We start from the raw sequence: 72,089 nt of genomic DNA, 5'->3' as shown, positions 1-72,089 counted from the left end.
ATAGTAGTTATATTCTTGTATATAGGGGACAGTATTATAGTAGTTATATTCTTGTATATAGGAGCAGTATTATAGTAGTTATATTCTTGTATATAGGAGCAGTAGTATAGTAGTTATATTCCTGTATATAGGAGCAGTATTATAGTAGTTATATTCCTGTATATAGGAGCAGTATTATAGTAGTTATATTCCTGTATATAGGGGCAGTATTATAGTAGTTATATCCCTGTATATAGGAGCAGTATTATAGTAGTTATGCGGTTCAGGGAAGAAACAGAGTGCTGCACCTCACACCTATGGCTGATACTAGTGCCGCTAGGCTAAATAAAAAACACATCAGAATTTTGTGTATGAATTGATCAAGCCATACTGCCCCATGTACCTCGTGCCGGTATCTGATACACATGGGTCCCTACACTAAGTCCACACCGTGCCAGTCAGTGGCCACCAACCCCGCAGGCGTGCACAGTCAGGGATCGGGGGCCATGGGACGGCCCTGCGACCCCCATGCCACAGGACCAGACCCAAAAACACCACACCAGAACCTGGCCAGCACCGCCGGCGGAGAAGGTCGCCCCCAAACAGCACAAGTCTGGATGAGGTATTGCACTCACCATAGCTGCAGCAAACAGAATGGGAAAAAAACAGGAGGGATTAAAACCATGTGCACTCAGGTGTCTCCTGCTAATTGCGGTCATGTGGGTCTCACCAGGAGGAGTGCAAAACACGGAGAAAAGAGAGAAACAAAATGCGGTTCAGGGAAGAAACAGAGTGCTGCACCTCACACCTATGGCTGATACTAGTGCCGCTAGGCTAAATAAAAAACACATCAGAATTTTGTGTATGAATTGATCAAGCCATACTGCCCCATTCCTGTATATAGGAGCAGTATTATAGTAGTTATATTCTTGTATATAGCAGCAGTATTATAGTAGTTATATTCCTGTATATAGGGAGTAGTATTATAGTAGTTATATTCCTGTGTATAGGAGCAGTATTATAGTAGTTATATTCCTGTATATAGGAGGCAGTATTATAGTAGTTATATCCCTGTATATAGGAGCAGTATTATAGTAGTTATATTCCTGTATATAGGAGCAGTATTATAGTAGTTATATTCCTGTATATAGGAGCAGTATTATAGTAGTTATATTCTTGTATATAGGAGCAGTATTATAGTAGTTATATTCCTGTATATAGGAGCAGTATTATAGTAGTTATATTCTTGTATATAGGAGCAGTATTATAGTAGTTATATTCTTGTATATAGGGAGCAGTATTATAGTAGTTATATTCTTGTATATAGGAGCAGTATTATAGTAGTTATATTCCTGTATATAGGGAGCAGTATTATAGTAGTATATTCTTGTATATAGGAGCAGTAATATAGTAGTTATATTCCTGTATATAGGAGCAGTATTATAGTAGTTATATTCTTGTATATAGGAGCAGTATTATAGTAGTTATATTCTTGTATATAGGAGCAGTATTATAGTAGTTATATTCCTGTATATAGGGAGCAGTATTATAGTAGTATATTCTTGTATATAGGAGCAGTAATATAGTAGTTATATTCCTGTATATAGGAGCAGTATTATAGTAGTTATATTCTTGTATATAGGGGGCAGTATTATAGTAGTTATATTCTAGCACATAGGAGTGGCTTTAGTTTAAAACCAGCTTCAGTCTTTCAGTGGCCATACATAAGGGGTCGGGGTTAGGACAGGGCTCCGCTTGTTCTGTAGATGGGCAGACCCCCCACATTTCTCACTATTCTCACAATAAATACTACCACCTCTGCCACGACATATTTTTCCGGATTCTCCTCCCCCCACCCCCATCTTTGGAGGTTGGCAGCACAGATGCGGCCCGGCATTCTGGGCGCTCGTGACTTATAGGAATGCGGCCACGTCTGAGCGGTGGACCCCCCATTGTGCGGAGTCATTCCTCCTTCAGCCTCGCATCCATCTCAGCGTTACATTGTGATAAAAACTGAGCTTTTAATTGTTTTCTGTAGGTGTAGAGACAAATGCTGCGAAATGTTTATCCAGGATGTGGGATTGTTCTCTTCCTGGAGTACAGTGAGTGTTCACTTTGCTGGTGCGGCTGCGGTGACAATACAGGATCTGTCCGTCAGGCTCTCCACTCAGTGTCACATTATGTGCAAACCGCAAGTGGCATACTTGTGGCCACGGAAAATAGTTTCCCCTCAATTTATCTCTTCTGCACACAAATATTGGGGACGGCTAAGACGGCAGGAATGCCGGAACACGACCCCTGAGCCTGCATAACACATAACCTTTAGGTTATTAAATGGAACATCCACTATAAACACCAGGGCTACCACTGAGGTCCTTAAAGTTAGTATTAAAATGCTGAAGTCATGGCGACAACCATTATTCTGAAGTTATTCACATACAGTGGTACAGATGGCTTGATGGTTGCAATCCTTAGTAGAGGCATAAACGCTTGATGGTTACATTTCACTACATGGTGATTTGCCTTGAACTTTCCAGATCCCAATGTTAACAGGAACAGCGATAACAGTTTTCAACCCTTTAAATTAGTCTCAGATACCTGTTCTCTTCACATGGGTACACAACTCATAGAGATGACTACATGACAGAGTAAGAGTAGTCACTTCACTAGCTCACAGTTCTATACCAGGTTGGTCAATGCAGCACAACGACTGGTACTATTACATGGGCCAGTATGGTCCCAGATAATAGGAGCAGCGATCAGTTCCTCGTTCATCGTCTGATCGCTCTGACATGCGGCTGTCAGTCTCCCATCTCCCCTGGTAAGAGGGGATGTATAGCTGACAGCTGATTCAATTAAAGGGTCATATGAATGATTTAGCCCTCGCCACGTGACCACCAAGTCCCGTATTAGGCTCAGTAAGATAGCGATGACTAACAAGATCTGCTTTCATTTACTAAGAAGCTGTGGCCGCCTAATACTTGGGGACCGCACTGGGGACCCTCCTGATCTGCTGTGTACGGTCCATACACCTCTTTCACTTCTACAACGTCCATCATCATGACGTCCTTGCACAGCCCTATGTAACATCCAACCACCCTTTCAAGATGCAGACAAGTCAGAATTGTCAGTTCATGCCCCTAACGTGCCACCATGCTGACCTATAATCCGGGTTATAATGCCAGGATATATTGTTGCCTATGGGTGTGATCTTCAAGGGGTATTCCTCTCAAACATAACTTTTAAAATGTTCCTGCCCATATTGAGACTAACAATTCTTTCCATACTTGTTATTATCTATTCAGTCTCCTTCCCCCAGTTCTCAGCTGCTGCTTTCTGCTGAAAACACAAAATCTGTGTGTGAGTTTTTCTCTCTGTCTCCCCCTCCTCCCTTTTGAGACCAATCATGTAAACAAGTCCCTGGCAGGCTTTATCTGCAACTTTGTACCTTCTTTAATCACAGTGAGTTCATCAGCAACTTTACTTCAGAATAACCCTCCGAGCATGTTGCAGATACAGCCTGCTAGGGACTTGTTTACATCAGACGTCTTAAAGGGAGGGGGGAGGAGGGGGAGACAGAGAGGAAGGCTCACATAAAGATTTTTTTGTCCTCAGCAGAAAGCAGCAGCTGAGAACTGGGGGAAGGAGACTGAATAGATAATAACAAGTATGGAAGGAATTGTTAGTCTCACCATGAGCAGCAACATATCAGAAGTTATGTGTGAGTGGAGTACCCCTTTAATGGTGGACATATAGATAGTCAGTCATTGTCCCAGATGCAGGTACAACATGATTAAAGCCGCTGTATGAGTTGATAACAAGTTGACAGAAGGCGGCTCTTATTTACCGGCGATTTGATGGAATTCAGGCCTCAGAATTCATTGTCAATTAGAATTAATAAATAAGAAGGGATGGGGTTCCTTGGCAGACGTCTTGCAGTCTGTGTGTGTGTGTACAGTGACTTCTTTGATTTTGTAGAGAATAATTATCCAGGGCGGACATGGCTGCCTGCGGGGTGAGTCACCGCCTGTAACACTGGAAAATATATCCTCCGTCATGGAGACGCGGCTGATTCACTTCTCTAAACAATTCCATGCAAACATATGGCCATAGGGAAGATGTCAAATAAAAGGGTCGGTCTCTATGGAATTACTTTAAACAGAAACTTAGGATATGTTCCTATCTGTCGGATGGAAACTGAAGTGGAGCATCGACCGGGCAGGAATGGGAAGAGGAATGTGAAACTACTGTACTCATCATGTACAAGAAACCGCATCAGGTCTATGCAGTCCTATATCTACCATATAACGGGTCTATAAAGCCCTATACCTGCCATATCAGGGTTATAAAGCCCTATACCTACCATATCAGGGTTATAAAGCCCTATACCTACCATATAACGGGTCTATAAAGCCCTATACCTACCATATCAGGGTTATAAAGCCCTATACCTACCTTATCAGAGTTATAAAGCCCTATACCTACCATATCAGGGTTATAAAGCCCTATACCTACCATATCAGAGTTATAAAGCCCTATACCTACCATATCAGGGTTATAAAGCCCTATACCTACCATATCAGGGTTATAAAGCCCTATACCTACCATATCAGGGTTATAAAGCCCTATACCTACATATCAGAGTTATAAAGCCCTATACCAACCATATCAGGGTTATAAAGTCCTATACCTACCATATCAGAGTTATAAAGCCCTATACCTACCATATCAGAGTTATAAAGTCCTATACCTACCATATCAGAGTTATAAAGTCCTATACCTACCATATCAGGGTTATAAAGCCCTATACCTACATATCAGGGTTATAAAGTCCTATACCTACATATCAGAGTTATAAAGCCCTATACCTACCATATCAGGGTTATAAAGCCCTATACCTACCATATCAGGGTTATAAAGCCTTATACCTACCATATCAGGGTTATAAAGCCCTATACCTACCATATCAGGGTTATAAAGCCCTATACCTACCATATCATGGTTATAAAGTCCTATACCTACCATATCAGGGTTATAAAGCCCTATACCAACCATATCAGAGTTATAAAGCCCTATACCTACCATATCAGGGTTATAAAGCCCTATACCTACCATATCAGAGTTATAAAGCCCTATACCTACCATATCAGAGTTATAAAGTCCTATACCTACCATATCATGGTTATAAAGCCCTATACCTACCATATCAGGGTTATAAAGCCCTATACCTACCATATTAGAGTTATAAAGTCCTATACCTACCATATCAGGGTTATAAAGCCCTATACCTACCATATCAGAGTTATAAAGTCCTATACCTACCATATCAGGGTTATAAAGCCCTATACCTACCATATCAGAGTTATAAAGCCCTATACCTACCATATCAGAGTTATAAAGCCCTATACCTACCATATCATGGTTATAAAGTCCTATACCTACCATATCAGGTCTATAAAGCCCTATACCTACCATATCAGGGTTATAAAGTCCTATACCTACCATATCAGGGTTATAAAGCCCTATACCTACCATATCAGGGTTATAAAGCCCTATACCTACCATATCAGAGTTATAAAGCCCTATACCTACCATATCAGGGTTATAAAGCCCTATACCTACCATATCAGGGTTATAAAGTCCTATACCTACATATTGACCCCCCCATGTCTATATATTACATGTTATGCTGCGTTTACACAAAACGATTATCGTTCATATTTTCGTGATAAAGATTGCATTTGAGCGATAATCGTACTGTGTAAACACAGCAAACGATCAAGCGACGAGCGAGAAATCGTTCATTTTCTCAAATGGTCGTTCGTCGTTCGCTAAAAATTTGCCGATCTCTTGGTGTAAACAGTCTTTCAAAGATTCATCCTTTGTGAAACATGGACTTAAGCGATCTTAAAAACGATCGCATTAACGATTTTTCTTACAAATTTTCTAACGATTTTTCTAACGATTTATTCGTCTAAACGCTGATAGTTATAAAACCCAAATTGTCGCTTCAAAATCGTTACACAATCGATTGGGCGAATTATCACTCTGTGTAAACGAAGCATTAGTATTAGAATTGACATTACACTGGAAAAGCTGTCTGTCACTAGTGCTGCAGCCTCCTCTGATGTCTATATAATACATGTTACTATTATAATAGACATTACACAGGGGAAAGCTGTCTGTGTCACTAGTACTGCAGCCTCCCCTTATGTCTATATAATACATGTTACTATTAGAATAGACATTACACTGGAAAAGCTGTCTGTCACTAGTGCTGCAGTCTCCTCTGATGTCTATATAATACATGTTACTATTATAATAGACATTACACAGGGGAAAGCTGTCTGTGTCACTAGTGCTGCAGCCTCCCCTTATGTCTATATAATACATGTTACTATTAGAATAGACATTACACTGGGGAAGCTGTCTGTGTCACTAGTGCTGCAGTCTCCCCTAATGTCTATATAATACATGTTAGAATTAGAATAGACACTACACTGGGGAAGCTGCCTGTGTCAGTAGTTCTGCAGCCTCCCCTGATGTCTATATATTACATGTTAGTATTAGAATAGACATTACACTGGGGAATGCGGCACAGTGTTGCAGAGTGAATTGTGATTGACAGTTATTCTCTCTCGCTCTGCTACACTGTGCTGCAGCAATACTGACACAGAAAGCTTCCCCCAGTGTAATGTCTAGTCTAATGGTAACATGAAATATATAGACATCAGGTGAGGCCGCAGCACTAGTGAGACAGACAGCCCCCCCAGTGTAATGTCTATTCTAATGGTAACATGTATTATATAGACATCTGGAGAGGCCGCAGCACAAGTGACACAGACAGCTCCCCCAGTGTATTGTATATTTAAATGGTACCATGTATTATATAGATATCAGGGGAGGCTGCAGCACTAGTGATACAAACAGCCCCCCCAGTGTAATGTCTATTCTTATGGTAACATGTATTATATAGACATCAGGGGAGGCTGCAGCACTAATGACACAGACAGCTTCCCCCAGTGTATTGTCTATTCTGATGGTAACATGTAATATATAGAAATCAGGGGAAGCTGCGGGACTAGCGACACAGACAGCTTCCCTTAGTGTAATGTCTATTCTTATGGTAACATGTATTATATAAAGATCAGGGGAGGCTGCAGGACTTTTGACACAGACAGCTTCTGTCTGTCTTCAGACAAGTAAAGCCTATCCTGAGGCTAGACCATCAACGAAACAGTCTCCGAAGACCCCTTTAACCTTTTCCCCATTAAACTCAATAATTTAAAAAAAAGTATACGTTAAGCTCCTCGGCTCCCTCTAGAGGTGAAGAATTTTATCACCTAACACTATTACTATGTAGGGGATTCGGAGCTATGTGCCAGGAATCTGCAGCCCTGTTCTCTATAAAGATTATGGAGTTACTCAGCCCAGAATTGTGTAACCAAATGTAACAATAAAAAGCTGATCCTCAGGGCAGCGACTAAATCTTCAGAGTCGTCCGGGCAACAGGAAACTTACAATTGTTTACCAGCCATTAAATACCTTTACGAGGAGGAAATTCACGAAAGGGAAAGACACCGAACATATCTCTATATAATCTCCCCATGAAACGGTGTCAGTCATATAGGTATGATGAGGAATCCGACCCGCAAAGATCAAACCCTCTGACAACAATTCCTGTCACGGGACGACGTCCATCAATCAATCAATCAATCAATTATTGCTTCATTCCTCGGCAGCTGTGTCAGGGTTACGTCATGTTATATTGTATCCATGCAGCAAAGGTGATTACAACATGGCTGTAAAGGGAGGTAAAGGGCAAATACAGAGGATCTGGGTGGAATGGAGGCTTATGTTACTGATTCATGGACATAGAAGTACGGAGTCTTCCCACAATGCTCAGCTCATTGGGCTGCGGAATGCTACAATGTATCAAGTTCATACAATGCGGATCTTATGGACAACTGGTGGGGGCTGCAATGAATCAGCATTAGGATAAGAGACCCTCATCTTATCTATACCCCCCTAATTCCCTATATATATATATATATATATATATATATATATATATATATATATATATATATATCCTGATAAATGATTCACATGACATTTTGCCCAAATAGAAGTCCTTACTTGTGTTCCCGTCAGGATATTTCATCATATATCAGGATGTGGCATCAGAATTACTCAATTCCGACAAATGAAACTTTATTAGCCGGACACAGGACCCTGCAGAGTTATCATAACCGCATCAGATATCCGGGGACTGAGATCTATATACAACGTATTCCCAGGAACTGAATCACTAGTGACGTTGTGTTGATACAAACAGCTTGAACGGATGTTTACGCTAAACGCCTGTATTTACGGTAAATGCAGCGCGTCCTATACGTAACTGTCTGCAAGTCTCGTATCTGGGCCCGGTATTTACCGGATTATTGACGAAACAAACAAGAAATGTTATATCCGGCGTAATAACAATAAAACATACTACTACTATTATGACTAATAGTGAGAATTATACAGACCCAAAAATCCCCACCAGAACCCGGCCAGCACCACCGGCAGGGGAGGCTGCCCCCAAACGACACAAGTATGGATATGGTTTTACACTCACCAAAACTGCTGCAGACAGGATGGGAAAAACATGGAGGTACTGACAAGTGAGCACAGGCATATCCTGAACCATAACTACTATAATACTGCTCCTATATAAAAGAATATAACTACTATAATACTGCTCCTATATACAGGAATATAACTACTATAATACTGCTCCCATATACAGGAATATAACTACTATAATACTGCCCCTATATACAGGAATATAACTACTATAATACTGCTCCTATATACAGGAATATAACTACTATAATACTGCCCCCTATATACAAGAATATAACTACTATAATACTGCTCCTATATACAGGAATATAACTACTATAATACTGCCCCTATATACAGGAATATAACTACTATAATACTGCTCCTATATACAGGAATATAACTACTATAATACTGCTCATATATACAGGAATATAACTACTATAATACTGCTCCTATATACAGGAATATAACTACTATAATACTGCTTCTATATACAGGAATATAACTACTATAATACTGCTCCTATATACATGAATATAACTACTATAATACTGCTCCCTATATACAGGAATATAACTACTATAATACTGCTCCTATATACAAGAATATAACTACTTTAATACTGCCTCCTATATACAGGAATATAACTACTATAATACTTTACCTATATACAAGAATATAACTACTATAATACCGCTCATATATACAAGAATATAACTACTATAATACAGCTCCTATATACAAGAATATAACTACTATAATACTGCTCCCTATATACAGGAATATAACTACTATAATACTGCTCCTATATACAAGAATATAACTACTATAATACTGCTCCTATATACAAGAATATAACTACTATAATTCTGCCCCTATATACAAGAACTACCTCTTATAATGCTCTATGTTACATGTATACAGAATTATGATTAATGATCTGTAATTGTGACATTAGAATAGATGATATAGTTACGGTACTTTATTGATACATGCTGTACATACAGTGGGGTGGGGGATGGGTAAGGTGCGGGCAGCAGGTGATGTGTCCGTTTCCTGTTACTGGGTGTGGAATGTGCAGAAGAGAAAGCGCAGTCAGCTGACTCCAGAATGTAAGGTATGATGCTGGAACTTTCGCTTCTCTCTTAAGGAAAGAGTACAGCTAAGTGGCCTCCCGGCACTTCAGCTCTCCTGACCTTTCACCCTCCAACCCTTGGGTTACTTAGAACATTCACCCCCAGGTTATAGGGGAGTTGAGAACATTATAACAAAGTGAACTCTTATTAATTACAATGGAATGCCCCTCATACACCTAATAGGGCACGCGGACTGGGGTGGTCCTGTGACTTTTTAATGTACAGTATAGGGGGTCATTTAGGGAAGGGGGACCCTCAGTGTTTCTGAGTGTAAGTGGGTCTTGGGTTTAAGTGGACAAGGGCAATATGGCATAGTCAGTATAGGTGCTGTGTAGATATAACAAAAGAGCCAATCTAAGCCAGGGCCACATACCCCTCAGCAGACCCTACTTTTGAAAAACTACAACACCTGGCATGCTGGGAGTTGTAGTTTCTCCACACTCGAAGAGCAACAGGTTAGAGACCATTATCTTAGGCCTGATATAAATCAGTGTAGGTGCATGATGTAAGTGGATGTACGTCTGCTGTAATAACTCATGGAAGGGAGGGGAGAGAGTAATTGTCACTTTAAATACTTGTAAAGTGTTATCACTCAGGTATGAGGAAGCAGAGCCGGAGGAGCGGTGTATGAAGTAACTGGGAGCAATGCTATCACATGCTGTAAAGTGGATGAGTGCAGATACATGTACAAAGGGCGTGTGTCACTGTGTGCCCAGGTCATGTACTTATCATCTAACACAATGTCTGGGCAGGGGATTCGTAACTGTGTATCAGTAGAACATAGATCTGACCATCAAAACTGAATATATTGTATATTGTTTATTATGCACAAGGGTCTTAGGGCTTAATCCCATGTATATACGCCGTGTGCAAGGACCGTGGGAATAAGTCTTTACTGTTACATCAAGAAATTCCCCAAATGATGCTTTAATTGAAGCTCCGCCCATGAGGAACATCAAGTAAAAGTAACTTCTATGTAAGGGATTCGGATCAAATATAATTGTCGATATTGATTCTATATGTGCATTTTGAATAAATTTACTCTACTATTCTTCAAAAGAAGTCCCGCCCATAAGGAACTGCAAGCGCAAGTAACATGTTATTATATAACTTGATGTCTTTGCAGGAAATTTGGAGCTCTGTATCAGTAGAACAGAGATCTGACCAGTAACAGTGGTGTAGCTACCATGGAGGCAGACAATGCAACTGCTATGGGGCCTATGCAGCAAGGGAGCATGCTCATAACAGCCTCCCATCCAGACCAGCATACTAAGATTCACCTCGCCCCAATTAGTCCCCCTGTATTCATTCTCCTAGCTTCCCGATGCACGAGTGATGTCACTCGTGTCAGGGAGCTGGGAGAATGAATTAACGCTGGAGGACTGCGACTGGCTGGGTGAGTATGTGTGTGTAGGGGAAGGGGGGCTACAGGATTCATGGGGCCCCATACAGTGTTTTGCTCTGGGGCCCCATGAATCCTAGCTCCAAATTGTAACATTGGAAAATATTGATTATATAATGTACAACCCTCTCACTGTTTCATAACAAAATCCCCAAAATCAACTATTCACTGAAACCCTGCCCATGAGGAACTGTGAATTTTAAATCTGTGAAAGTACTATCAGGGAGTTGGAGCTCTGTATCAGTAGAACAAAGATCTGACAAATAAAAAAACTTTAAAATATTGCATATAACGTACAAACCCTGTTACAGCAAGAAATTCCCTAAATTACCCTTTAAGCTCCGCCCATGAGGAACAGTGGATCTACAATAATCAACGTATAATCCAATGTCATTATAATATTTCTTCATTTTCCTATTTACTTTTTTTTCTGTTCATATTTTCCATGTGCAGAAATATAAAATATCCTGTTGTTAGCAAGTTAGTTGCTAATCACGGATCTATAATTTTTTTGACCCTGTCCACATTACTGTTAGACATTTGCATAAGTCTCACAATTACAAGGAATTTCCCAAATGATCCTTCAAGCTTCAGCCATATATCAAGATCAGTCAAGAGTTTGTATAATCCAGTGTTGCAATAATACAATTGACTGTTTCCATATTAATCTTTACTAACATGGAAACAGTCAATAGGCAGGTTAGCTATTGATAACAAGTCTATAATTCCTTGACTCTGTTCACACTACTGTCAGACATCTGGAGCTTATCAGTAGAATGGAGATCTGACCTATAACATTAAAAAATATTGGTTATAATGTGTAAAGGCGTCCCACTAATCCGTGAAGGAATTCCCAAAATGATCATTTAATTGAAGCCCCGCCCCTGAGGAACAAATAATAATGAGCAAGATTATAATCCAACTTAATTTTATCTTTCCCTGTTTCCTGTTTCTACAGATTAGCTTTTTCTTGCCGCCTGATGCTACTTGTTCATGGTTTCCTTATAGCACTATATACAAATATATATATATTCCCCAAATTATTAATTGAAGCCCTGCCCACAAGGAACAGTGAATCTATAATGAGCAAAAGTATAATCAAACTTCATTATATCTTTCTACCATGAATAAAAGTATAATTCCTGTTTCTACATGGAAGCAGTCAAAAAAGCAGATTAGCTTTTTCCTGCCACCTGATGCTACTTGTTTATGGTTTCCTTATAGCAATATATATTTATATATATATATATATACTCCCCAAAGTCTTATTTAATTGAAGCCACGCCCATGAGGAACAGTGAATATATAATGAGCAAAAGTATAATCACACTTCATTGTATCTTTATCATTACATCTTTCTACTATGTAAAAAAGTATATTTCCTGTTTCTACATGAAAACAGTCAAAAAGCAGAGTATCTTGTACCTGAAGCTTGATGCTACTTGTTTATTGTTTCCTCATAGCTATATATATATATATATATATATATATATATATATATATATATATAAATCTACTTAGTACAAAACCAATGAAAGTGAAAACATCAAACATATAATGTAGCTGTATAACAAGGCTGGCCAGTTTTACATATACGTAAGTAAGGGCCTGCTTGTTGATTGTTTCCAGATTCCAACAGGTTTTTTTTTTTTTTTTTAACAATCAAAGAGAAACAAATAGGGTTATATACTACTAAGAGCATTTATATTTCTCGACTATGCAGGTGTTTTGTTTTGCGTTCCTTGACTTTAAGCATAATGAGCAGCTGTCACATGTAGATCAGAGAGCAGGTATGTTACATCACATGGCGGCCATCATAAATCCTATACCGTAATGTAGCCATTCCGTAAGTAAATCATTGAAAGGTTAATTTAAGCTTGACTTAATGGCTACCAGGAGAGGATGGAGGAATTTTTATGTTACTGTCTCTTTAAAACAACAAGCGCACAATTCTCTTCACAGATTGTTACTTTCATGTGCGGAGATAAACCTGAGGAATTCTATTGGTTTGTTTAGCAGCTGAAAAATGTTTTACTATGACGCAAGTGCAACCGTATAATAAAACTGTTATCTCTGCGAATGTCACCGCGAAGGAAAACATAATATATTAAGCGTAAAACATAATAGAAAATAAAAGTCTAAGGATCCGAGCAGAAATCTCACAGGGATTATGGGGGATTAAGGATACTTGGCATGAAATTCTACCTGGTCTAATCTATAAAGCAATGCGGATAACAGACCGCCCTGCCAGGAGAGACGGAGGGAGGAAGTAATCGGATCAGGTCCATAATCTTATACATAGCAGCAGTATTATAGTAGTTATATTCCTGTATATAGGGGGCAGTATTATAGTAGTTATATTCTTGTATATAGGAGCAGTATTATAGTAGTTATATTCCTGTATATAGGGGCAGTATTATAGTAGTTATATTCCTGTATATAGGAGCAGTATTATAGTAGTTATATTCCTGTATATAGGAGCAGTATTATAGTAGTTATATTCCTGTATGTAGGAGCAGTATTATAGTAGTTATATTCCTGTATATAGGAGCAGTATTATAGTAGTTATATTCTTGTATATGAGGGCAGTATTATAGTAGTTATATTCCTGTATATAGGGGGCAGTATTATAGTAGTTATATTCCTGTATATAGGAGCAGTATTATAGTAGTTATATTCCTGTATATAGGAGCAGTATTATAGTAGTTATATTCCTGTATATAGGAGTAGTATTATAGTAGTTATATTCTTGTATATAGGGAGCAGTATTATAGTAGTTATATTCCTGTATATAGGGGGCAGTATTATAGTAGTTATATTCTTGTATATAGGAGCAGGCTTGTATTTAGAGTTCATGCTGCCCTAGGCACTTTGCACGCAGAGGCGCACCCCCCCCCCCCCACCCCCCCGGCCGGGGACGTCTTAGTTTGGGGACTGGTTCTGTCCAGTGTCGGACTGGGGTACCTGGGGCTCACCAATATACAACCAGTGAGACACGACATGCTGACCCGCTTCTTTCCTGAATTCATCTGTATCTGTGACAAATCTCAGAACACCCTCCATTTATTCAGCTCTCAGGGTATGCTGGGAGTTGTAGTCTCTGAGAGGACAACCCTTTAATAAATCACTGTGTGCAGAGTCTCCTGGTGGCTGCAATCTGTGGGTGACAACCATCAGCCCTGAAGGTCCAGTAATACATCTGTCTACAGCCGCAGTTATCATAGGATTGTACTTTACTACAACTCCCAGCATATCCTGAGGGCTGCAGACTGTCAGTACATGCTGGGAGTTGTAGTGCATGCAGCTGTTGTAGTTGGGTCCTATACACTGGATGCTTTGTGGCATATAAGAATACATAGATCTGTGGGGGCTCAGTGCAGGGAAGTGACCCCAGAACATCACTAATAGGGATAGAACAAAAACATCTCCCCCCCCTATTAGTGATGTTCTGGGGTCACTTCCCTGCACTGAGCCCCCACAGATCTATGTATTCTGATATGCCACAAAGCATCCAGTGTATGATGCACCTAGGACCCAACTACAGCAGCTGCAGGCACTACAACTCCCAGCATATCCTGAGGGCTGCAGACTGTTCTGGGAGTTGTAGTGCCTGCAGCTGTTGTAGTTGGGTCCTGGAGGCGTTGTGGGAAATCAGAATACATAGATCTGTGGGGGCTCAGTGCAGGGACGTGACCCCAGAACATCACTAATAGGGATAGGGGGAGATGTTTTTGTTCTATCCCCTATTAGTGATGTTCTGGGGTCACTTCCACACACTGAGCCCCCACAGATCTCTGTATTCTGATCTCCCACAAAGCCTCCAGTGTATAGTGCACCTAGGACCCAACTACAACAGCTGCAGGCACTACAACTCCCAGCATTTACTGACAGTCTACAGCCCTCAGGATATGCTGGGAGTTGTAGTGCCTGCAGCTCTTGTAGTTGGGTCCTAGTTTAAAAGTTTGGGTTAGTGTACTGTAGTGACCGCAGAGCTGTGTCAGTACACTACCGCAAACAATACACTGACCCATTGAGACCCCAATGGTACACAGGCTCTGCACACTATAGAAGTGATTACAGTGCAGTTACTAATGACTCACAGGTGACGTCTTCTCGAATTGCTGTCGCTAACTTTTTGCTTTCTTCTCCATCTGGCGCAGCATCATGAAGACTTCTCTGACCATAACTCGTCTGCAGGCGGGCAGCTGGGGGTGACTGGGGCAGGAGGGCAGCTGGGGGTGACTGGGGAAGGGAGGCAGCTGGGGGTGACTGGGGAAGGGAGGCAGCTGGGGGTGACTGGGGAAGGGAGGCAGCTGGGGGTGACTGGGGAAGGGAGGCAGCTGGGGAAGGGAGGCAGCTGGGGGTGACTGGGGAAGGGAGGCAGCTGGGGGGAGACTGAGGAAGGGAGGCAGCTGGGGGTGACTGGGGAAGGGAGGCAGCTGGGGGTGACTGGGGAAGGGAGGCAGCTGGGGGTGACTGGGGAAGGGAGGCAGCTGGGGGTGACTGAGGAAGGGAGGCAGCTGGGGGTGACTGAGGAAGGGAGGCAGCTGGGGGTGACTGGGGAAGGAGAGGCAGCTGGGGTGACTGGGGAAGGGAGGCAGCTGGGGGTGACAGGGGGAGCAGCTGGGGGAGCCAGGGAGAGCAGCTGGGGGAAAGGGAGAGCAGCTGGGGGGCAGGGGAGCAGCAGGGAGGGGCAGCTAGGGTGGCAGGGGAGAAGCTGGGGTTCAGGGGGAGAGGTTGGGGTTCAGGGGGAGCGGTAGGGAGGCAGTGGAGAAGCTGGGATTCAGGGGGAGAGGCTGGGGGCAGGGGGAGAGGCTGGGGGTCAGAGGGAGAAGCTAGGGGTCAGGGGGAGGGGCTGGGAGGCAGGGGAGCAGCTGAGAATGCAGGGGGGAGAGGCTGGGGGGGCAGGGGAAGAGGCTGGGGGGAAGGGGAAGAGGCTGGGGGGGAAGGGGAAGAGGCTGGGGGGGAAGGGGAAGAGGCTGGGGGGGCAGGGGAGACGCTGGGGGGCAGGGGAGAGGCTGGGGGGCAGGGGGAGAGTCTGGGGTCAGGGGAGACGCTGGGGAGCAGGGGAGAGGCTGGGGGGCAGGGGGAGAGTCTGGGGTCAGGGGAGACGCTGGGGAGCAGGGGAGAGGCTGGGGGTTAGGGGGAGAGGCTGGGGGGCAGGGGGAGAGTCTGGGGTCAGGGGAAACGCTGGGGAGCAGGGGAGAGGCTGGGGGTTAGGGGGAGAGGCTGGGGGGCAGGGGAGAGGCTGGGGGTTAGGGGGAGAGGCAGGGGAGAGGCTGGGGGGCAGGGGAGAGGCTGGGGGGGGGGCAGGGGAGAGGCTGGGGGGGGGGGGCAGGGGAGAGGCTGGGGGGGCAGGGGAGAGGCTGGGGGGGGGCAGGGGAGAGGCTGGGGGGGGCAGGGGAGGGGGGGGGGGGGGCAGGGGAGAGGCTGGGGGGGCAGGGGAGAGGCTGGGGGGTAGGGGGAGAGGCTGCCCCCCAGCAGGGGAGCAGCTGAGGATGCAGGGGGGCCGGGGGCGGGCAGAGGGGAGAGGCTGGGGGTGACGGGGCGGGCGGCCGGGAGAAGGATGGGCAGGCAGGCTGGTTCCCTCCCCCCATGCAGCGCCGGGGTCCGGGGCAGGTGTTGAGCTTCCGGCACACACAGTCTGACAGAGGCCGGAAGCTCCCAGCTGCAGCCCCGCGGTCCCTGATCTTGTCTCCTGCTCGGCGGCGCTCACGTGATGTGACGTCATCGCCGAGCAGGAGAGAAGATCTGGGAACGCGGGGCTGCAGCTGGGAGCTTCCGGCCTCTGTCAGACTGTGTGTGCCGGAAGCTCAACACCTGCCCCGGACCCCGGCGCTGCATGGGGGGAGGGAACCAGCCTGCCTGCCCATCCTTCTCCCGGCCGCTCCGTCAACCCTCCCTCCCCCCCCCCTCCCGGCGCGGACTAGGCACCCGTGGGCCGGTGCCTACGGAGTTTTTTTTTTTTTTTTTAAGTAATAAATATATAGGGGGCAGTATTATAGTAGTTATATTCTTGTATATAGGGGGCAGTATTATAGTAGTTATATTCTTGTATATAGGGGGCAGTATTATAGTAGTTATATTCCTGTATATAGGGGGCAGTATTATAGTAATTATATTCCTGTATATAGGAGCAGTATTATAGTAGTTATATTCTTGTATATAGGAGCAGTATTATAGTAGTTATATCCCTGTATATAGGAGCAGTATTATAGTAGTTATATTCCTGTATATAGGAGCAGTATTATAGTAGTTATATTCTTGTATACAGGAGCAGTATTATAGTAGTTATATTCCTGTATATAGGAGTAGTATTATAGTAGTTATATTCTTGTATATAGGGAGCAGTATTATAGTAGTTATATTCCTGTATATAGGAGCAGTATTATAGTAGTTATATTCCTGTATATAGGGGGCAGTATTATAGTAGTTATATTCCTGTATATAGGAGCAGTATTATAGTAGTTATATTCCTGTATATAGGGGGCAGTATTATAGTAGTTATATTCTTGTATATAGGAGGCAGTATTATAGTAGTTATATTCCTGTATATAGGAGCAGTATTATAGTAGTTATATTCCTGTATATAGGGGGCAGTATTATAGTAGTTATATTCCTGTATATAGGAGGCAGTATTATAGTAGTTATATTCCTGTATATAGGAGCAGTATTATAGTAGTTATATTCCTGTATATAGGAGCAGTATTATAGTAGTTATATTCCTGTATATAGTAGCAGTATTATAGTAGTTATATTCCTGTATATAGGAGCAGTATTATAGTAGTTATATTCTTGTATTTAGGAGCAGTATTATAGTAGTTATATTCCTGTATATAGGAGCAGTATTATAGTAGTTATATTCCTGTATATAGGAGGTAGTATTATAGTAGTTATATTCCTGTATATAGGAGCAGTATTATAGTAGTTATATTCCTGTATATAGGGGCAGTATTATAGTAGTTATATTCTTGTATATAGGGGCAGTATTATAGTAGTTATATTCCTGTATACAGGAGCAGTATTATAGTAGTTATATTCTTGTATATAGGAGCAGTATTATAGTAGTTATATTCCTGTACATAGGAGCAGTATTATAGTAGTTATATTCCTGTATATAGGAGGTAGTATTATAGTAGTTATATTCCTGTATATAGGAGCAGTAGTATAGTAGTTATATTCCTGTATATAGGGGGCAGTATTATAGTAGTTATATTCCTGTATATAGGGGGCAGTATTATAGTAATTATATTCCTGTATATAGGAGCAGTATTATAATAGTTATATTCTTGTATATAGGAGCAGTATTATAGTAGTTATATTCTTGTATTTAGGAGCAGTATTATAGTAGTTATATTCCTGTAAATAGGAGCAGTATTATAGTAGTTATATTCCTGTATATAGGAGGTAGTATTATAGTAGTTATATTCCTGTATATAGGAGCAGTATTATAGTAGTTATATTCTTGTATATAGGGGCAGTATTATAGTAGTTATATTCCTGTATATAGGAGCAGTATTATAATAGTTATATTCTTGTATATAGGAGCAGTATTATAGTAGTTATATTCTTGTATATAGGAGCAGTATTATAGTAGTTATATTCCTGTATATAGGAGCAGTATTATAGTAGTTATATTCCTGTATATAGGAGCAGTATTATAGTAGTTATATTCTTGTATATAGGGGAAGTATTATAGTAGTTATATTCCTGTATACAGGAGCAGTATTATAGTAGTTATATTCTTGTATATAGGAGCAGTATTATAGTAGTTATATTCCTGTATATAGGAGCAGTATTATAGTAGTTATATTCCTGTATATAGGAGCAGTATTATAGTAGTTATATTCCTGTATATAGGAGCAGTATTATAGTAGTTATATTCCTGTATATAGGGGCAGTATTATAGTAGTTATATTCCTGTATATAGGAGCAGTATTATAGTAGTTATATTCTTGTATATAGGGGGCAGTATTATAGTAGTTATATTCCTGTATATAGGAGGCAGTATTATAGTAGTTATATTCCTGTATATAGGAGGCAGTATTATAGTAGTTATATTCTTGTATATAGGAGCAGTATTTTAGGAGTTATATTAATGGCCTATCAATGTTATAATACTGTATGGCCCCTTTATACATACCATTCCCCTACTCTCTAAGACAATATACATGTAGTGAGTCCTCCGTGCCCCCCTCCCCGTCCCTCGTGTCTGCAGCGGATTAGCTTCGCTCCTGTCGTGCTAAGGAGGAGGATACAGTTCATGGTGAACTTGAAGTCTTTTGAGCTGTTTGAAGTTCATTCTGCATGACACAAATAGCAGGAACAGTCACGCCACTCAGGTAATAACAGTGTAGGGTAAAATCTCCTATGAAATTACAGATAACTCTCCACATAGGGAATCCACGTCACCCAGCTGTGCAGGACCCCTGATTAGGAACTCAATACTGGAGTCATTTAAAGGGATTGTCCCATCAGTTCTAGTGCAACCTATAATGTAATGGGGGGGGGTAGTCCCACTAAACTTTGTTACACCTATATAACACCTATATCCTTATCCCCCACATTCTTGCCCCATGTTGGCTGAAAGGGAACAAGTCTAACATAGAAAATAATCTCCAGATTATCATAGATCGTTTATGAGGATTAAGTGGGATAAAGCAAACTCAAATCTTCAAAGTGAGGATTACGGGTTTTACATGGGCTCTAGGGGATACACAGTCACTGTAAGACTCTAATCTGGAGGGTCTCACCATGCAGATTGCTGGTTATCATCCCTGACAACTTTCTATAAATTTACTGACAACCAGTAGCCTATAATATATTTGTATATATTAAAGGGGAACTCTTGTGAAGGACCCCCCAAATCAACTGGTATCAAATTTTGCATATTTTGCAGCCTTTACTTCTATCTCCAGTTTTCCAGTACTTATCAGCTGCTGTATGTCCTGCAGGAAGTGGTGTATTCTTTCCAGTCTGACACAGTGCTCTCTGCTGCCACCTCTGTCCATGTCAGGAACTGTCCAGAGCAGGAGAGGTTTTCTATGGGGATTTGCTACTGCTCTGGACAGTTCCTGACATGGACAGAGATGGCAGCAGAGAGCCCTGTGTCAAGCTGGAAACAATACACCACTTCCTGCAGGACATACAGCAGCTGATAAGTACTGGAAGACTTTACATTTTTAAATAGAAGTAATTTAGCATTATTTAGCATTACATTTAGTAGTGCCACCTGGTGTTCAGTAGTGATACTGCATTTTTTGGGCAGATGTCCTGGGGTTCTGGGTTCAAATCCCACCAAGGGCAATATCTGCAAGGAGTTTAAGTGGGTTTCCTCCCAAAAAGTATTATTGGATTATTAACCCCAATGGGGAGTGATGACCAGTTCTGTACAACGCTCTATAATATGTTGGTGCAATATAAATAAAGGTATTATAATCATCCTTACAGAATTCTCCGTTTGGGTATAGAATAACACATGGCTGCAGTATCTGACTACACAGGGTTTATTTGTAGTCTGTTACCGTGGAGACTCATAGATTTTTTTCTAAACACTGTGTAATTTGCTATATTTCTATCAGTTTTCAATTGAGTTGTTTATAGGAGTTGTGAGCACTGGTGAGGAGGGGTCTGCTGGGTCTATATAGCGATTACGGTTGCAAACATTGCACATCATAGTGCGACAAGAGAAGTAGTAGTGCAAAGTGCAAGTGATAATTTTGCTGCGTGCAAGTTGCTGCAAATACAACCCCCATCTGGGAAATCTGATCACAACTCAACCACCTTTATTATCATTAGCTACGATGCTATATCCCGAGGCCAATGGGGAACCAGTGACTTCAATGGCTGCCTTAGTCGTGAGTCATCCGTTCACCTGCGCAGGCATTAATGATGGCAGCCATACAAAGCCTTAGTCACCGTATTCCATTGATGCCCATATATTACCACAACTCCTTCCATTGTGGTGACGTCAGGCCCCTACAATATACGGAAGGTGGGCACCCTGGTGACTCAGGAGGTCTCGGTATTAATCTCTGTGCCAGTATATTGTCTCGTAGACTAGCTGATGCCTGCTCTCCATTGATGCAGGTAACACAATGGGCTGTGTCATACCTAAGTGCTGGTGAGCTTGGCTGGGACTCCATCTATAGAATGAATGCAGATGTATTGTGGTGTGAGGACAATGGCGCCCCCTGTTGGCACCGTATATAACACCATGCCTCAGGTTGGCTCCTTCCATAGCACATACAGTATACATGACATTAGATCTGGGGTATCACAGTACAATCCAGCCCTCCCCCAGCATGCACCTGTGATATGTAATACTGCCTATAGCGGCGGATTAGCACACAGCCCGTCTCTGTTCATTCATCCCGCACTTTCTGGCTGAATCAGGATGAATGGGCTCCACTCCCTGGATAACCACAAGGTACAATCCACCCTCTGTCTCATTCACAAAGAACAATATTTTCTTCTCCGGGCTATGAAGTCTTCGCTGCCTCCTCCACCCTCCATAGAGTCACCTATGGAATTACCTAGCCATCCCCTTTAACCCCTGCATGGTTAGGGTGTAGGTAACGTATGTTCATATTGGTGGTAGCAAGGGACAGGAGTCAACCCGACTGTATCGAAACGACCCAGAAATACTGGTGCTAAATGGGTTAAGATTAGAAAGAGATTGGGGCTTTCTACCAAAAACAGCGCCACCCCTGTCCTCAGTTTGAGTGCGGTATTGCAGCTCAGTACTATTTAAAGGAGAAGTCTGGGGATTTTGAAAATCCGGCAGGGGGGGAATTTGATGAGTATGTACTTACCTCTCCTCGTTCCTGCGGTGAGGGGCGAGACCAGCCTCAGGACTTTCACTGGGCTCCAGGATCTCTGGCGCTGACACATCACAACCCGGCTGATGGACTGACTGCTCAGCCAGTCCTATGACATTAGGGCGGATCGCTGCTCCAGTCACTGATTGGTTGAGCAGCCAGTCCATCAGCCGGGACAGGCACATCATCACAACTCGGGTGGAAAACGATCACCACGGGCACAGGGAGAGTTGAGTGCCTACTCCTGATCAAATTCCCCCCTGCCAGATTTTTGGAATCCTTGAATCTCCTTTAAGTGTAAAGAGGCCAGTTGTAATACCGCACATAACCTGAGAACAGAGGTGGCGCTGTTTTTTGGAAGAAAGCGCCAATGTCTTTCTAATCTTAACCTGTTAAGCACAAGAAGTATTTCTGGGTCATTTCTATACAGTCGGCAAGTAGTGCAAAACTCTATGTAGAATATTGTAAGTTGGTAGGTGACAAATACTAATGATAGCTAATACAGCCCCCATAGTGGTTGTCACCCAGCTTTGCATATTCCCTGAATGGCATATATCAAAGTGCATGCATGAGTTACATGAGTTGGTAGAGTCCAAGGGTAGGGAACCTTGGCTCTCCAGCTGTGGCAAAACTACAACTCCCATCATGCCTGGACAGCCAAAGCTAAAGCTCTATACCAGGCATGATGGGAGTTGTAGTTTTGCCACAGCTGGAGGGCCTAGGTTCCCTACCCCTGGTATAGTGCTATGATACAATGGCGGTAACAGCACACAATACAACCAGGACATGACTCCTCTACATCCGAGAGCCAGGTATGTGCAGGATTAGCCGCCGGTCACGCTGCTGCCTCTGTACATATTGATCCAAGCCGCCGTATACCTGAGCGATCACAACCTCTTAGCAGCCTAAAGCCTCAGGCACCATCTCTATTGTTTCAGAATGTTATACTACTGTGTTTCCCCAAAAGAAGACAGGGTCATATATTCATTTTCTCTCCCAAAGATGCGCTAGGTCTTATTTTCAGGGGACGTCTTATTTTTCCATGAAGAAAAATTCACATGTCGCATGCACAGCAGGGACATTGTACAGTATGGCGGCTTCTGGCCACCAGGGGGAGCTCACCACAGCACAGCAGGGGCAAAGCGTACGGTAAGGCGGCTTCTGACCACCAGGAGGAACTGACCACAGCATACTCTTACAGCCCAGCAGGGACAGAGTACTGTATGGCAGCTTCCAGCCACCAGGGGGAGCTCACCACAGAACGCTCGTACAGAACAGCAGGGACAGAGCGTATGGTATGATGGCTTTTGGCCACCAGGGGGAGCTCACCACAGCACACTCATACAGCACAGCAGGGACAGCGTACAGTATGGCGGCTTCCAGACACCAGGGGGAGCTCACCACAGCACAGTCGTACAGCACAGCAGGGACAGAGCATATACGGTATGGCAGATTCTGGTCATCAGGGGGAGCTCACCAAAGCAGGGACAGCATATGGTATGATGGCTTCCGGCCACCAGGGGTAGCTCACCACAGCACAGCAGGGGCAGAGGGTATGGGAAGGCCGCTTCTGGCCACCAGTCGGACTGACTGCAGCACATTCTTACACGACAGCAAGGACAGAGAGTACGGTATGGCAGCTTCCAGCCACCAGGGGGAGCTCACCACAGAACTCTCGTACAGAACAGCAGGGATAGAGTGTATGGTATCTTTCAGCCACCAGGGGGAGCTCATCACGGCACACTCATACAGCACAGCAGGGACAGCGTACGGTATCAGGAGGAGCTCACCACATCACACTCGTACCTCATTGCTGGGACAGCATACAGTAAGGCAGCTTCTGGCCACCAGGGGGAACTGACCACAGCACTCTCTTACAGAACAGCAGGGACAGAGCGTATGGTATGGCGGCTTCCAGACACCAGAAGGAGCTAACTACAGCACATTCGGACAGCACAGCAGGGACACAGCATATGGTATGGCAGGTTATGGCCACCACAGGAGTTCACTACAGCACACCCATACACCACAGCAGGGACAGCGTACACTATGTGTGCAGGTGACAGGATAAGAACTGACTGTGTACAGCTCTACATCTGGCAGTAGGACACAGCTGGGATGACATTTGTAAGAAGGGAACATCGGGGTTGGCGGCAGGTGACGGTCATCATGTCCTGCATGCAGCTGCTCTGCAATGGACAGTGAAGGTAGGGGACAGCGGCGGCAGGCTAAAGAGAATCCCAGCTGCCTGCCCTGGTCAGCGGGCATGCTTTCTAACCAAAACTTTGAGCAGTTTTACTTTCGGGGGAGGCCTTATATTAAGCAATTCAGCAAAACCCCTACCTGGTCTTATTTTCAGGAAAATAGAGCTGGGAAGCGGACCTGCAGCTGACACAAAATCTACAATTTCCCATGTCTGGACATCCTTTCCATGATGGGAGTAGTAGTTTTGCAGAGGCTGGAGGGCTGCAGATTCCCCATCCCTGCAGTAGGTTACATTCGTCCTGTAACCCCCCCCCCCCTGACTCAAATTTCCAGCAGACCCTGTGCATGTTAGCAGTTGTAGATCCATCTGCCAGATTCCTAGCTATGCAGCGCCATCTAGTGTCTGCAACTGTAGCTGCCAGTAGTTCTGCTTGTAAATTATACAGGTTACAGGTACTGATATAGCTGAAGCTGCTGCCAGGCACCCCCTCTATAGTGGATAACACTATATTCTGTCAGCACAGCCACTCATACAATAAAGAACGTGTTATATCTATACCTTGCATTGAAATATAATGTAATAACTGAATGTCTCTGCAATAGTAGCCTGTTTTTTTGTCTCATTGCTATACGCAGCCATCAGTTATACATAGAGGTGCGTGACAGCCAGTGGCGGTCTTTGGCACCAAGCACCCCAAGCGATCGCTTGGGGCCCCCAACATCCAGGGGGGCCCCCATGCCCCGCTCTTGTGCTCAAGACTGCTGGACAGGGCCGCTGCCCCGCTCTGAACTGTAACTATGAGCACTCGTAATGAGCGCTCATAGTTACATGCAGCAGCACTGACAGGGCGGGAGACATTGGCCCCCTTCCTGTCAGTCACTCTTGTGGCCGCAGGAAATGTTTTCCCTGCGGTCACAAGTGGCAGCTTTGTCCTTGTGGTACCGGCACACAGGGGGGCTATAGACTACTGGGGATTCACAGAGGGGTCTATATACTACTGGGGGCAGCACACAGGGGGTCTATATACTACTTGGGGCAGCAGAATGGGGTCTATATACAACTTGGAGAGCACACAGGAGGTCTAAATCCAAGTGGGGGAGCACACAGGGGGGCTATATACTACTGGGGGAGCACATAGGGGTCTATATACTACTGTGGGGCACACAGGGGGTCTATATACTACTGGGGGAACATACAGGGGGTCTATATACTACTTGTGAGGCACACAGGTGGTCTATATATAACTAGGGGAGCACACAGGGGTCTGTATACTACTGGGGAAGCACACAGGGGTCTATATCTAAGTGGGGGAGCACACAGGGGGGCTAAATACCCCTGAGGGAGCAGACAGGGGGCCTATATTCTAGTGGGGGAGCACAAAGGGGGTATATACAACTGGGGGCAGGACACAGGGGGTCTATATACTACTGGGGGAAGCAAACAAAGGGTATATACTACTTGGGGCAGGACACAAGGGGTATATATTAATGGCGGTAGCGCACAAGGGGTATATACTACTGGGGGCAACACACAGCAGTCTATTGTCTTGGAACACGTGTCGACGGGGGGGCCCCAGACATAACTTCGCTTGGGGCCCCAGAAATGCCAAGACCGCCCCTGGTGACAGCTTGTGTAGGCACTATCACTGCCCCAATTGGTGTATAGGTACCCAGCCTTTCTTGTCACCAGCATGGTTGTCATGCATTTTGTTGTTTGAGGTTGCAATACCGCACCCAAACTGGGAACAGAGGTGGTGCTGCATTTTTTTTCTTCTTATCCTGGATGATCCCTTTAAATGGTCACTGCCACATCATTCTTAACAAGTTTGTGAATTGCTTCATTTACCGAGCATGACTCCTTACCCCAGAAAAACAGCTCTACAGCTTGCTGTTCACTGCATGAGACTCTGCTATTCTCTAACAGATAGACCAGGACAGAAGACAGGAAGTAAGGGCGGGGCTTAGTTAGTGCTGTGTGCAGGAGAGAGCCTTGGGCTGTGTACCTGCAATCCCTGAGCCTGTCTTCCACTGCCATAGGATCTGCACTGAACCTGAAAGGTAAGTCAAGGCTTCTCTCTCATCTGACTTCCCACAATGTTCTGGGCATTTGTCCTTTGTGTTCCTAGTACAGTATGTGCACAGTGCTGCCTCCTGAATATTATCTCACCTCAACCTTTAGCTTATCATCACTTTAGTTCAGTGCTATGTATAAGCCTTCCTTGCTGTGCTGCTGTTCATTTCAGAGCTGCAATACCATACACAAACTGAGAACAAGGGTGGTGCTATTGCTGGAAGATATCAGTTGTTTTTTTTCTAATCATAGATAACCCACATTGAAGGGAGTATTCCTCTCAAGCATAACTTTTGATATGTCGCTGCCCAGGGCAAGACTAACAATTCCTTCCATACTTGTTATTATCTATTCCATCTCCTTCCCCCAGTTCTCAGCTGCTGCTTCTGCTGAAGACACAAAAATCTGTGTGTAAGCTTTTCTTTCTGTCTCCCTTGTTGCTGCCCATGGTGAGACTAACAATTCCTTCCACACTTGTTATCATCTATTCCATCTGCTTCCCCCAGTTCTCAGCTGCTGCTTTCTGCTGAAGACACAAAAATCTGTGTGTTAGCTTTTCTCTCTGTCTCCCCTCCCTTATGGGACTGCTAATGTAAACAAGTCCCTGGCTGGCTGTATCTGCAACATTGTAACTTCTTCTGAGGTCAAGTTGCTAATGAACTCACTGTTAATCCTCCCAGCAGTACAAATAATCTACAATGTTGCAGGTAAAGCCTGCTAGGGATTTGTTTACAACAGCTGTCTCAGAAAGAAGGGGGGGGGGAGACAGAGAAAAGGTCACACACAGATTTTTGTGTCTATAGAAGAAAGCAGCAGCTGAGAACTGGGGGAAGGAGACTGAATAGATAACAAGTATGGAAGGAATTGTTAGTCTCACTATGGGCAGCAACATATCAAAAGTTCTGTTCGAGTGGAATACCCCTTTAAGAACAAACTAACAGGTTTTAGCTTTAACCTCTGGGTGATATTTTGTAGAAAAAAAATAAATAAAAAAATAAAAACCACACGGGGAGGGGGAGTACAGTCATTTCTCGTTTTTGCTTTATTAATATCTTGACGTTTTCCTCAAAAAACAAAAAAAGAGAAATTCTAAAACAAAGAGACGGCGTAAGAAATTGTGACGGATCAATAAATAATTAAACAGCAGATACCGGACGTAGGCAGCATCAGAAGCTGAAGGCGGCGGCGCCCCCCGGTGGGGGTATAACCCATAGAGCAGAGAACCTGATACAAACAATGGAAGAAGGAAGCCAGGCCTCAACCCGAACCAGAGATAAATGCTGAAAATAGTATTAAGCCATAAAGCATGGGTTATCCAGGATTAGAAAAACATGGCTACTTTCCTCTAAAACAGCACCACCCCTGTCTTCAGGTTGTGTGTGGTATTACAACCCAACTCTATTAAATTCAATGGAACTGGGAAGCAATACCGCACCCTAACTGGGGACAGGGCTGGCGCTGCTTCGGAATGAAAAAGCAGACGTTTTTCTAAATCTGGATAACCCCTTTAAACCAGGGATGGGGAACCTTAGGCCCTCCAGCTGTTGGAAAAGTACAATTCCCATCAAGCCTGGACAGCCGGAAAAGCAGCTCCTTTGTGTTTAGTTAAGCTCCATCCTCATCTGTGTGTATGATGACTGGTACTGCGACTCCATTTAACCCGGTATAAATAACTATCAATAAAGGGGTTATATATGATTAGAAAAACAGAAACAGCGCCACTCCTGTCTCCAGTTTGTATGTGTTACTGCAGCTTAGTTCCACTGAATTATAGTAAAGTTGTAAAAACTGTGCAACCTGATAACCGAGGTAGCACTGTTTTCATGGATAACCCCCTTTAAGTAAGGCCGGGTTCGCACTGCGTTGATGCAATAAAACGGATTAAAAAACGAAGAAAAAAATAAATAAAAAACAATGCATTTGTGCGCCTCAGTTTAGATCCGTTTTTCCATAGACTTCCGTTTTTTATACTGGATAAAAATGTATTTTTTTTAGCTCACACAAAAACTTGGTTTACCACATTTGTGTGTGCCCTAAAAACAAAACAGAAGCGTTTTGACCCATTTTATAATGGAAGTCAATGGAAAATCGGATTGAAACTGATTTATTTTTGCATAAAACAGACGGAAAAAAACCCCTGTAAAAATGCATTGTGAACCCAGCCTTAGATGGAATAATTCTGGAGATTCGACCCAAGTAAGGCCGGGTTTACACTGTGTTGTTGGAATCCATTTCTTTCATTCATTTTATGCAAAAAAAAACAAACAAAAAAAAAAACAGATGCATTGACTTATATATATATTTATACATATAAACAAATCAAAAAGAAAAAAACGGATGCGTTTTGATCCGTTTTTTAATAATTGAAGTCAATGGAAAGACAGAAGCACACAAATGCACCAGTTTTTTTTTTTTGCATAAAACGGATGGAGGAAAAAGGATTGCAAAAACTCAGTGTGAACCTATCTTAGCTGTTCCAGTGATCTACCCGTCCGCCTCTCAACGTAACAGCGATCCGTATATGGCAGGTTCAGTCATTCCGTATTTTATTGCGTCTTAAATACACTGTACAAGTTAAATAAGTAAAACATCTATGAACTTAAAGGTGTTACCCTTCAGACATTTTCACTTTGTTTCCATCAGGTGGAGGGGGCCGTTTATGTGGACGTCAAGGGGTCCTGAGGTTGGAATAAACCAGTCGCTTACTGGGAATACAGCAGTGATGAAGGAGTTTGCTTTATCCCCTCCCCCCATAGGATATAATGGGACATCCCACCGTGACCCAGGAGCCCCTGCTGCCTGTACAGTAGGGATAGGGAACCTTCAGCCCCTCCAGCTGTTGCAAAACTACAATCCCCATCATGCCTGGTCAGCCAAAGCTAAAGCTTGATGGGCAATGTAGTTTTACCACAGCTGGTGGGCCCCAGGTTCCTGTGATCGGGCCCCTCGCCTGGTCTGCATCTAACCAGCACTTGCCCATGGTTGCAGTAAAGCAGATGAGGACGGGCTGGTTACCTGCACAGTGAGGAGAAAGGTGAATGTGGATGTAACAGTGAATAATGAAGGAGGAAGGCAAGGAACCAATAGACAGCCAGTAAGGTGGAGGCTCTGCTCGCTGCTATATGGGCACTATAGATGGGTGGGCACTAGGCGCCTCCAATGGCAGCAACCTGGGGGGCTCTATAGCCGATAGAGTTTGCTCCTGATGTGTGTCAGGGCATGCTGGGAGTAGTAGTTTGCCCCTAATTAGTGTCTTTAGGATAGGCTGGGAGTTGTAGTCTGCTGTCAGTGTGGGTTGGGTTAAGGTATTCTGAGTGTTGTAGGTTGTGCCTAGTGTTTCAGGGCATGCTGGGAGTTGTAGTTATTACAAGCCTATCCCAGCCAGCCCAAATACACACTAGGAGCAAACAAACTCCCAGCATGCCTCAACCCAACCCACACTGACCAACCCACATGCCCTGATACACATTAACAACAACTTCCTGGCATGCCCCGGCACCCACTAGTGCAAACTACAACTCCCAGCATGCAATGACACATATTAGAGCACACTGGGAGTTGCTGTTTGCTCCTAGTGTGTGTGTCAGGGCATGCTGGGAGTCGTAATTTGCTCCTAGTACATATCAGGGCATGCTGGGAGTTCTAGTTTGCTTCTATTGTGTGTCAGGGCATAGTGAAAGCTGTAGTTTTTACAATTCCCAGCATGCCCTGATACATACTAGGAGCGAACTACAACTCCCAGCATGCTCGACAAACACTAAGAGCAAACCACAACTCCCAGCATGCCCTGACACACCCTGGGAGCTGTCAACGTAACAGCAGGGAGGGCCACAGGTCGCAGACCAGCGCTGGAAGAGATACAAACACTATTTCTGTTAACCCTTTGTTAACATTTGGTTAGTTTCAAGTCGCTGCATATTTCAAGGAAGAAAAAAAATTAAAAAAAAAAAAAAAAAAAAGGAAGGAGACAGGGTGTAGACTTAGACTGTGCTTCTGCTCCACCTGAACCCAACCAAACCCCAGAGTTCTAAGAACACGTCTGTAGATGGTGAGAAAGGAAAGAAGAAAAAAAAAAAAAAAAAAAAAAAAATCATGCAATAAAAAAAAAAAAAAAAAAAAAAAAAAAAAAGTGAAGCCTCGACGTAAAAATATCCTGCAGAACAGTAGAATCCTGAATATTGGAAAGGTCTAGAAATGCATCGGTCCTGGTCACTGCTGCTTACACTCAGCAGGCTGGACTGCTTCTTTCTGCCGGGAGAAAAGGAGAGAGACATGAGACAAAGAGCGGCTGTAGTCACAATAAGGGGGGACCCCGACATCACACTGTGGGGGATCACACACACATTCACCTCTCCTTCCTACAAGCTTCATTCATCTCAAGGTTACAGTAAAGCAACACCCTAACATTTCACCCCCCCCCCCCCCCCCCCAAAGTTTGTTGCTGGTAGAAATACTCAAGTTTCCTAAATTAAACAAAGAAATAATACAAAGTAGCAGGAAGGTGCAAGGCTAAAGCTGCTGGAGATCATAATAGAATTGATAGTGCAAGGCAGGTATGAGGAATCCCTCTTAAGGAAGCGTTCACACCTACAGGATCTGCAGCAGATTTGATGGTGCAGATTTAATGTTGTGTTCAGTTATTTAAATGAAATCTGCTGCGGATCTGCAGCAGAAAATCAGCTGCAGATCCTGTAGGTGTGAACGCACCCTTAAAGGGGTAATAAAGCAGGAAAAAGTCTTTCAAATCAACTGGTTTCAGAAAGTCATATAGGGTTGTAAATTACTTCCATTTAAAAATCTCAATACATACAGCAGCTGATAAGTACTGGAAGTGGTGTTTTCTCTCCAGTCTGACACAGTGCTCTCTGCTGCCACCTCTGTCCATGTCAGGAACTGTCCAGAGCAGCAGCAAATCCCTATTGAAAACCTCTCCTGCTCTGGACAGTTCCTGACATGTACAGAGGTGGCAGCAGAGAGCACTGTGTGAGACTGGAAATAACACCACTTCCTGCAGGACATACAGCAGCTGATAAGTACTGGAAGACTGGAGATTTTTTTTTAACAGAAGTTACAAATCTAAATTAAAGTTTCTGACACCAGGCCTAGGGACTCTAGATAGAACAGTGGGAAGAGGAGTATAGGGAGCACAGCGCACAATAAGCACATGTACAGGTCGGCCATGTTAACAGGGTGAAGGGGAGGAGGGACGACAGGGTAATTTTGTTAATTATACAGCAGTATAATAGGGTCCATGATAATCACTTACACAGAGGGGATCAGTAACTATGGGCACTGCATAAAACCAATGAGTGATGGGGGAAGGAGCTGTGGGCATGTATGTATGGAGATCATCACAGCACCGGATGTTCTAGGCCTCGCACTAATGTACATGGGGCAAATACCGGAATGTACAATGTATCAGTCTGGAGCTCACAGAGCATTGTCTACACTGGATACAGCTGAGAGCAGGACTAGCTATGTACAATGTATCAGTCTGGAGCTCACAGAGCATTGTCTACACTGGATACAGCTGAGAGCAGGACTAGCTATGTACAATGTATCAGTCTGGAGCTCACAGAGCATTGTCAACACTGGATACAGCTGAGAGCAGGACTAGCTATGTACAATGTATCAGGCTGTAGAGCTCACAGAGCATTGTCTACACTGGATACAGCTGAGAGCAGGACTAGCTATGTACAATGTATCAGTCTGGAGCTCACAGAGCATTGTCTACACTGGATACAGCTGAGAGCAGGACTAGCTATGTACAATGTATCAGTCTGGAGCTCACAGAGCATTGTCAACACTGGATACAGCTGAGAGCAGGACTAGCTATGTACAATGTATCAGGCTGTAGAGCTCACAGAGCATTGTCTACACTGGATACAGCTGAAAGCAGGACTAGCTATGTACAATGTACCAGTCTGGAGCTCACAGAGCATTGTCTACACTGGATACAGCTGAAAGCAGGACTAGCTATGTACAATGTATTAGTCTGGAGCTCACAGAGCATTGTCTACACTGGATACACTTCCCATCTGGGAGCAGGACCAGCTATGTACAATGTATCAGGCTGTAGAGCTCACAGAGCATTGTCTACACTGGATACACTTCCCATCTAGGAGCAGGACTAGCTATGTACAGGTTACTGCCTATAACTGGTAAAAGTAGTGTACGAGAAATAAGCTCTACTTGCATGAATCCTCACTAATACACGGCCTGGGGCATATGAGATCTATCTAGAGAATTATATGATAAAGGGAACCTACAGCAGTGTATGACATTACATGTGTATATGGAGTTTCAATCTCCTTTGATTCTATAAAAAGAGCAGCTACTTTCTTGCAAGAACAGCGCCACCCCCTGTCCTCAGGCTGTGTGTGGTATTACAATTCAGTTCCATTCACTTTATTGAAACTGAGCTGCGTTACTGCACACAGACTAAAGACAGGAAAGGTGCTATTTCTAGAAGAAGGCGGCCATGTTTTTGAAGGCTGGATACCCCCTTTAAATAAAATATTTATGAACCACTTAAAACAATTTTGTCACAAAGTAACACAAAATTATCCAACATGGAAAGATCTCAAGCAAAAGCAGCAGATGTGGGAAAAAAGCTAAAGAGAAAGGAGATCTGCCCCCGAAGACCCCAAAATAAGAGGGATGAGAGATGATGATGATGAGTAAGAGGAGGATGAGAGGGAGACACTGATCCATCTTACCTAGGATTGTATGAATGACAAACAAGAAAAAAAATTACACCTAAACAAAAAAAAAAATGGAAAAGATCAATCAAAGCAAATATGGAGTGAAAAAGTGTGATCAGACACATGACTGTAGTCACAGAGGCGGAGCCACACCAAAGAGTATGAGTGTGTATATATATTATATATTTATTTTCATACATCACTTATCCTGGACTGATCCAGAGTTACATCCTGTATTATACTCCAGAGCTGCACTCACTATTCTGCTGGTGGGGTCACTGTGTACATACATTACATTACTGATCCAGAGTTACATCCTGTATTATACTCCAGAGCTGCACTCACTATTCTGCTGGTGGGGGGGGGGGGGGGGGGTCACTGTGTCCATACATTACTGATCCTGAGTTACATCCTGTATTATACTGCAGAGCTGCACTCACTATTCTGCTGGTGGGATCACTGTGTACATACATTACATTACTGATCCTGAGTTACATCCTGTATTATACTGCAGAGCTGCACTCACTATTCTGCTGGTGGGGTCACTGTGTACATACATTACTGATCCTGTACTGATCCTGAGTTACATCCTGTATTATACTCCAGAGCTGCACTCACTATTCTGCTGGTGGGGGGGGGGGGGGGGGGGGGTCACTGTGTCCATACATTACTGATCCTGAGTTACATCCTGTATTATACTGCAGAGCTGCACTCACTATTCTGCTGGTGGGGTCACTGTGTACATACATTACATTACTGATCCTTAGTTACATCCTGTATTATACTCCAGAGCTGCACTCACTATTCTGCTGGTGGGGGGGGGTGTCACTGTGTCCATACATTACTGATGCTGGGTATATTTGTACAGTATGCCTCAGCTATTACTCGTGTACTTAAAGGATTCTGGATGTTCTAGAAGACGTGCTTAGGGGTCTGGGTGGCCGTGTATCACAGATCTCTATATACAGGGCATCTATCAGGGCTACAGTATATTTCCTCTTTTGGTGCAGTTCCGCCCTATAGACTGATAAAAACAAAATTCAGTTTCATGATTTCAGACAGCGCCCCCCTCATAGACATGGCAGCTGGCAGGAAGGCAGGTCATGCAGTGCACAGAACATGCTGGCGCACAATGTATTGGCAGCGATTAGTTGGATTAGAGCAGTGCTTCTTAAACTTTTTCTACTGAAGCCTCACCCAGCAGACCAAGGCAATGCCTGGGCCTCACCAGATTGACCAAGAGGGCGCCTGGGCCTCACTATCTGTGGTGAAAGTCCATTTAAAAGCTGAAAATAATGCTAGGGCTACCTTTCACCCCCCTCCCAAGCTCTCTCATATATATATATATATATATATATATATATATATATATATATATATATATATATATATATATATTAATAATGTTGCTAAAATAGAGATTTCTGCAAAAACCAAAAGGACTGCGCAGATCATAGTTAATTTGTAAAAACTGGTTCCCCAACTGGGCCTCACCAACAACTAGGAGGTGCCTCACTGGTAAGGCCCGCCTCACAGTTTGAGAAGCACTGGATTAGAGGACGACTGTTTGCAGAAACGGACACTCTGCACAGGGCAGACTATACAGCGGAGGGTACATTGTAATCTGTACATTTACAACCCCAAACATTTACAGGTAGGACAACGGCAAACTGCACTGAACATATGTATGCCGCCACAGAGACATCATAGTGTATACACTATGGTAGACAATGGAGATGAGAGAATGTCAAACCAGGGGCCCTCCAGCTAATACAAAACTATAATTCCCTTAATGCCTGGAAAGCTATGGTCAACATTTTGGCTGTCCAGGCATGATGGGAATTGAAACAACTGAAGGGCCATAGTTTGACACCTATTATGTAGATCAACCTAGTTAAAAAAAAAAAAAACTCCAAAAGGGGCATGAATATTTTAAAAGTGGGGGAGTATGAAGTGTCCCATCTATGAAAGTGGCAGGGGGCTCCTATTCTAACAGCTGTGAGTCCCTAGAACAAGAGAAAGACATCACTGAACATAAAAGTCCATTGGATGTACCCACCTAAGGGCATGTTCACATATAATATATGAGGTACGGCTATATAGAACAAATAAATCTCACTGGTTACACCTAACACCACAGTATCTGCAGGTCTGGCTCTGTCCTATACCTTCACTACAATAGTATAGTATACAAGGTGAGAACACATTCATGTAGAATTTCTGTAGGATTTCTTTAATTTACAAACTCAGGTAAGAATTCCCTATAAACCGGTCCTGTGGGCAGGTTACTGGTATATACACTAAGGCCACGGCTGTATATAATTATGAATCTCTGTATACAGCCATGGCCATAGTTTACACACCAAAAGCCTGCTGACAAAGCAGATTAAAAAAAAAAAAGTTCAGACTGAATAGACATTATGTTGCCGGCTTGGTAGAACCTACTTTATCAGCATTTGGCTCATCATCATCTTCCTCACATTCCTCTTCACCCTCCATTTCCTAAAAGACATGAAAACCAATATTCAGACTGTAAGGTAAGGAATGTTATGACAGTTATGGCTCCCACCCCCATATGACACAGGTGCCAAAGCTGCAGCCCTCCGGCTGCTGCAGAACTACAATGCCTATTATGTTTGGACGTCTGACGTTAAAAGCTCAGTGGTCCAATCATAATGGCAATTGAAGCCACAGCTGGAGACATGTGGCCTTGCCCCCCCTGCTCTATAGCAAAACAGTGTATGGGGTCCCTGGCTGTCTCTTTGGGAGATGCTGCAAAACAGAGAGCCCTTTGTGTGTGAAATGCTGCAAAACTGGACAAGCCCTTTGTGTGTGAAATGCATAAAAACTGCAATGTAATAATGTGATCTTACCTCCTCTTCACCTTCCTCCCCCTCTTCAAACTGCAAAAAGACAAAACAAAAAATAAACCATATATTATCTCCGAAGAAAAAATAAAAAAGGCGCGATAAATGTAGAATCAGGTGGTGCATTATAACATACACTGTCCTCATCCTCAATGGCCTCCCCGGTGAAATACAGCACGGCTCGCGGCACTATTCTTTCCCGGAAAAAGTGGCCGAGTTCAAAGTCAGCTGCTAAGGAGTTCTCCATCTCTTCGTCCTGAAGCAAAGATCACTTATAGTGAGTGGCCCGGTCACACTTACATCCCATCTTACACATAATTGGTCCCTCGCTAGGAGACTAGCCCCAATGACAGAAAGAAATCCCTTTAATTCACCATTCATCTGCACCACACATCATACATGTCGCTCACTTACCAATTCCTCTCCGTCACCAGCTACAAGGGATAAAGAGAAGAAAAAAAAAAAAAAAAAATCAGAACACATGTATATAAGTTTATAAAGCATCTATATACTGTAGTTTACACAATGCAACAGGCAGATTAGGACGCCCCAGCCTAAAGAGAGGGGAAAGCAGCCAAATAGTGTTCAGAAACAAGGAAGCACAACCGCACGCCCTTCTCCCTGTACCTTCTAGTGATCAACCGGGTTCTGAACACTCAGACCTCGACTGATCAAAACTTTGGACACGTAAACTTTAATAACCTATATTCTGTATGCACCACTAACGTTTTAAAGTGTCACTGTTGTATTTCTCCCCCCCCCCCCTCAAATCAATAGTCCAGGCGATTTTAAGAAACTTTGTAATTGGGATTATTAGGCAAATATGCCATTATCTGCATTCAAAAAGACTTTCCCCAGGTCCCCCCTCCCTCCTCTCTCTTATTTACTGCTCATTATCAGGAAATCGACTCTTTTACATCAGTCAGGCTTTGTCTAATCTACGGAGAGGGGAGGGGGGAGGAGGGAGATTAGTCGCCAGCAGAGAGCAGAGAACAAAGGATTACACAGTGGGACCTGTGTCAAAAGCCGGCATTCAGAGGTCAGTACTGACTTGAGAGGAGATAGCCCAGTGATGTAGCTGTAAATTAACTCTTTGTTGTCCTGTGTTGGTGCCTCATCTCCCTCTACCCCTCCCCTCTCCATAAGAGAACCATGAAGACAGGGGGGAGAGCATCAAACTGCTTTTTCATGATAAAAATGCATTTTTCGGCTAATAAACCCAATTACAAAGTTTCTTAAAAATCGCTGGAACTATTGATTTCTGCAAAAAAAATTAAAACGACAGATACACTTTAACGTCCAATGCAGGTGCTGTCATGGAGAACCTGAATGGATAGAAGTCTCCAGATACGGTGTATAACAGTCAAAAGCCGAGAACAAGCCGTGACTGGACGCCATAGAAATTCACCTTTGATCGGGCTAAAGAAGTTGAAGAAGGACTCATTGGGGACTTGTTTCGTGATCGTCCGCACGGTGCCGCGCCCCTTGTGCTTCTGCTTCTTTTTGATGGTTTTGACTGTGACGTTTTTGCCTTTCTTCCAGTCAATAGTGCAGCTGTGATGAGAAGAGGCAAATGTATGAAATATCACTCATCTACAGTGATAGAAACAATGGACAAGTGTGGTGCTAGTTTGGGTTTTCTAATTCTATAGAATGTATAGATGTAGTGACTGGTGGTCTAGGCTCTGGTCCCCCAGGCCGGTTTGGCCATGGCTGTGCTTACTGCTAGAATCATGGTCATGTGAAAGAAAAAAACTTGCCATGTCATGATGAGACCCGGCCGATCACTAGAAGAAGCGCTCAGCTAGGAGCTTATCTCCTCCCTGCAGATACTACAGAAGGTGTATGGGGCCCATCTCCTGCAGCAGAGAGAACAATCAGGAGCTGAGGGCTTCTCCCATCTAGTTCTAGTAAGTCTATAGGCTTACATTCCCCCCCAATCAAAACTTTTCTGACATTATGACAATGGTTGTCGCTAATGACATACATCACTGCACATAAGTTGCAAGCATGCCTAGACTAGTAATTGAGTTGGATATTGACTAAAAGGGACACTTAAAGGGATACTCCAGCAAAAATCTTCTTCTTTCAAGTTAACTGATATCAGAAAGTTATATAGATTTGTAATTTACTTCTATTAAAAAAAATCTCAAGTCTTCCCATACTTATCAGCTGCTTTATGTCCTGCAGGAAGTGGTCTGACACAGAGCTCTCTGCTGACATCTCTGGCCCAGACAGGAACTCTGTCTCTGTTTTCTTTGAATCCATATAGAAAACCTCTCCTGCTCTGGACAGTTACTGTCTCGGACAGAGATGTCAGCAGACTGGAGAGAATACACCACTTCCTGTAGGACATATAGCAGTTGATAAGTATGGGAAGACTTGAGATTTTTTTAATAGAAGTAAATTACAAATCTGTATAACTTTCTGACACCAGTTGATTTGAAAGAAAAAAGATTTTCACTGGATAACCCCTTTAATATGGTGGTTATGGAGGTCTCCTTCCAGGAGCCACCCCTCGGCTGGGTCCTTCCTTGGAGGGATATCTGCCTAAAATGTGTTAAGACTCTTTGCTTATTTGTATTTCCTAGGGGGCAATGCACCAAGATGTGGGGTAGTAAACCTTGGCCCTCTAGCTGTTGGCTGTCCATACATGATGGGAGTTGAGGGTCTGCACCAGATGGACAGCCAAGGTTCCAGACCACTGACCTAGGTTTTCGCTGTGTTGAGCACTTTAACTAGCAGCGGCAGTATAAATATATATATATATATATATATATATATATATATATATATATATATATATATATATATATATATATATATATATATATACACACACACACACACACACACACACACACACAGTGGTACCTTGGTTTAAGAGTAACTTGGTTTAAGAGAGTTTTGGTTTAAGAGATCACACTTTTTCAAAATTGTGACTTGGTTTAAGAGCATTGCTTTGGTTTAAGAGCTCCCTGTACTGGGTGGGAGCGGGAGTGGGGGAGGGGCATGGTCTGCATAGCGGGGTCTACACCACTGTACTCTGACCCAGGGTGTCTCCCTCACCTTCCAAATCATAGCAGATCCACTTCAGGCTGGGGCTTACATCAGGGGACAGGACTGTGGAGGTAATCTCTGCATAGCTGTAACCCCTCTCTCCCCTGACAGAGAGTGCTGCATGTATGTGCTCATATCTGTCCTGCTCATTCCTTCATGCTCCCTGCAGTCTCTGTCCGCCCTTGTGTTTCTCATCCTCTCAATTACTGTACAGTAACTTATAATATCACATATTTTGCTGTTTCTGAATGTTTGTTTCATTTGTATTACATGTTATTCAGAATAATAAATCATTATTTTTGGGGTGTGGAACAAATTGTCTGCATTTCTATGATTTGTTATGGAGAAATTTGCTTTGGTTTAAGAGTGGATTTGGATTACAAGCACAGTCCCGGAACGAATTATGCTCGTAATCCAAGGCACCACTGTATATGTATGTATGTATGTATGTATGTATGTATGTATGTATGTATATGTGTGTATATGTATATATATATATATATATATATATATATATATATATATATTATATACAAAAACACACACACACTATACACACACACACACACCAATCATAAAGAGAGAATGATTCTCACAGGTTGTGTGATCACATCAGCTTATCAATACAATAGGAGATAATCAATGGATTAATGGGCACTCCGACCACTGGTATCCCGGGGCTCCTTTTAACATCTTACCCTTCACAATCAACAATTTCGGGGCCTTCAAATGAAAAGGGATCGGAAGAGTCCGGCTCCGACTTCATCTTGTAGGTTTTCGTCAGGACCTCATTGCTGAAGTACTCGTTGGGTTCGAAGTGGAATTCTAATGTGAAAGACTGCAAAATAAGGCGGGTTATCGAGATGATGAGTAGCTGATATTAGGGGTCATGTGACCAGAGCTACGCTTCTTATACAGCTGGACGGCTTAGCCTCTGATATGAAGGCTTTTAGGCCCCTGATACTATTATTAGTCTATATCAGGGGAGGGGAACATTCGACCCTACAACTGTTGCAAAACTACAATTCCCATCATGCCTGGACAGCCAAAGCTTCGCTTTGGCTGTCCAAGCATAATGGGAATTGTAGTTTTGCAACAGCTGGAGGGCCGAAGGTTCCCTATCCCTGCTCTGTATACTACTACTGCTACTCACCATGGGCTGCCCAGGCTCAGAGAATTTCACTTTTACATCCTGCAAGTGCTTTAATATTGGCTCATCGTATTCCTGTAAGAAGAACAAACCTGTCAGTAAGAACAATGGCCGGAGGGGTACGGATCAGGTGATCCCTGTATGTCATATCTATAATGGTAACAACACAGCAATAACAGTCCCCGAAAACGTATAACAGGCCCCCCCCACCCCATACAATACAGCACATCCGGGACCTCCTCACCTGCAAAGATATATTGATCATATCTACATTCCTAAATATCGTCAGCCAGAAGTCGGGAATTCCCTTGGGGTCTTCTGTATTCGGCGTCTCTGATATGGTCATTTTTTTTTTTACGTCTTCCTAACATAAGAAAAAAATAAGAGATTTAGTCTCACAGGTGAAGGCTGGAATCACCCCATAAAAACCCCATATACGCTGCATAGATCAGTACTGTAATGTATGTACACAGTCTTCATACCAGCAGAATAGTGAGTGCAGCTCTGGAGTATAATACAGGATGTAACTCAGGATCAGTAATGTAATGTACGTACACAGTGACCCCACCAGCAGAATAGTGAGTGCAGCTCTGGAGTATAATACAGGATCTCAGCTTATGTATTGTACACAGTGACTCAACATTATATGTATTTTTCTTTGGCCAAGCTGCAGAATTCTGCTGAATGGGTAATTTATTGTTTCAGGCTCAGAAGTGCTATGGTGATGTGGCAGTCGGCCATCAGCTTACAATAAATCACAGTGCCCCTCCCTGGGTGACATTATAAACACTTTGGCTCTGTTCCTGTGTGTTTGTAGGAGCTGTTACAGAGTATAACATATCATATAACATCCCATCTCTGGTGACTTACTGATAATTTGTCCTTGTCGTCCTCTTCCCCTCCGCTGTGCCATTCACACTCTGCGTCTGACGGCTCCTCCAGTCCTGACACCACCAGTCTCCTCTGCAAAGGAAATCGCAGGATAAGAGGGGTCTGATGTTCCTGCGGCTCAATGACTGTATAACACTTGTATATAAGGGAAACAATATGGAGACTTTTTTTTTTTTTTTTTGCAGAAATCAATAGTACAGACGATTTTAAGAAACTTTGTAGTTGGGGTTATTAGCCGAAAAATGCATTTTTGCCATGAAAAAGCAGTTTGAAGCTCTCCCACCTGTCTTCACTGTTTTCTATGGAGAGGGGAGGGGTGGAGGGAGATGAGGCACCAAAACAGGACAACAAAGAGTTAATTTATAGCTACATCACCGGGCTATCTCCTCTGACAGTCAGCACTGACCTCTCTGACCTCTGAATACAGACTTTCACACAGGTCCCGCGGTGTAATCCTTTGTTCTCTGCTGGTGACTAATCTTCCTCCTCCCCCCTCCCCTCTCCACAGAACAGACAGGGCTCGACTGATGTAAAAGAGTAGAGATTTCCTGATAATGAGCAGTGAATGAAAGAGAGGAGGGAAGGGGGGGCGCTGGGGAAAGTCTTTTTGAATGCAGATAATGGCATATTTGCCTAATAAACCCGATTGCAAAGTTTTTTTTAAATCGCCTGGACTATTGATTTCTGCAAAAAAAAAGAACCCAAATACGACAGTGACACTTAAGAGTGGTCTAAATGGTCTTAAAAGTTCCAAATCTTTCACATAGAACGTTGAGAAATTCTCCCAGAATCCTTTGTTACCTTTAGTTATTCACAGCCAGTTCTGGAGCTGGAAAACACCCGCTATGGCCATCCAGGGTGAATACCGCACAGTGCTGAGAAAGTACTTTACACGCAGATGGGAAATATGGATGATGCCCCCCACATACCTTCTCAAACAGGGGCTGGTAGAGGGCGGCATACTTCCTCTCCAGCTCGTGCACCTCCTCGTAGAATTTGGCTTCTATGTGCGCACATTTCTCCTGGAGTTGCTTCAGGGCGTTGATTCTTCTCTTCACGGCTTTGGGTAATCTGAGAGAAGAGAATAAAATGTATGTTACAATCACTACGACAGCAGGTCAGGTGACCCGGACTGACAGTCGACGCATCAGGCGTGTACAGCGCCGCAGTATATGTGGGCGATAAACCAACAGGGTCCACCTCCCATCACCCGGGTATACAATGTATTCTCAGCTCTACCCGATGACTTACGTTTCGATGTAGCTGGATGGGGTCTGGGAGACGCTGTCCAGCCTTTCCTGAAGGGCAGCGAGGACCTGAGGATTCTGCATTATCTGGTCCGCCAGTTTTTCTGTAGACACAAATAGAGACATCAGGGATTACTACAGAGCTAGATGTGTATATACAAGGTGGGAGCAGGACCGGCCTTATATACTATGTGATGAAGCTACCCCTGACAGATGATAATGTGGGGCAACAAGGATCAGGCATGGTGAATATCAACTCTCGGGGGTGTCTGGCAGAAGCTTTTATCTATGAGAACACAGTACACAAGAGTGCATGTGTGTAGGAAGAATAGTGCTTTGCTGACAGCTATTAAAGGTGTATGGCCCCTTTAAGAATTCAAAGGACATCTCCACCTCAAGACATTTGCATTTTTACTTGGAAAAGCCGTTCGCAAACAAGCTCAATGCTGCCCGACCGTCAATGCATCCCCTGAGAGATTACTGGCGCTCGGTAACGCATAACACTTATACTGTGTCTCCACAGTGTTATATTAGAGGGTCCCCGTCATTTGGAAAAGTTTTGACATGGCCAGTTTCCTTTAAATCAACCGGTGCCAAAAAGTGTCAGAGATTTGTAATTTACTATTATCTAAAGTATTCCAGTACTTATCAGCTGCTGTATGTCCTGCAGGAAGTGGTATTTTTTTTTCCAGTCTCGAAAGCAGGAGGAGTTTTCTATGGATAGTGACTAAATCCCATACCACAAAGGGACCTTGCTGGGGGCGGGAACACAGCTGCCAGGCAAGCCCCGCCCCGGCCGGATTTCATTGGCTGCTCCACTCCAGGCTTCCTAGCAGTCAAAATCAGATCCTGCCGAACCCCTGACCCTAATCAGAGCGTTTAGTATTAGGGTTAGGGTTGGGGGTCGGATTAGGGTTACTACAAACATTTAACTATCCCCTGCCCACACAACAACCCTAACTCTCGGGGTTGGGGCTAATCAGGAGGGTTATGGTTAGGGTTGGGGCTGTGGGGAGGGTTAGACATGAGAATCAGTGGGTCGTAACCCTTAGCCGACCCCTAAACCCAATACTAAATGTTCGGATTAGGGTCGGGGTCCGGCAGGGTCTGATTTTGACTGCTAGGAAGCCCAGAGTGGAGCAGCCAATGAATTCCGGCCATGGCGGGGCTTGCCTGGGAGCTGTGTGCCCACCCCCAGCAAGGTCCCTTTGCAGTATGGGATTTAGTCACTACCGTATTCTATAGGGATTTGCTGCTGCTCTGGACAGTTCCTGACATGAACAGAGGTGGCAGCAGAGAGCACTGTGTCAGACTGGAAAGAATACACCACTTCCTGCAGGACATACAGCAGCTGATAGGTACTGGAAGACTGGAGATTTTTTTTATAGAAGTAAAATAGAAGTCTCTGGGACCAGTAGATTTGAAAGGAAAAAAAAAGTGAATTACCCCTTTAATGGGGTTATCCAGCGCTACAAAAACATGGCAACTTTCTTCAAGAGACAGCACAAGTCTCGTCTCCAGTTTGGGTGCAGGTTTTGCAACTATTCACACCTGACCTGAAGACAAGAGCGGTGCTGTTTTTGGAAGAAAGTGGCCATGTTTTGTAGCGCTGGATAACCCCTTTAAGCAGCCATGGGCACTCTATGACACAATATATTCACCCCTGGATACAGTGCTCCCTCTCCATCTCTCTTATGTTAATAAAACACATTTGCTAATGGAATCCTGTCTGTAAATGAGATTAGGTACCATATTATTGATCCGTACAACAAGCGTCCTTATTGCGGTTGGGAGAATCGAGCACTTAACATGTAAGCGATGGCGGCCGCCCAGCAGCTGCGATGATAGAAGCTTCCTCATCAGCCAGACGCTGCCCATTGTGGACACTAATCACATGGTTTGCTATGGGCCGTGTTGTGTATTTGTACCATAACGTTACTGACACACTCTGTATACAACGCAATGGGAGGAATCTATGAATAGGAATAGTACAAAGGCAATGACGTCTGGACACTTAGTATACTATCACACGGAACGAAAATCAGCCAAATCGGCCCAATTCGGTCGATTATTGCTCCGTGGAAAAAATACAAACGATCAGCCGATGACAACGATCAGCTGATCGTTGATATAGGTTTGGACCTATAATTGTCGGGCGCCAACCGCGCATCGTTACGTGTAATAGCGGTGCGCGGCCGGCGGCTGACGATATACATTACCTATCCAGGCTGCAGGGCTCCTCTTGCGTTCTGCTTCTCCCCGGGTCCCGCACGCTGCAGCTTCAGAGCAGCCTGTCTGAGCTGACAGGCCGCTCAGCCAATCACAGGCTGGGACCGCTGCGGCCAGTGATTGGCTGAGCGGCCTGTCAGCTGAGACAGGCTGCTCTGAAGCTGCAGCGTGCGGGACCCGGGGAGAAGCAGAGCGCAGGAGCAGCCCTGCAGCATTTATAGGTAATGTATAAAGTTTAAGCAAGGGCTGCAAGGACATCGGTAACGATGTCCATGCAGCCCTTGTTAAACGATAATCGGGGAGTGGAATAGGCCCAGTAAACGAGCGTCGATCTAGCAGATCGGCGCTCGTTTACAGTTATTATCGGGCCCGTGTAATAGGACCCATACCTCTGTGGTTTGCAGCTCCCATGCCCCCTATGAGAGTTACAGGTACTGGGTAAAGAGCTCGTGTTCTGAGGTTGGGATAGATGCAGGTTCTAGAGGTAGGACCTGTATCTATAAGATATGTGGGGATACGCTATGCATCTCCCAGATGGTAATAACCCCTTTAAAGCAGATCCACAGTATAGGAGATAAATGTACAATCACTTGGGACCCAACCACTACACTCACCAGCCATCCTATAGACAATGTGTACTAAACGCTTCAAGGGGTACTCAAGAGAAATTATTTTCCTTTCAAATCAACTGGTGTCAGAAAGTTATATAGATTTGTATATTACTTTTAAACAAAAATCTCCAGTCTTCCAGCACTTATCAGCTGCTGTATGTCCTGCAGGAAGTGGTGTATTCTCTCCAGTCCGACACAGTGCTCTCTGCTGCCACCTCTGTCCATGTCAGGAACTGTCCAGAGCAGGAGATGTTTTCTATGGGGATTTGCTGCTGCTCTGGACAGTTCCTGACATGGACAGAGGTGGCAGCAGAGAGCACTGTGTCAGACTGGAGAGAATCCACCACTTCCTGCAGGACATATAGCAGCTGATAAGTACTGGATTTTTAAATAAAAGTAAGTTACAAATCTATAACTTTCTGATTAGTTTTTTCAGAAATGGGAACCCCATTCTGGTGCAGTCATACATACATCCCTTATGCCAGAGATGGGGCAGTGTTACAAAACTATATTTCCGTTATGCCTGGAAAGCTAAAGCTTTAGCCGTCTAGGAATGATGGGAGTTGTAGTTCTGCAGCAGCTGGAGGCCAGAGGGTCCCCCTGCCGCTCTAGGCTGTGGACAGGGGATTGCAGATATGGACGGACCACCTCTGTATAGCTGCGGCTCACCTTTCTTATCACTTGCATGTTTATTCCCTTCCATGGAGGCTCCAGCAGTTGTCAGCTTTGCTGAAAAACAAAGAAAGTTCAGTCATCATCTGAACCGTGAAAGGATCCACCTCAAGAGACAATCTAACTTACTTCTATATAAAAATCTCCAGTCTCCCAATACTTATCAGCTGCTGTATGTCCTGCAGGAAGTGGTCTGACACAGTGCTCTCTGCTGCCCCCTCTGTCCATGTCAGGAACTGTCCAGAGCAGCAACAAATCCCCATAGAAAACCTCTCCTGCTGTGGACAGTTCCTGACATGGACAGAGGTGGCAGCAGAGAGCACTGTGTCAGACTGAAGAGAATACACCACTTCCTGCAGGACATACAGCTGATAAGTTCAGGAGGACTGGAGATTTTTAAATAAATGTAAAGAATAAATCTATATAACTTTCTGACACCAGTTGATTTTCCCTGGAGTGCCCCTTTAAGACTGTGCCGAGTATCATAAATGTTCATTTACATAATAAAAAGGTCATGAATAAAGGCCGCGCCCGAAATCCTAATCCAGGTTATAAAAGATGAGCGTGGAACAATGAGGTGAAGCGGCTCAGACATGTACGGAGCGCTGTGCACAGGACACAGACCTGTCCTACCTGTTCAAGACCTGGGACCTACCCTGCACCGCAGAGCCGCCATATTGTAGCCACATCACCGTTGTATTCACTGATTTAAAGGGAAGAATGGAAATTTCCAGAACTATTTACATGTATAAAAGCAACTTTGTGGTTAGTTGTTGTATAAACTTCCTGTTCTGTGCACACAGCACTACACGTCTCCATGGTAACAGACTACAAACATACATGGTGTAGTCAGATCCTGCAGCATGAGAGGAGGATGATGAGGGTTTGGATCCTGCAGCATTCTATCCACTGATGCCTAACACTATAGGTCTCTGCCAGATAGGACAGATGAGGGAATAGAGAACGGTTTGACTTTATTGTAAAGTTTAGTGAGAAGGTTCTGGCCCCTCCGGCCCTCGGCATCGCTCCCTGCACTGTATTCCCCTTTGGATGATTCAGCTGAATCTCTGAGGTTGTCACCGGGACACAAACCAGGCAACATCAACATAAAGCATGGCCCCGCGGCTCAGAAACATCTAGAATCATCGGCCTGGGGGGAGAGGTAGGGGGAGGGGAGGACCCGCTGCTGCATCAGCCAGAGATGGTAGGAAACAGTCCTGTAAAATCTGGGTTTATTCATGAGACAAAGTTACTAAAGGCGGCAAACTCTGCTGTGGTAAAACTACAATTCCCATCATGTCTGGAGAGCTAAAGCTTTGGCCGTCCAGGGATGATAGGAAGTGTAGCTTTGCAACAGCTGGAGGGCGGCAGGGTACCTGTGCTGTATAGTATGGGATGCATCAACCTGGGGCCACAGTGACATCCTGCACCACTCATCATTGGCCGTAACTCTTCAGAAGCCAATAAGACGTCCGGCACACAGCGCCATCCCTAGGCCGCCTGCACTCACACACACGGCACCATCTGTAGGCCGCCTGCACTCACACACACACGGCGCCATCTGTAGGCCGCCTGCACTCACACACACGGCGCCATCTGTAGGCCACACACACACACACACGGCGCCATCTGTAGGCCGCCTGCACTCACACACACGGCGCCATCTGTAGGCCGCCTGCACTCACACACACGGCGCCATCTGTAGGCCGCCTTCACTCACACACACGGCGCCATCTGTAGGCCGCCTGCACTCACACACACGGCGCCATCTGTAGGCCGCCTGCACACACACAGCGCCATCTGTAGGCTGCCTGCACACACACACACACACAGCGCCATCTGTAGGCTGCCTGCACACACACACGGCACCATCTGTAGGCCGCCTGCACACACAAACACACACACACACACAAACACACACACAGCGCCATCTGTAGGCTGCCTGCACACACACAGCGCCATCTGTAGGCTGCCTGCACACACACGGCGCCATCTGTAGGCCGCCTGCACACACACACACGGCGCCATCTGTAGGCCGCCTGCACACACACACACACACACACACACACGGCGCCACCTGTAGGCCGCCTGCACACACACACACGGTGCCATCTGTAGGCCGCCTGCACACACACACGCACACACACACACAGCGCCATCTGTAGGCCGCCTGCACACACACACGGCGCCATCTGTAGGCTGCCTGCACACACACACACACACACACACACACACAGCGCCATCTGTAGGCCGCCTGCACACACACGGTGCCATCTGTAGGCCGCCTGCACGCACACACACACACAGCGCCATCTGTAGGCAGCCTGCACTCACACACGGCGCCATCTGTAGGCCACCTGCACTCACACACATGGCGCCATCTGTAGGCCACACACACACACACACACACAGCGCCATCTGTAGGCTGCCTGCACGCACACACATGGCGCCATCTGTAGGCCGCCTGCACGCACACACACACACACGCCGCCATCTGCAGACAGTATAGCTCTATCAGTCGGGGCCATACAGTGACATGTGCTGCTCTGCAGTATCTCATGTATCTGCCCTCACATGACTTTATTACAGTTGTGATCACACCAGTCACATGGGACTCGCACTGAGGTCGTTTTACGACCGTCCCGATGTGTCACATGATGCAGAGCAAACCCAATTCCCTTACATTACGTGCAATGTAGGTGTGAATAAGGGCTGAGGTGACCTTTACAGGTTAGGGCGCCCCTTTATGTGTGTGGGGAGTTACAGACACAGAGGAGGGTATACACTCTGTATACGGCACTGTCCGCCCTGTATACGGCACTGGGCTACAGAGAGGCTTTCAATGCAAACAAAGAAGCAGTGTTACCCGCAGGAAGCTCCACGTGTCGGAAGAACGCGGCCGCCCCTGTGCCCTGTCAGCTGTATACTGAGATACAACTCTCCTCATGCCCTGATCTGCTGGTAGTTGTATCTCTCTGCTATAGGATGGAACGGTGGCCCTCCAGCCCAGCATGACTGCCCGGGCATGCTGGGAGTTGTAGTTTGCCAGGGATGGTTATAAATACCATGGAATAATATGTGCCAGGCTGTGTGTGCCCCCTGCGCCCGTCCTCATCTATTAATATCTCCGCACACTTCTCCCCTCAGCAGCAGCACATGTGCCGGAGTGATGGGTAGGATTACAGGGGTGGCTGACCTGACAGCTGGCAGCGCTAATGTGGCATCAAGAGACGGAAGGGAGGGTAACCGAACAATGAACGGGAACCGAGAACCAGGAGAGGATGGGTCTGCGATGCCAGGATCAACAAGGGGGCACATGATGAGGATGCATGCCTGTATACCAGCTGTGGGCACATGTCAGGAGGCCTGTATACCAGCTGTGGGCACATGTCAGGAGGCCTGTATACCAGCTGTGGGCACATGTCAGGAGGCCTGTATACCGTCTGTGGGCACATGTCAGGAGGCCTGTATACCAGCTGTGGGCATGTCAGGGCAGCAGGTGGCCTGTATACCGTCTGTGGGCACATGCCTGTGTGTGGGGGGGGGGGGGAGGAGCTGTATACCAGCTGTGGTCAGGAGTCTGGGTATATACTATCGCTGTCGGGCAGGGCTGTGAGGGGGGCAGGGTTTACACTATGGCTGTCAGGGTGGCAGGAGTCTGGGTATACACTATCGCAGTCGGCAGCATTCGGGCAGGGCTGCCAGGGGGCAGCAGTCTTGGTATAGCTGCCAGGGGGCAGCAGTCTTGGTATAAGAGTCAGGCAGGGCTGTCAGGGGGCAGCAGCCTGGGTATAGCTGTCAGGGGGCAGCTGTCTCAGTATACAATATGGATGTCAGGGGGCAGCAGTCTGGTGTAGCTGTCGGGAGGGGCTGTCAGGGGGCAGCAGCCCGGGTAGGGCTGTCAGGGGGCAGCAGCAGCCCGGGTAGGGCTGTCAGGGGGCAGCAGCAGCCCGGGTAGGGCTGTCAGGGGGCAGCAGCAGCCCGGGTAGGGCTGTCAGGGGGCAGCAGCAGCCCGGGTAGGGCTGTCAGGGGGCAGCAGCAGCCCGGGTAGGGCTGTCAGGGGGCAGCAGCAGCCCGGGTAGGGCTGTCAGGGGGCAGCAGCAGCCCGGGTAGGGCTGTCAGGGGGCAGCAGCAGCCCGGGTAGGGCTGTCAGGGGGCAGCAGCAGCCCGGGTAGGGCTGTCAGGGGGCAGCAGCAGCCCGGGTAGGGCTGTCAGGGGGCAGCAGCAGCCCGGGTAGGGCTGTCAGGGGGCAGCAGCAGCCCGGGTAGGGCTGTCAGGGGGCAGCAGCAGCCCGGGTAGGGCTGTCAGGGGGCAGCAGCAGCCCGGGTAGGGCTGTCAGGGGGCAGCAGCAGCCCGGGTAGGGCTGTCAGGGGGCAGCAGCAGCCCGGGTAGGGCTGTCAGGGGGCAGCAGCAGCCCGGGTAGGGCTGTCAGGGGGCAGCAGCAGCCTGGGTACGGCTGTCAGGGGGCAGCAGCAGCCTGGGTACGGCTGTCAGGGGGCAGCAGCAGCCTGGGTACGGCTGTCAGGGGGCAGCAGCCCGGGTAGGGCTGTCAGGGGGCAGCAGCCCGGGTAGGGCTGTCAGGGGGCAGCAGCCCGGGTAGGGCTGTCAGGGGGCAGCAGCCCGGGTACGGCTGTCAGGGGGCAGCAGCAGCCTGGGTACGGCTGTCAGGGGGCAGCAGCAGCCCGGGTAGGGCTGTCAGGGGGCAGCAGCCCGGGTAGGGCTGTCAGGGGGCAGCAGCAGCCTGGGTACGGCTGTCAGGGGGCAGCAGCAGCCTGGGTACGGCTGTCAGGGGGCAGCAGCAGCAGCCTGGGTAGGGCTGTCAGGGGGCAGCAGCAGCCTGGGTAGGGCTGTCAGGGGGCAGCAGCCCGGGTAGGGCTGTCAGGGGGCAGGCTGCAGTGAGCACGCACTCTCCTGGAGTTCAGCGTGATCTCCGGCTCCGGCCTACACGTGACGCCGTCCTCCCCTCCGCACACACATCCCCGTGGTCCCCGGACACTCCGGCCCCGCACCGGTCCCCTGGCTCCGTCCTCTCCCCCGCACACACCGCCGCTCCCGGCCTCTGCCCGCACTCACACCGCTTACCAGCCGCCTCAGATCGCCGCACTCCAGCTCCTCACCCGGCCAGGCACGGCTCAATCACCAGCTACCCGATTGGTTAAGGCTGAGATGACGCAGGCGCGCAGCTCAGTGCTGATTGGATGAAATGGTGTCACTCTGTGCAGTCACGTGACCATGTGCCTGACAGCCGCTACCTGTGCTCAATGTCTGCATGGTCCATGCGGCTCCCTCTAATGTCCTGTATAATATATATAACATATATATATACTGCTCCCTCTAATGTCCTGTATAATATATATAACATATATATATATACTGCTCCCTCTAATGTCCTGTATAACCTATATATATATATATATATATATATCTATACTGCTCCCTCTAATGTCCTGTATAATATATATAACATATCTATATACTGCTCCCTCTAATGTCCTGTATAACCTGTAACATATATATATATATATATATATATATATATATATATATATATATATATACTGCTATGGGCAACAGGCAGCGTTCCCGCTAGATCTTATAGATGGGACACACCTCCTGTATATATAGGGTGAGGCGTATAGCGGGATCAGAGGATAGTATACCACATCATGCAGCACCAGATTATAGTAGTACTAAGTAAGAGTAGTATTATATATATATACACAATATTATCCCCACTCGTTATATAAAGAGATACCCTAACATAATGGGTTTTCCAGGATTACTAAAACATGGCTGATTTCTTCTAGAAACTCTTTCCGCTCCTGTCCTTAGTCTGGGCGCGGTCTTGCAGCTCTGTTCGGGTATGTGCACACTGAGGAGAACAGCAGAGGACTCCCGCCTCACTCTCCGCCTGTGCCATACACTCCATTCTATGGTCAGGCAGATGCCGCCACTGTCCGCCCAAAGAATGAACCCGAATCCGCGGCGGTGATCCGCCCGATTTCCATAGTGTGCAGATCCCCTTACACTGAAGTGTATGGAGCTGAATTGTAATACCACATACAGCCTGAGGACAAGGGTGGCGCTGTTTCTGCAAGAAAGTAACAGTCTCTTTTTGTCTAATCCTGGATAACTCCTTTAAAGGACACTTTTCACCCTGGAACTCGGGGCATAGCTTGCCTGAGCCCCCGGTAGACACCTAGATACTTACCCCCTCCGGCAAGTCCCAGTCCCGCCGCAGAGAAATCGCCGCCAGACAGACTGCATGCGCTATATGTAATTGACCAGAAATGAGACTGACGTCCGTCCATGGGTGTTTACTGCTCCAGTGATTTCCTATGGACGTCGGACTCATCTATGGTCATTTACATATAGCGCATGCAGTCCATCGGGCGGCAATTTCTCCGCAGCGGGACTGGGACTTGCTGGAGGGGGAAAGTATCCGGGTCTCTACCGGGGGGTCGGACGGGCTCTGCCCCGGGTGCAGGGGTGAAAGATCTCCTTTAAAGTGACTGTACCACCAGGCCCAGGCAAAATCACTGGAGGCGGGCCGACCCACCCCCAGTGGGAAGAAACTCCAGCCCCTCCATGGCGTGACTCCATTAGAATCAATGGAACCCTATCATAGAGGCTGGGGTTTCCTCCCACTAAGGGTGGGTCGGCCGCCTCCAGTGCTTCAGCCTGGGCATGGTGGTACATGTCACTTTAAGGCCTAGACAGCAGTTGTACATACTGTATTACATTACACATTACGTATACTCTGCTGCCCCTAGAGGCCAAATGGAAAATTGCACCTTAAAGACTAGTTTCACACGTTCAGTATCGCAGCGGATGTCACAATACAAGTTTTGCAGCAAAATCAGCTGTGATGCTCTGTACGGTCATGGTCTGCCTACTAAACTAATTGGATATCAGGCATTAACAAGCTTTTACATTACCTGCCCGCGTTCACGGGTCACTAAAGGACAGCTCAGCCAATCGGTGCGCTCGAGTGGGACGTCAGTGACCTGCGAGCTGGAGGAGAAGCGCGCCACAGCAGGTAATCTATTAGCTTGGTAAAGCCCTGCATCCAATTTATTAAAGGAATACTCCTGTGAAAAAAAATTCTTTCAAATCAACTGGTGCCAGAGATTTGGAATTTTCTTCTATTTTTAGAAACAATCTCCAGTCTTCCAGTACTTATCAGCTGCTGTATGTTTTGCAGGAAGTGGTGTGTTTTTCCCAATCTGACACAGTGCTCTCTGCTGCCACCTCTGTCCATGTCAGGAACTGTCCAGAGCAGGAGAGGTTTTCTATGGGGATTTGCTACTGATCTGGACAGAGGTGGCAGCAGAGAGCACTGTGTCAGACTGGAGAAAATACACCACTTCCTGCAGGACATACAGCAGCTGATAAGTACTGGAAGACTAGAGATTTTTTTAATAGAAGTAAATAACAAATCTCTAGCATTCTCTGGCACCAGTTGATCTGAAAGAAAACATTGTTTGCTGGAGTTCCCCTTTAAGAGGCAGTGGTTACTTTCATTCTGCTGCAAGAATGCAGAGCCAAAGGCCATAACTGTACTGAGCATTGCTGCAAAATTTGTAGCGTGAAATCCGCTACAATGCGGTACACGTAAAACTAGCCTAAAATATGGAGCCCCACTATGATTGCTGGAAACCACTGTTAAAGGGGCACCACCATCTGAAGAAGTTACACTGTACTCTGTGATATTCAGATGGTATTGCCCCTTTAAGCGCCTCTATACTGAACAAATCCATAAAAAGACGACTCCGGACGCGGTACATTTCTTACAGAATTTAATAGGTTGTGACTAGCAGTATATGAGTAGTGGTATGACCCACGCTGCTGCTGATGACAGTGATAACAGTCAGGCTGGCGTGCCCACCCGCAGTGCGCCACACTCGTATCGGTGATGGATCCCTGGCGGTGATACATCATGGCCACTGGCGGGGCGGACACACGCGGGAATAAATACAGTTTGTTCACCCGCTTCCTCCGTCCGTCTCAGGCGCTGCCGTTCTGAACCAGCTGCAGATATTCTTTGTACAGTTTCTCTTGAGTTTCGTAAAGTTTCCTGAGTTTTTTGCTCTGACCTTTGCTCAGCTCCTTCCCTTCGGTGTCATGTGTCGGGAATCCCTGGGGGTCAAAGGTAATACACATAAGAGGGGGAAATTTATTACAGCTGGAGAGTCACATGTGCCAGATGTATTAGGAAAATAAACTTGCTTTGTTCCAGCAACAGCGCCTCTCCTGTCCTTAGGTTGTGCCTGATATTGCATCTTATTTCCATTGAAGTGAATGGGCTGAATTGCAATACCACACACAACCTGAGGACAGAGGTGGCGCTGTTTAGTAATCCTGGATAAGAAAGATCCCTTTAATAATCCAGTAAATCTGATCATCCAGCATCTACTCACGGTGTCATCAAACTTTGAGTACTTGTCAGTTTCCGCCTTGAACAATTCATTCGGAGAAATCTTCATCTTGGCAAGTTTTGCGGCCTGTGGGGAAACATCGTATAGAAATCTGGTTAGTGGTCAGATACAAACCGGGGTCATCCAGTCTTATGTGCTTAAAGGAAACTTCTACAGGTATCTAATATCTTATGTATCAATCCCTCGCATTTTTCAGGATGGCTTCTCGCTCGTCAGTGACCATGTATTTTAAGGGGCTCTGTCACACGCTTTCCTTTAAGAAGTCGAGTGCTGGACTGGGGCCGTCTCAGCTTCACATTTATGAGGTTACTGGCTGGGAGGAAGAGACAGGGAACAGCACTTCCTCCCTTTGTCTGGAACAACAACAACAACCGTCTCCTAATGAGATTTCCACATTTCTTGATACATAATTGAATGAAGACTAAACATACACTGATCGCATTGTTACTGATCATATACTAATACAGAGAAAGCCACAGAGTCACTGACTACTGATCCTGAGTTACATCCTGTATTATACCCCAGAGCTGCGCTCACTATTCTGCTGGTGGGGTCACTGTGTACATACATTACTGATCCTAAGTTACATCCTGTATTATTCTCCAGAGCTGCGCTCACTATTCTGCTGGTGGGGTCACTGTGTACATACATTACTGATCCTAAGTTACATCCTGTATTATCCTCCAGAGCTGCGCTCACTATTCTGCTGGTGGAGTCACTGTTTACATACATTACTGATCGTCTACTGATCCTGAGTTACATCTTGTATTATACTCCAGAGCTGCACTCACTATTCTGCTGGTGGGGGTCACTGTGTACATACATTACATTACTGATCCTGAGTTACATCCAGTATTATACTTCAGAGCTGCAGTCATTATTCTGCTGGTGGAGTCACTGTGTGGAGCTATCTGCTTCCACTTCTGCTGAACATCTGGGCCTCCACTCATCAGATACTGGTGGCCTATCCTGAGTACATACCAGTCAAATATTTCCAGAACCCCCTTTAATTCTCTTTGAGGGAAAGAAACAGCGCCCCCTGGGGACTGGGCTGACTTACCTCCTGCTCCTGTTTTTTCCTTGCAGCTTCCTCTTTTTTCCTTCTTTTCTCTTCTTCCACCTGGAAAACACAAGACACCAGCTTCTACTATCTACTACCGCTTAGTAATGTCAGATTATAAATCCTATGTAATCCATGGTCTGGTTTATAGAGCGGGGGTCCTGAGCCACGGACCCTCCTTGTGCTCTAATAACCCGTATGGACAGGCGCGTCTTCATGAGACATCTTACCTTCTTCTTCTCCTCCTTCTCCTTCAGTAAGGTTTCTCTGTCCACTAGCTTCACCACGGTGGGAAGTCCTGAGAAGTAAAAAGATTCCACTGTTATTAACCTTTCATTAGCTGGACAGTTCCTGACATGGACAGAGGTGGCAGCAGAGAGCACTGTGTCAGACTGGAAAGAATACACCACTTCCTGTAGGACATACAGCAGCTGATAAGTACTGGAAGACTGAAGATTTTTAAAAAGGATAAATTACGAATTGATATACGTTTCTCACATCAGTTTTATAAAAATACTTTTTTTTTCCTTCAGGTTTCCTGACCTGGGTGAACATCTCTAGCCACAAATCTGCAGCTATCATGCAGAGTAACCAGCCCCTCTCATATGCACTGAACTAGTAGCAGTGACCTCATTCCATGCCCAACTTCAGGCTGTATTACTCATCAAATGTTGGTAGAGAATCCCTTTAAAGCTCTATAGAAACCAAAGTATTATCGGTTACCTTCATGGTCCTCCAGTCGGACCCCGAGCTCTGGGAGCACATCGTCCCGAAGAGAGTCGCACAGCTGCAGCACTCCCAACACTGCGAAAAAAAGAAAAAAAAAAAACACATTTAAAGGGGGTGTCCAGGCTTAGAAAAACATGGCTGCTTTCTTCCAAAGACAGCACCACCCCTGGCTGAGTCTGGTATTGCAGTGCCGCACCTTTAACTTTACTGGCACCACCCATACAGGTAAAGTGCTGTGTTTGAAAGCAAATGGTCATGTTTTCCATATTCAGGACAATACCTTTAATTTGCATTGGTTCTATAATTTATAGATTGGGGGTTGGGTTAGCAGAGTTAGGAGGTTGTTAGAGAGTTAGGGACTTATTGGACCAGGGGTTGGGAACCTCGGCTCTCCAGCTGTTGCAAAACTACAACTCCCATCATGCCTGGACAGCCAAATCTTTAGCTTTGGCTGTCCGGGCATGATGGGAGTTGTAGTTTTGCAACAGCTGGAGAGCCAAGGTTCCCTATCCCTGTATGAGACAGTCCAAGCCAGTCTGCAAGCAAGCGCTGACGGGTTACTGGTCTGTATATAGTACAGATCTGAGGACGGCTCCCATTACCTTTGTTCTCTCTGGCAATCTGTCGCACTCCCTCCCTGAACTGGGAGAGGACCTGGAGGTAAGGCATCACCGTGGACTCCAGCTGTAAGAAGAAACCAAAGCATGCTGTCAAACTGAGCACGCACTTACCAACGCCGGCCTAAAGAGGGCGCTAAAGACACCGAATTCTAAAACAAAGGCAGGAGTCAGGCTTACATTCAGACTTTGTGCATTTCCACCAACGGGGAATCCAATAGGTTCTTCACCCTCGATGGCCCCAAATATCTAGAGAACAAAGCAAAACTTTGAGCTAACTGTAACCAGGCAACACAGCATTGGTGCTGTGACTTTACAGCACAAAAATTAAGATTTGTTAAGAGCTGTTCGCCCAAAAAATATTCTTTCAAATTAACTGGTGCCAGAGATTTGAAATATACTTCTATTAAAAATATCCAGTCTTCCAGTACTTATCAGCTGCTGTATGTCCTGCAGGAAGTGGTGTATTATTTCCAGTCAGACACAGTGCTTTCTGCTGCCACCTCTGTCCAGAACAGCAGCAAATCCCCATAGAAATCCTCTCCTGCTCTGGACAGTTCCTGACATGGACAGAGGTGGCAGCAGAGAGCACTGTGTCAGACTGGAAATAATACACTGCTTCCTGCAGGACATAAAGCAGCTGATATGTGCTGGAAGACTGGAGATTTTTTTCATAAATGTAAATTTGTAAATGTTTTTTTTAGTGAACTACCCCTTTAAGCAGAGATCTGGGATCACCCACCTTCAGCATGCTGGTCAGGTAGGTGCTGATGCTCTCCAGTAACATCCTGTTAGGAGTCTGCTTCGCTGCCTTCTTGCTGGCAATGTAGGAGTTGCTCTGACTGACCAGCGCCCGCATTTCCTCCATGACGGTCCGGGTGTCGATGTTATCACACAGGGCGGTGTGTATATTGGACTTCTTATTATAGAAACTGGCAAAACAGAAAGAAGATATGACTAAGGGTGGTATTACACGGAACGATTATCGTTCGAAAAATCGTTAAATCGTTCGGATTTGAACGATAATGATTTCGTGTAATAGCAGGCAACGATTAAACGACCAACGAGAAATCGTTGATCGTTTAATAGGATCCGGACCTATTTTTATTGTTTGATCGTTCGCTCATCGTTCGGTGGAATAAGAATTCACAGCTGAAACGTACGCAATAGTGACGACTACACGACTGCAAGAACGATCATAAATAACGATCATTGTTTCGTGTACTTGGGCGAACGATTTCGGGTCGTTTGCCTTAGCGGTCGTTTATCGTTAGTCGTCGAAAAATTGCTTGGTGTAATAGTACCCTAAGACTAGGCCAACATGAGCGGCGAATACAGAAGAGGCGGCGGGGCCAGGGCCTTACCTGTTGTTGAGTTCAATCTCCGGAGATTCCCATTTCACGTATTGAGCCGTGATATCGGTCGGAGCCCTTAGAATATCCTTCACATTCAAAAAGAATTCCTAAAAGATAGAAGGTGTCATGTGATGTCAGAGGTCAAGTCTATCGACATCCCCAGTCATGTTATCCAGACTAACTATAAACTGAGACTCATCCTATAGGGGGCGCTAAGGAGACAGTTCTCTTCTTCTAGACCAGGGGTAGGGAACCTTGGCTCTCCAGCTGTGGCAAAAATACAACTCCCATCATGCCTGGACAGCCAAAGCTAAAGCTTTGGCTGTCCAGGCATGATGGGAGTTGTAGTTGTGCGACAGCTGGAGGGCCAAGGTTCCGTACCCGTTCTACACAATTATATACAGAGGAGACAGAACTATCCCTCCATTACAACATACAGGTAAGATACAGACTCACATTCAGGAACTTCTCGTACTGGACGGCCGACTCCATGGTGTTGTTGGAATAATCCAATGTGTCCTTCCAGGAGTGCATGAGGAAAGCCAGACGCAGCTGCCGTGCTGCAGGGACAAAGTGTGATCACGGGATCAAGGCCTGCAACTTTCTTATATATCAGTGAGAAGAACTCTGCTTGCTGTCAGTGAACCCTATGACATCTGATACTACTCATAGATAAGGGTCATGAGCTATTAGCCCTTAGTATTTGTCCATAAGGATTGTCAGCCTCTTATACAATGACAGCAAGCAGAGATCTTGGAATGGCAAGAAATAATAAAAGTTTAAAACTCTTATATAGGGGTACTCCGATGAGAAATCTTTTTCTTTTAAATCATCTGGTTTCAGAAAGTTATATAGATTTGTAATTTACTTCTATTTTAAAAATCTCTAGTCTTCCAGTACTTATCAGCCACTGTATGTCCTGCAGAAGTGGTGTATTCTTTCCAGTCTGACACACTGCTCTCTGCTGCCACCTCTGTCCATGTCAGGAACTGTCCAGAGCAGGAGAGGTTTTCTATGGAGATTTATTTGCTGCTGCTCTGTACAGTTCCTGACATGGACAGAGGTGGCAGCAGAGAGCACTGTGTCAGACTGGAAAGAATACACCACTTCCTGCAGGACATACAGCAGCTCATAAGTACTGAAAGACTGGAGATTTTTAAATAGAAGCAAATTACAAATCTATAAAACTTTTTTTTCATAAACACCTTGAGAGCCAACGTCACTTGTCCAGTGACTAATAATTACTGACTAAAATACAGAGACCTGATCTATGTAAGTAAATCTATGTAATCTCTGACAGATGCCGTGTGATCGCTGCCCGAGCGGTTACCCTACCTGAATTTCTCTGCAGTGCGTCTTTAATGGTGATAAAATTCTTCAGTGATTTGGACATCTTGCAGCCGGCAATGGTCAGATGACCGGTGTGGAGGAAATAGCGCACCCAGTGGTCATTGTCAAAGTAGGCCTGAAATATAGACAAAGCAGCATTAAAGGGGTACTCCAGGAAATTTCTTTTTCTTTCAAATCAACTGATGTCAGAAAGTTATATAGATTTGTAATTTACTTCTATTTAAAAATCTCAAGTCTTCTAGTACTTATCAGCTGCTGTATGTCCTGCAGGAAAAGTTTTCTTTCTTAGGCCGCATTCCCACGTTCTGTGTTCCCCCGGACTTTCACACGGACTTCTCCCCCCGCCCGGGCAGCATCTTTGATTACAGATCTTTGGAACTGTACAGATGTGCGCCGCGCTGTAATGACAGCTGATTAACACAGAACGTGTTAATGCGGCCTTAGTCTGACACAGTGCTCTCTGCTGCCACCTCTGTCCATGTCAGGAACTGTCCAAAGCAGCAGCAAATCCCCACAGAAAACCTCTCCTGCTCTGGACAGTTCCTGACATGGACAGAGGTGGCAGCAGAGAGCACTGTGTCAGACTGGAAATAACACCACTTCCTGCAGGACATACAGCAGCTGATAAGTACTGGAAGACTTGAGAAAAGAAGTAAATAACATATCTATATAACTATCTGAAAGCAGCTGATTTGAAAGAAAAAGATTTTCGCCAGAGTATCCCTTTAAAGGAGTTGACCAGGCCTAGAAAAACATGGCCCCTTTCTCCCAGAAACAACGCCACCCTTGTCTTCAGTTTAGGTGCGGTATTGCAGCTCAGTTCCAGTGAAGTGAATGGAGTTGAATTGTAATACTACACACAACCTAAGGACAGGGGTGGCGCTGTGCTTTTACTATTCCTGGATAATCCCTTTAATACTTTACAGAGTCCGTAGAAGATAATATATGCACAGGGCGTCCACCTACCTCTGACTGGGCCAGCTCATTATCATGATGGGGAAACCGCAGATCGAACCCCCCTCCGTGAATGTCCATGGATTCTCCCAGGATGGAGCCTGCCATCGCTGAACACTCAATGTGCCAACCAGGACGCCCCTTCACACAGAGAGATGTACAATGAGGACACACAGGACACCATACAGGAGAACATGGAACCTTATAACGTTCCTATGAAGCAACCTGATAACTGTTAGATGGGAAACCTGCCTGGACTTACCTTCCCCCAAGGAGAGTCCCATGATGGTTCCCCAGGCTTAGAGGCCTTCCACAGGGCAAAGTCACAGGGCGACTGCTTCTCACTCAACCGATCTGCAGAGATGCTGAGGTCGCCTGCATAGAAGAGACAAGTGCTGGGTTAGATTAGTAATGTCTGACTCTTACCATCACACATAAGGGTCAGGCACGGTGGTCACAGCCTATGGCTGTGTATCTGCTGGGAGCTGGACGCCCTCAGGACGTGGACAACTCCTCTAAGAGAATGGACGCCGCTCACCTTCACCTTCCTGCAGAGCTTTTTGATCTCCTACAGCTTCGGGCACCAGCTTGGCATAGTAATGCTTATCGCTGGCATGAAACTTGGCTGTACTGAAGTAAACCGACCCGTTGGACACATAGCTGCAAGAAAAGAAAGAGTTAAGGGGGTAGTTCCCAGGAGGGGGAAAAAAAACAAAACTGGTGCCAGAAAGCATCAGAGATTTGTAATGTACTTCTATTAAAAAATCTCCAGTCTTCCAGTACTTATCAGCTGCTTTATGTCCTGCAGGAAGTGGTGTATTCTCTTCAGTATGACACAGTGCTCTCTGCTGTCTCCTCTGTCCATGTCAGGAACTGTCCAGAGCAGGAGAGGTTCTCTATGGGGATTTGCTGCTGCCTGGACAGTTCCTGACATGGACAGAGGTGGCAGCAGAGAGCACTGTGTCAGACTAGAAAGTATACATCACTTCCTGGAGGACGTGCAGCAGCTGATAAGTTCTGGAAGAATAAAGATTTTTTAATAGAAGTGAATTACAAATTTGTCTAACTTTCTAGCACCAGTTAATTTGTAAGAATATATATATATATATATATTTTTTATTTTATTTTTTTTATTTATTTTTTTTGCTGAACAACCCCTTTAATACACAGCTGGGACAGGATGGTAAGGACTCACCCGTAGCCATTATCCACAATCCTCTGCACAAACTCTACGATTTCCGGCACGTACTCGCTGACCCGAGTGAGGACATCTGGAGGAAGGACCTGCCAGGGACAAATACACATAATAATCCATAGTGCTGTCTCTATCTACTATGTGTGGCTGTATAGGGGTAAGGGGAGACTCACGTTCAGGGCGTCCATGTCCTTGTGATATTCTCCTTCCCAGAATTTGGGGAGCTGGGAGAAGATGGAGTTGTCCGTCACCTCGGCCCCCTTCTTGGTGTCCAGCCAGTCCGAAAGCAGATCTGCAGATTCTTCTAGTAACGTCTAGGTAATAGGAGGAGTGTATATATATATATATATATATATATATATATATATATATATATATATATATATATATATATATATATATATATATATATATATATATATATATATATATATATATATATATTCATTCACTAGGACCCTGGGGTAGGATGGGAATAAGGACGGGACAAGGAGCGTTGATCACACTACCTGTGCCAGACTCTGAACCTCCACAGCACCAGCTGATTTATTGATCGCTTCTTCAAGGGGATGGACGGCAGCAGTGACAGCGGTCTGGATTTTTTGAAGCATCTGTTTCTTATCCGGATCTGTTGTCTCACTGAGCTTTACTAGGAATGGCTGGAAGAAAGGGGAAGAGTCAGTAATGGCACCTACCAGAGCAGAATAGTGAGTGCAGCTCTGGGGTATTATACAGGCTGTAACTCAGGATCAGTAATGTAATGTATGTACACAGTGACCCCACCAGCAGAATAGTGAGTGCAGCTCTGGGGTATAATACAGGATGGAACTCAGGATCAGTAATGTAATGTATGTACACAGTGACCCCACCAGCAGAATAGTGAGTGCAGCTCTGGGGTATAATACAGGATGGAACTCAGGATCAGTAATGTAATGTATGTAAACAGTGACCCCACCAGCAGAATAGTGAGTGCAGCTCTGGAGTATAATATAGGATGTAACTCAGGATCAGTACAGGATAAGTAATGTAATGTATGTACACAGTGACCCCACCAGCAGAATAGTGAGTGCAGCTCTGGAGTATAATACAGGATGTACAGTAACTCAGGATCAGTAATGTATGTACACAGTGACCAAACCAGCAGAATAGCGAGTGCAGCTCTGGAGTATAATACAGGATCAGTAATGTAATCTATGTACCGTCAGTGCAGTCTTCACATCGGCCAGTACAGTGGGGGGCTCAAGCCGGCTCTCTTTGTATTGCTGAAACAAGTAGTTCTGTCTGGCCCGCTTTATGATCTAAAGGAAAGAAAATGTGTGACCATGACAGACCCACAGCAGGAATACAGAAAACACTTGATGCAGTAAGAACAGGGGTCGCTTACCTTGTCATCTATGTCTGTGATGTTCATGCAGTAGAAAACGTCATATTTAAAGTAATCCTTTAAGACTCTTCTGAGAATATCAAAGGATATATAGGACCTGACAGGAATAAAAAGGCTAAGGTGAGACAACACCAGCTGCGCAGATTTGAAGGGGTTAACTTAGAAACGAGAGACGACATGGGCAGGAATGGGATTTCAGAATGAGATATTTATGTGACAGTGGGAAGCATGCTGGGAGACTCCCGCCCTATACTCACCTGGCGTGTCCCATGTGCGATGCATCGTATACAGTTGGTCCACAGCAATACCACGTGACCTTTTTACCACTCTGTGGTACAAACACCTCCTAAAGAAACCACGGCATAAAACTAGGTCAGAAACAACACAAAGTATTAAAGCATTGATGTCATTTGCAACAACATTAGACAAGTCATCAGACAAGGTAAAAAAAAAAAAAAAAGTTACTGATCGCACCAGGTCTCGCTCCTGAGACCCAATGCGATCCCCAAATACAGCCAGGGAATGTGCACGGCAGCAGGTGTCTCTATCCGGCTCTCAATCAAAACCTTCACTTCTTTATAATAGTACCATGGTACCGCCGTGCTCGAAGCAGGGAATCCTTTAAAATGAAGGGAATCTCTTCTTTCAACAGGGTTTCCCACTCCTCTTTCTGACCGTCTGCATCTTCACTGCTGCTGAGCCAGAGGCATAAGCAGCTTGCTCTGTTTTCCGGCCACTAGGGGGAGCAGAACACCTGTCGAAATGATGGGTGTTCTGCTCCTCTTAGGGGAGATGTCACTTACCACTTCTGTCTTCATCTGTACTGCAGGCTCTACTGATGGTCATGTGACTAGAGGCTGCAGTAAAGGTGAAGATACCGCCAGAAGCCCGATGTGGTAAGTGACATTTCCCCACAGAGGAGCAGAACACCCATCATTTTTGACCCTCCTAGGGCGCTAAGTGATAAGGCTGTGCACAGCATCACCACTTAAGCCCTGCCTGGCTGGTAAACCTAGGGTCCCTTCTCCTCTTTGGGAACATTACCAGAACTTCAGATTTCGCAGGACTGATTGCTACATTGTGCACTATATTTTGTATGTGGGGGATTCTGCAAGGTGTATGTTACTTGCCCAGTTAGTGGAGATCAAAATTGTCTAATATTCTTTTTAATCCGCCATACATCTGATTGTGCGTCTCTCCTTTGCGTTTTAGTCCATCACCCCTTTCATTCTCTCTCTGTGCTGATGCTACAAAACCACATCCCGACCCCAGCCTCCTGCACACAAAGCTGCGGCCTCGCTACAATGTGTCACTGTGACAGCACTAAGCAAAGCTATCCGCACCTACAGCAACACACTGTAACGCAGGCTCAGCTGTGTGAGCAGCACCGGACAAGATGGGCTTCTCTCCATTATCACACAAGTTGAAGACATTTGTCCTGTCCTCCTCATACATATGTACATTCAGTTCAGCAGAGTGTGCATGTAATCAAAACAACGGGGAGGGGGTAGTAAACTGCTGCTAGACCTCTGTCTTTTCTACACACCTTTAGCGTTAACTTAAAGGGTTAACCCAGCGAAAATCTTTTTCTTTTAAATCAACTGGTTTCAGAAAGTCATATATATTTGTTAATTACTTCAATTTAAAAATTTCCATACTTATCAGCTGCTGTATGTCCTGCATGAAGAGAAGTTTTCTTTCCAGTCTGACACAGTGCTCTCTGCTGCCACCTCTGTCTATGTCAGGAACTGTCCAGAGCAGGAGAGGTTTTCTATGGGGATTTGCTGCTGCTCTGGACAGTTCCTAACATGGACAGTGGTGGCAGCAGAGAGCAGTGTGTCAGACTGAAAACAATACACCACTTCCTGTAGAACATACAGCAGCTGATAAGTACTGGAAGACCGGAGATTTTTAAATAGAAGTAAATTGCAAATCTATATAATGGATAGATTAGAAAGAAAAAGATAATCACCAAAGTACTCCTTTAATCACTAAACACCAACATGTCTGATCCTTATATCCCCCAACTTCTGCTATCAGGGGAAGAGTCGGCACATCCCCATATACAAAAGGTAAGCGGCCAATCGCAGTGAAATTAAAGGGGCTCATCTGACTTTGCTGATATGTATATGGAGGGGGTCCATCACAGCAGGGAGGGGTGTGACCATTGTTACTGTGTGTATTTGCCGTCACCTTGTTGCGTGTTAGACTGTTGTACAGCCGCAGCTGGGGTTGTTCTTTTGCTTCTGGGGGTGTCCATTGAGGTTGTGTGCGTCTCCCCTTGCCTGGAAACATAAAGTACATCGGATTAGCAAGATCAAATGACGCAACACCGACTTTTATATCTTTTCAATGTCCTGTCTAAGCCATTTCCCATTGAAGTCAATAGGGGAGAGTTATGGTTTTCATGCAGAATAGTGAACGCAGCTCTGGAGTATAATACAGGCTGGATGACTATGGATGATGCCGTGCATTATACATCGGATTTGTGAGTCTTTCATGCAACAATCCAGACGTGCTGACAGGCGACTACTCACATTGCTGTGTGTTATGTGAGCTGCTCAGCATCGCAGGGTCGGATGAGATGGCCGCTATGTGTCTGTACCACCGCACCACATGGAAGTAATGGTCAGGAGGGGGCGCCGCCAACTGTCTGAACACCTCTACATCCGCCTGAGAAAAAGTGTAGCCCTGGACGTAACTACGAGAGCTGAGGAAGTCGTGCAAGGCGGAGAGTCGGGCCTTCTCATCACTAATGCTCAGAACAGACTGGTAGCTGACAGCTGTAAGAGAGGAGGATAGAGAGGGTGAGACGGGCCAGAGGGGCCGCGCCAGCATGCAACATGGGATCAGGACACGGAGGGCTCACAATCTAAAGGTGGGATCTATGGGCAACAAATATACAGACACAATAGTTTAGTTATCTACCTAAAGTAATTTACTCCCTTAAAGGGGAACTCTAGAGATATCGCTATTCTTATTTTTTCAATCAACTGTCTGCAAGTTATATAGATTTGTATCTTACTTATATTTAAAAAAGCTTCCCATACTTATCAGCTGCTGTTTGTCCTGCAGGAAGCGGTGTATTCTCTCCAGTATGACACAGTGCTCTCTGCTGCCACCTCTGTCCAGAGCAGCAGAAAATCCCCATAGAAAACCTCTCCTGCTCTTGACAGTTCCTGACATGGACAGAGGTGGCAGCAGAGAGCACTGTGTCAGACTAGAAAGAATACACCGCCTCCTGCAGGGCATACAGCAGCTGATAAGTATTGGAAGACTGGAGATTTGCTACAAGAATTAATTTACAAATCTGTATAACTTTCTGACACACATCTTTTCCTCTGGAGGACCCCTTTAAGACTGGATAATCCACAAAGTCTGATAATCTGATACTTGCTTAACCATATATGGTGGCTTTATTCCAAAAAACAACACAGCACCACACCTTTCCACAGGTTATGTCTGGTATTACAGCTCATCCTATAGACAGGTGTGGCGCTCATTAGAAAGCAGCCATGTTTTTTCTCTTTCTATGCAACCTCGGTCGGTTCTCAGTGGGGTATTGGGGTATTATGTTACTATTTCAGCTTTTGTATTACGCTCTAGTCATCTATAAGTAGTCATAGTCTCCGCTTAGCTCTTTGGCTGCAATCCCTACTGTAGGGGCAGGGTACCTTAGCTCTCCAGCTGTTGTAAAACTACAACTCCCATCATGCCTGGACAGCCAAAGCTAAAGCTTTGGCTGTCCAGGCATGATGGGAGTTGTAGTTTTGCAACAGCTGGAGAGCCAAGGTTCCCGACCCCTGTCCTACTGGTTCAAACTCTGCCAATAATTCCCCATTGACACAGTAGCCTACTCTCTATTACATCTGCCATGATGTCTTGGGTCAGGTCGGAGGGGGAGATCCCGGCTCGCTATGATGGTATATTCTCCTCAGTCTGGAAGCCGCGCTGACTCAATCAGCCGGCTCCCTGGGCTATATCCACGGCCGCTAATTCACGGCCTCGCACACCATTCCTCTTCCCTATCACAAGCCTAACCAACCGAGGACCATAAAGCTGACGGCAAAGATTCCAGAGCCGGCCTTATCTGCTGGCGGAGCTGCCCGGAGGACGTGTACATATACGTCCCTATCCACCCAGAGGAAGCCAAACAACTCCGGCCTCAGTCAGCATGGCAGCTGTCAGTGTACCTATTGTTGTCGATGTATAGAAGGACTCCGTCCCGGGGGTCTCACAATTATTTCCCTATAGAGGGCAGCAGGTGCGTTCTGTACTCAGAGACCAGTCCTGGGGGAGGGCTATCCTCCTGATCCCTTCCCAAATATCACAGTATCTCCCCTATACAGATGTATAATAACCTTGACCTGACTGATAGCAAATCCTTTATGCACATTAGAACCCTCTGACTGCCTGACGTGTTTGGGGGGGGGGTCCTCTCTTTTGTTCTCAAGGAGATCAGCCGCCACTATAGAGGTGTCTGGCAGCTGCTTTCCTCTCTTGAGCAGATAATCTGAGCATGCATGTGTATGGGAGAGGAGGGGGGTTATGGTTAGCTTAAAGGGGTACTCCGGCAAAAATTGTATTCTTTCAAATCAACTGGTTTCACAAAGTTATATAGATTTGTAATTTACTTCTATTTAAAAATCTCCAGTCTTCCAGTACTTATCAGCTGCTGTATGTCCTGCAGGAAGTGGTGTATTCTTTCCAGTCTGACACAGTGCTCTCTGCTGCCACCTCTGCTGCAGGAGCAGTTTTCTATGGAGATTTGCTGCTGACATGGACAGAGGAGGCAGCATAGAGCACTGTGTCAGACTGGAAAGAATACACCACTTCCTGCAGGACATACAGCAGCTGATAAGTACTGGAAGACTGAAGATTTTCAAATAGAAGTAAATCTATATAACTTTTTAAAACCAGTTGATTTGAAAGAAAAAGATTTATAAAGAGTACTTCAAGATCAAGATCTGTGTTCAGTCTGCATCCTCCTTATCACTATGCCTGTATGCACTGGATATAAGGGGAGCAGGGGTACAGTATAATCCTCTGCCCATATAAAGGGGTGGCGGTACATTACATGATGCATGGAGGGGGGGGGGGGATGGTACAGATTCTGCATCACGTCCAGGAACATCAGACTTCACATTTACAAGAAAAGGAAAATGAAAGTAGCCGCTGCTCACACTGCTGTATGTGGTGGAGAAGAGATCATCTGCATGCAGCACATCACACCCACAGGGAAGCTATAGTGCTATAATGCAGGTGATGGTCTGCAGCCTGAAACAGGGATGGGGAACCTTGGAGCTCCAGCTGTTGCAAAACTACAACTCCCATCATGCCTGGACAGCCAAAGCCGAAGGCTTTGGCTGTCCAGGCATGATGGGAGTTGTAGTTTTGCAACAGCTGGAGAGCCAAGGTTTACGACTCCTGCCCTGACAAGTAGATGTGTCTATATATATATATATATATATATATATATATATATATATATATATATATAGGTGCCCTAACATATATTACAGGTGTGCCTGGCCCTTTAAATGCACATATATATATATATATATATATATATATATATATATTATATATATAACAATGTAACCTGACACCATAGCACTGGAGCTGAGCTGTCACAGGAGGGATGCCGGCAGCTGCCAGCACACACTATATGTATACACCTATATACACCCCACCTGCTACGTCACTATATCCCCCAGCGCCCCCTGCACTCACCCTGGTCCCCGGCCGCCGCTGCCATCCCGATCTCCGCTCAGATTCTGATGCAACCATCAACAAAACGTGTCCGGAAGTCCCTCCCGCGCTCACTTCCGGTGCAGCCGGTTACCAGGCAACCGCGGCGCTGCGGCCTACAGGGGAGGAGGCGAGCTGTCAGCCTGACTGGCGGTAGTGTATACAGCTCTCTCTGTAGTGAGGGAGGAATAATATATTGACTACATAACTAGACAGGGTTATCATTCCTGACAGGAGCCATCACAGCTGCCATAGTAGTCACCCAGCTTTCCCAGAGTCCTGAATGGCAGCTCTGCTAAGCTGTTGCAACAAGGTAGTAGCAGGGGATGTGTCTGTACATAACTAGACAAGTTTACTGTTTCTGACAATGGGGGAAACGGTGACCCAGCTTATTTGTCGTTCCTTAACCCTTTGAGGACCAGGCCCAAAATGACCCAGTGGACCGCGCTATCTACAGGGCTATGTACTATGTAATGACGTCTTTCGTTCTACCATAACATGTATGATGGAATCCCAAATATATTATTTATGAAGATATAAATTGGTAAAATTGTAAAAAAGAATGCAATATGGTAACGTTTAGGGGGTTCCTGTGTCTACGTAATACACTATATGGTAAAAGCGACATGATATTATTACTCTATAGGTCAATCCGAACACAACCATATGCAGGTTTACACAAATTTTCTAATTTTTTTACTTGTTTTACTTGTTTTTTTTGCAATTAATTATTAATAAAATGGGCCTATTGTGACTCTTATAACGGTTTTAGTTTTTCACCTACGGGGCTGTATGGGGCGTCATTTTTTGCGCCATGATCTCTAGTTTTTATTAACACCATAGATGTGTAGATCGGACGTTTCAATCACTTTGTATTCATTTTTTTTAAATATAATGTAACAAAAAAACTGTAATCCTTTTGTTTGTTATATTTTAATAGCTCGCACAATTACGCACGCTACGGAATATTATATGTTTAATTATTTTATATGTTTTATTTATATAATGAGATAGGAGTGATTTTAACTTTTATTGGGGGAGAGGCTTCGGGGTATTGTAAAAAACATTTTTACTTTTTTTTTATACACTTTAAGTCCCCTGGGGGACTTTTACATGCAATCATTAGATTGCATACACTGATACACTGCTATGCTATAGGCCAAGCATTAATCAGTGTAATAGGCTCTCTGCTGATTGAGCTTGTCTGTGGCAGACTCAATGAGCAGAGCACCGGTCAGACCGCACAGAGGCAGAAAAGAGACCTCCGGCGGTCCAACAGCGATCGGGACCCCCGCAGTCACACTGTGGGGGTCCCGATTGGTAAGTGACAGGAGCTTCCACTGTTTTTTTTTTATTTTTTTATTAAAAGATTTTATTTAAACTTTTGCATAGAGAATATACACATATACAAAAAACATAATCGGGCACAGTCCGCCCTATATATACTTTGGAGGTGTACACCATCAGGGAACAACATAAAACAAGAATGGTCATAATACTTGATAACCCAACAAAGAGGGCAACAGCAGATATGTATTACCCAAGGATTACCCAGCGCGGCTGTTTAGCTGGAAGCAGACAGAACACGTAGACCACACATACACTCACTCACACATAAACACAGCGGTCATCTAGGGGTTAAAGGGATTGTTCACCAAAAAATATTTTCTTTTAAATCAACTGGTCCCAGCAAGTGGCAGAGATTTGTAATTTACTTCTATTAAACAATCTCAAGTCTTCTAGTCAGGGGCATAGCTGGGATTCATAGGGCCCCATAAATCTGGCCTGGCACAGTTCTCCAGAGTTTCTTTGTTCTTGGGATAACTAACGCAGGGTGACTGGGCCAGGCTAGGTGAGTATGTATGGGGGATGGGGGCTACTATGGCTGGAGGTGGGTGCAGTGTTGCCTCCAGCCACGACGAGAGACTGACAGGGCAGGGAGCCAATGGTTTCTTGCTCTGTCAGTCAGAGTGCTGCAGCATTTAACTGTGAGCGTTCATCATGAACACTTACAACTAAAGGGTCAAGGGCCAGCGGGCCCCCTTGGTGAATGGGCCCATAGCAGTGGCATGGTCTACCTTTATGGTAGCTACACCACTGCTTCTAGTACTTATCAGCTGCTGTATGTCCTGCAGGAATAGGTGTATCCTTTCCAGTCTGACACATTTCTCTCTGCTGCCACCTCTGTCCATGTCAGGAACTGTCCAGAGCAGCAGCAAATCCCCATGGAAAGAATACACCACTTCCTGCAGGATATACAGCAGCTGGTAAGTACTGGAAGACTTGAAATTAAAAAAAAAAATTATTACAAATCTCTGGCAGTTTTTGAAAGAAAAGGGGATGTTTCCTTATATAACTATACAAGTTTAGCATCTCTGACACTGGGAATGCTGGGTGCCATTGCAATCCCTATAGAATTACTCAGCTTTCCGATAATCCTGGATCTTCTTTACTAGAATATAAGAGAATACACTGTTTTGGTACCTCAGTAGATAATCTTGCTTTTCCTAGTCTAGGAGAGATGGGTGACAGTTACTATGGCCACTCTTACCGCACAGTCACTCAGCTTTCCTAGAGTCCTGAATGACAGGTTTACTAAGCTGTGCTGTAGTTTTGGAGAAGGGAATGTTACCATCCCTGAGGCTGGGAAACCTTAATGTCAATCAGTATGGCCCCCATAGCTATTACAGCTCTTATAGCGGCTGTCACTCAGCTTTCCTAGAGTACTGATGGCAGGTCTACTAAGCTATGCAGTAATCTGGTAGGGAATGTTTCACTACATAACTAGACAGGTTTACCATCCCTGACACTGGAAAAGCTGCTGCTGTTACAGTCCATATAGAATCAGTCACCCAGCTTTCCTAGAGTCCTGAATAATGGAACACTGGCATATATAAGTAGGAAGTATGTTACTACATTAGTACATAGGTTAGCTAATCATTAATCTGGGAAAGCTGAGTGTCAGTACTGCCACCATGATATAAAATAATAACTTCGAGCTGAGACATGAGAGCACTTGTGGTTGTGGTTTCCTGACGGTATAACAGCGATTGTCTCATCTGCCCCGACCACAAGCTTTGAGCCTTCCCCACCGCAATAATATCATACAAGGAGGGGGGAGGGCTGAACAAGGACTAGATGTACCAAGTTTACAGAAAGTGACCCCCCAACCCGAAACAAAACAGAATTGAGAAATGTGAAAAGAACAACAAAACTTCCAACACTGAAGAATAATTCCTATCAATGATAATGGGGTGGGAGTTGCTAGTACCTGGAAGACCCTCATGGGTTGTTAAAATGTAGGGGCAGAGAGACCCAGCTGAGCCTTCACTTGGGCCCCACTGCCCTCATAAGATGATCCAAAACCAAGGGAACATTTCATTTTTCTGTTGTGTTGAATGGGCTTTCCGCTCAATTGCTCACACTGCTTTATTTCCGTCAGAAAAATTTTGTTGCGGATCTAAATGTCAATTTTTTTGGCGGACAGCAGAATCCACCCGACCATAGAATGGAGTCTATGGGACGGGCGGAGATGCGACGGAATCCTCGGGGGCTTCTCCTTGCGGATTCCTCAGAATGAACCCACCCTCGAAGAAGAA

At 45.3% G+C, this 72,089-nt stretch overlaps 2 protein-coding genes across 5 annotated transcripts; both read right to left on the bottom strand.

Annotated features, from left to right (window-relative positions):
- Positions 1-30,328: 30,328 nt before the first annotated feature.
- Positions 30,329-50,815, bottom strand: NAP1L4 (nucleosome assembly protein 1 like 4). Of its 3 annotated transcripts, none has more exons than XM_069965133.1 (14): positions 50,740-50,815; positions 45,655-45,714; positions 42,150-42,249; positions 41,828-41,969; positions 40,878-40,970; positions 40,252-40,371; positions 40,011-40,082; positions 39,556-39,695; positions 37,206-37,351; positions 36,212-36,231; positions 35,934-36,053; positions 35,804-35,833; positions 35,376-35,432; positions 30,329-30,474 (listed from the first exon to the last, which is right to left on the bottom strand). In XM_069965133.1, exons 2-14 carry the CDS (start codon positions 45,686-45,688, stop codon positions 30,436-30,438), a joined length of 1,113 nt encoding a protein of 370 aa, XP_069821234.1. In that variant the 5' UTR covers positions 45,689-45,714; positions 50,740-50,815; the 3' UTR covers positions 30,329-30,435. The 3 variants fall into 3 exon arrangements, with proteins under 3 accessions (XP_069821234.1, XP_069821235.1, XP_069821236.1); XM_069965134.1 differs by having other exon boundaries at positions 50,731-50,761; XM_069965135.1 differs by lacking the exon at positions 30,329-30,474 and adding an exon at positions 32,946-32,985.
- A 2,628-nt stretch (positions 50,816-53,443) lies between these two features.
- Positions 53,444-68,575, bottom strand: CARS1 (cysteinyl-tRNA synthetase 1). 2 transcript variants are annotated; one of them, XM_069965138.1, is made up of 23 exons: positions 68,473-68,575; positions 65,277-65,522; positions 64,933-65,024; positions 62,997-63,085; positions 62,740-62,836; positions 62,555-62,653; positions 61,865-62,014; positions 61,529-61,669; positions 61,356-61,444; positions 60,699-60,820; positions 60,423-60,535; positions 60,173-60,301; positions 59,192-59,321; positions 58,313-58,416; positions 57,866-57,963; positions 57,244-57,433; positions 56,682-56,750; positions 56,487-56,568; positions 55,879-55,959; positions 55,386-55,453; positions 55,156-55,215; positions 54,078-54,161; positions 53,444-53,796 (listed from the first exon to the last, which is right to left on the bottom strand). In XM_069965138.1, the coding sequence occupies exons 1-23, from the start codon at positions 68,495-68,497 to the stop codon at positions 53,665-53,667; spliced, it is 2,490 nt and encodes an 829-aa protein (XP_069821239.1). In that variant the 5' UTR covers positions 68,498-68,575; the 3' UTR covers positions 53,444-53,664. The 2 variants fall into 2 exon arrangements, with proteins under 2 accessions (XP_069821239.1, XP_069821240.1); XM_069965139.1 differs by lacking the exon at positions 65,277-65,522 and having other exon boundaries at positions 68,473-68,574.
- Positions 68,576-72,089: the final 3,514 nt, after the last annotated feature.

This window comes from Dendropsophus ebraccatus, chromosome 4 (assembly GCF_027789765.1).
Source record: "Dendropsophus ebraccatus isolate aDenEbr1 chromosome 4, aDenEbr1.pat, whole genome shotgun sequence".
NCBI classification, from domain to species: Eukaryota; Metazoa; Chordata; class Amphibia; order Anura; family Hylidae; genus Dendropsophus; species Dendropsophus ebraccatus.
This window is presented reverse-complemented; position numbering and strand designations above follow the sequence as displayed.

Excerpts from the sequence above, each read along its gene's own strand:
- CARS1 (XM_069965138.1), bottom strand. The coding sequence starts at position 68,497 with ATGGCAGCGGCGGCCGGGGACCAGG. Across the intron at positions 55,960-56,486 it reads GATTGCCAGAGAGAACAAAG|TGTTGGGAGTGCTGCAGCTG; the intron begins GTAATGGGAGCC and ends TTTTTTTCGCAG. Across the intron at positions 55,454-55,878 it reads CCGACTGGAGGACCATGAAG|GACTTCCCACCGTGGTGAAG; the intron begins GTAACCGATAAT and ends TTTACTTCTCAG.
- NAP1L4 (XM_069965133.1), bottom strand. The coding sequence starts at position 45,688 with ATGGAAGGGAATAAACATGCAAGTGATAAGAAAG. Across the intron at positions 39,696-40,010 it reads CTGAGCCTGGGCAGCCCATG|TCTTTCACATTAGAATTCCA; the intron begins GTGAGTAGCAGT and ends CTTATTTTGCAG. Across the intron at positions 30,475-35,375 it reads ATGAGCCAAATGCTGATAAA|AAAGAAGCAGTCCAGCCTGC; the intron begins GTAGGTTCTACC and ends TTCTCCCGGCAG.